Source organism: Quercus robur, chromosome 10, assembly GCF_932294415.1.
Source record: "Quercus robur chromosome 10, dhQueRobu3.1, whole genome shotgun sequence".
Lineage (NCBI taxonomy): Eukaryota > Viridiplantae > Streptophyta > Magnoliopsida > Fagales > Fagaceae > Quercus > Quercus robur.
This window is the reverse complement of record NC_065543.1, coordinates 20177647-20249735: the sequence shown is the minus strand read 5'-3', so window position 1 is coordinate 20249735 and position 72089 is coordinate 20177647. Positions and strand designations below refer to the sequence as shown.

At 34.6% G+C, this 72089-nt stretch overlaps 3 protein-coding genes across 5 annotated transcripts in view; 1 reads left to right on the top strand and 2 right to left on the bottom strand.

The window, feature by feature from the left end:
- LOC126701510 (TOM1-like protein 5) overlaps positions 1–3880 on the bottom strand; it is a 15168-nt gene extending 11288 nt beyond the window's left edge. The window contains exons 1-3 of one of the 3 annotated variants that reach the window (XM_050399649.1): positions 3479–3880; positions 3081–3173; positions 1839–1952 (exon numbers count right to left, since the gene is read on the bottom strand). In XM_050399649.1, coding sequence (XP_050255606.1) covers positions 1839–1939 — 101 coding nt within the window. In that variant the 5' untranslated portion in view covers positions 1940–1952; positions 3081–3173; positions 3479–3880. Of the gene's footprint in view, positions 1–1838; positions 1958–3080; positions 3174–3478 lie in introns of all 3 variants that reach the window. The other 2 variants (XM_050399648.1, XM_050399647.1) reach the window with 2 other exon arrangements.
- A 22378-nt stretch (positions 3881–26258) lies between these two features.
- On the top strand, positions 26259–34257 carry LOC126701568 (uncharacterized). The gene is made up of 8 exons (XM_050399767.1): positions 26259–26696; positions 27626–27761; positions 27881–27950; positions 28119–28212; positions 28774–28987; positions 29373–29514; positions 30893–31063; positions 33759–34257. The coding sequence occupies exons 1-8, from the start codon at positions 26390–26392 to the stop codon at positions 33948–33950; spliced, it is 1326 nt and encodes a 441-aa protein (XP_050255724.1). The 5' UTR covers positions 26259–26389; the 3' UTR covers positions 33951–34257.
- Positions 34258–38068: 3811 nt separating this feature from the next.
- LOC126701749 (uncharacterized) lies at positions 38069–46416 on the bottom strand. The gene is made up of 11 exons (XM_050400096.1): positions 46227–46416; positions 44945–45126; positions 44470–44642; positions 41604–42046; positions 41478–41511; positions 41017–41369; positions 40424–40866; positions 40168–40333; positions 39635–39796; positions 39453–39541; positions 38069–38604 (listed from the first exon to the last, which is right to left on the bottom strand). Exons 2-11 carry the CDS (start codon positions 45055–45057, stop codon positions 38454–38456), a joined length of 2127 nt encoding a protein of 708 aa, XP_050256053.1. The 5' UTR covers positions 45058–45126; positions 46227–46416; the 3' UTR covers positions 38069–38453.
- Between the last annotated feature and the right edge of the window lie 25673 nt (positions 46417–72089).

Below are 72089 nucleotides of genomic sequence, written 5' to 3'. Positions count from 1 at the left end.
CACATCACATAACCTGAAAAAACCCACCCCATCCAACGTTGAAACCCACAACAAACTCATCACATAACCTGAAAAAACCCACCCCAGCCACCGATCCACCATCCCAATCAGTCACCATCAATGCTAGAACTCACCCCCAACTCATAAGATCTGTGAAACCCAGCCACCGATCCTCCAAAACCCAAGAACAAATATTATTTACAATAATAAAAAAGAAAAAAAAACTCTAAAAAATAAATCTAAAGAGGGCAGTGATATCGTTGAGTTGGCGACAGCGTGAGTGGGTGGCGTGTTGTAGATCAGTGACATGCAGTTCAAGAGTCGGCCTTGGTTGGTCAGAGGGAAAGAGAGAGAAAGAGGGAGGAAGAGAAGAGGAAGAGAGACGTCGAGAGGAGGAAGATAGAGGGACGGCGGACAGAGCTTGCATTGCAGTCCGAATCTTCTGGTGCTCTCTCTCTCTCTCTCTCTCTCTCTTCAGGTTGCTGAGTTGTGAGGGAGGCTGGAAATGGGTTGAAGGTAAAATAACTATGTAATTGGTTTTATGGAGTTAGGGGCTCTATTTTACATTCAACTGAAATTTATTTTCAATTTGACCATAATTTCATGTGTACCCAAACAACCTCAAGGGTGTAAAATTTTTTCCCAATTTCGTTTACAGTCGAAACAAACGCAGCCTAATTCGTCTGAACCTAGTTGTTCCTTAACCTTATGCCTCACAAAACTCCATAATCAACCTCACACAACACTTGTCCAAATAACACCACGCAAGAAGCTCACTTAATAGAAACCTGTCCCTTTCAAAATTTTTCTAAGTTGATGATACTGTCCACCTCAACAGTTTACTTCATACACCACAGATCTTCTCCCAAACACCCAAAAATGGTCCAATCTTCAAATATTGGAGAAAATTGGAAGAAGTAAATTGGAGGGAAGAAAAATAATAAAAATTATCCAGACTACTTTCAGAAACATTGAGACTTCATTGCCCTACCATCTTGCATCCCTGCATGCATGGAGCCATCAAGTCCCAAGCAGGTGGACTTGTAAATGCACAACTTTGAGAGATCAAGGTGAGGAGGAAATTAACCAACCCAATGTTTTGGACTCCATTAAGTTAGAAATGCTACTTATGCTAAGTATCATATCGATCACACTTGAAAACCTCAAATATCTGTATGGAAACATCTTCCACCATTAATTACCAAAGTATCACAACCTAGATTTGTTGTAAGCCTATATACAGAATCACAAGCCTGTTCCCATCTTAACTCAGTGAATGAGAACAACTTATCTTAGTCAAACATTTGATGTAAATAAGCTACAAATGTCTTCTCCAAACCTGCTTATATTTTGGGGCTAGATCCATTGGTTTGATAAACCCAAAGGCAATGACAAAACAGGAACTGTTTTAGATGTGAACCATTTTATCTTTGCAGTTACTGCCTTAATTGCCAATATGTAGAAACAAAGATAATCATACAATAATGATTTAGTATGAATAGAAATTCTATAACAAGCACTTACTCTGCAAGCACATTTTCTGCCACTATAACTATACAATATCTTAAGAGAAGTCCACAACATTTTCACAACAAATTCTAAATGGTAAGTTCTTACTGGTTCTAATTAAAATCCACCATTGAAATTACTTATTTACCCACCAGTAATAACCTGCCACTTAAGATTTGTTGTGAAAATATTGTGGGCATAGCATTTCTCATATCTTAAATACCCATTAATAGATCAAAAACCTTAGACAGACAATCAAAACTAAAATCTTATGGAGTTTCTAATCTTCTACTCAATTAAATTAAACTAAAAGACTCAATGAATCATACCTTTGATCATGAGCAACTAATTCACAAATTTGAATGTTTTTCGTCCAATCCGTTTCAGCCAATTTCTCACTTGTCGCAGAACTGACAAGCTCAGCCGCCATCTTTTGCTTAATTCTAGATTTCAAATAAAAATATCACAAAATGGGTTCAGGTTAGAATTTGGAAACACATTATGATTAAAGAAAAGAGGAATTGATTTATTTCAGATGTAATTTTTAAAGTGGGCAAAACAGCGTCTTTTGAGATAACATCTCAGATGTGTATACACACATAAAAATACTGACACCTCTGCACATGCAATAGTTCCTCATTGTTGATAGACCATGTTTTGTTGTCATATATTAAGGAGAATTAAATCCACATTGGTTTCTACATCACACAGTTATTTCAAAATCATACATGACTATTCAAAAGGCTCAGTAACTCTCAGGAGTGTCTTATCCACAAAACAACGATCATATGGCCCCACATGTAGATGTGGGTACCAATATAATCAAATGCACATAGAAAAGTTATATTTATTTATAGGATTAGCTTAGCCTATACTTGCAGTTTGAAAAATATGAACACGCAGACAGTTTAGTTTAGTTAATGACTTTTCACTCTCACTAAAAAGTTTTTTTGATAGGTACACTGTCACTCAAATTACATTACAATATTTCTCTGACGCTAAAATTCACAAACCCAAATTTGCATTCATGCCACAACCTCGCTAGATTTTCAAATTAAAGCCTATCACTTACTCCCAAGGAAAATCAGCATGGTACCAGTTGGATTTGAGGACTTAAAACCAGAGGTTTGAAGACTAATTGCTAGTATAACTTGCTAGATATGAATTTTAACAGCAAATAATGAATTTGAGCTTTGAGGACTTTGCTTCAACAAAAACACATGTAATGTTACAAAATTGTAATAACATGATCTAACACATAATCACTTCAAAATCACATATCAATAAAGCTTAAATCTGCCAACCGCCTTGTAGCTTAGAGGCATTGCCTGCTCTCATTCTAGAAGAGAACCAGGGTTCAAATCCCCCCTCCCTCATTGTTATAACTACCGAATTATCAAAATAAATAAATAAAGCTGAAATCCATCTTTTTCTTCAAATGCTTCCATCCAAATGACCACAATTGAATTTCAGCATAGAAATGAAACAAAGTAACTAACTTCGAGGACCCGAGTATCAATAATAATATAATAATGCATTAAATGATTAAAAAAGGAAAAATTTAAACATACAATTCACTGACAAAAGGTAGAAAGCCCAATCAAGCACAAGTGTTCAATAATTGGAACCCACTTCGAATCCAAAACTGCATATAGCATACTACTCTGCAATCAATCAAAACCAGATCTTTATGAGGTTAGAAAACAGAACTTCAATTCGTTATAAATACTAGTACTTCAAACAAAAACAAAAAACAACAATCATTAATATTAGATAAACTTTTTAAAAGAAACAACACTGAATTGCAAGCAAAGATTATAAAATTTAAATAAATAAAAAGTGGAGCAAGAAATTTTGAAGAAACTAATAAAGCTAGCCTCAGATCTCAAGAGAAACATGTACATAATGCAAATGGGTTCATTCAAAAATCAAAAAAATTATTCAAAAAAATTGAAGAAAACAAGAATACCAGAGAAAATAGAGAAGAAGACAGAGACAATGAGAAGGAAGGTGAAGAAGAGCTGGTAAACCCTAGAGAGTCTCAGCATTTCCAAATCACTCAAACTCTCATAAATAAATTAAAGATCTTTCTTTCTTTTTTTGAACTTTTTATTTTTCTCTCTCTATCTTTTTTGGGTAGTATAATAAATAAGTTGATGGGTTTTGTGTGAAGAGGACGGTGGGTGAGGGAATCAATCTAATAGGAATCTAAAAAAATGGGTTTCTGTTTGTTTTACTGAATAATATAAAAGTTGGGATGGTTATTAGAAGAAGCAATTAGAAAGAAAGCATCACCACCGCCATTCGCATTTGGCAAATGGAGCTGTCTCTCTGTCTGTCTGTCTGTCTAAAAGGTAAAGCTAGCTAGTAGTTATTTAACACCTTATTTCTTTCCTTTTAAAGCACAATTATATATTTTTGGCTCCTCTACACTCACCCATGGCTTCACATCTTTTCTATTCTCACTTCACACGTATGTCCTTTCTATTTTTCCTTTTTTCTTTTTATAACCATTTTGGTCCACGAGAAAACACGAAATCATAATAATAATAATACTATATTTTTTGTATTAATTAAATGGGTAAATTTTTATTAGTTCGCATCTTGATCCATCACTAGCATTAATTTTTTATATATTACTATGTTACTAATAATATATATATATATATATATATATATTGGTATAGAATTTTTAGAACAATTATTAATTACTTCAAGATGATTTTTTATTCTCACTTAATATGTATGCACTTTCAAGTTATGAATCAATTATCAATTATATTTTATTTCTAAAAATTCTTAAAACAAAATTAAATAAATAAGTCTTTCATTATGGAAGGGAGATTTTCTAATCAATTCTTTTTTTTTTATACGTTGGAAGGGAGATTACAGCTAAATTAATTACAAAGCCAATTATAAATGATTTTTTGTATTTTTAAAGAACATCGTTCATCAAGTATAGATGATTTATTTAGTTGAAAGGTATGAAAAACAATTATTTTGTGTATATCTTTTAATTGATTTTTAAAGATAATTTCAACGTCTATTTTGTGATAATTGTTCTTATTATCATACTAAAATATCAATTGATTTTTTGTATAGGAAGAGATTGGGTTCAAACTAACAAATTTTTGTACCAATTGAATAAACTAAAACCCAATTTTAATTAATATTTTTGTTAATATTCAATTAACGTTGTTATGGATCAACATGGAAATAATAATAAGAAGAATATTCTTTGATATCCCACACCCCCGTTCGGTCCCAGATCTCAGCTACAATCAAATTTGAAAGTGCAAGATAATTGTTAATCCCTTTTTATTTGTTTCTTTATTTTCTTTATCTGTCTGGCTCGTTTATATGCTCAAGAAGATAGGCAATTGTTTGAAACTTTGAATGATATTTTTGAAATAGAAGAAATCAAGATAGCATATAAATTACTTAATTTTTGTCGAGAGTCCAAGAAGCATGAAAACCATCTCTATCATTTCTTTTTTTTACAAAACTGACGTGAATTATTATACTTTTTTAAACATTCAAAATTTTATTTTTATATTTTGGATTTTTCAACAGAGATACACTAAGCTTACTTGGATATGTTTTTACGAAGGAAAAGGATTTTTTTTTTTCCTGTCAAGTGTCAAGCATTAGAATATATATATATATATATATATATATATATATATAGTTTAAATCTATGGCGTCCGCTTATGATGATATCTCTTTATCATCAAAGCAAGACACTAATCAATTTTTGGTATAGGCAGAGATTGAACCCCAGATTTATACAACCATCAGAGACTTTATCGGTTGAGCCATCTAGAACCCACAAGCATTAAAATATTTAAAACGCCTATTCTTCTAGAATTTCTTAAGGTAGCCAATGGCCCAATACTTGTAGAATTGATGGCTAATTTATATATATAGATGTCTCTGTCTTTCTTTCTTTTTTTTTTTTTTTTTTTTTTTTTTGGTGAGGGAATAGATGTCTCTGTCTTAAGCTTCTTCTTCTTTTTCTTCTTCTACTTTTTTTTTTATCAATCCCTGTCTGAAGCTCTTGATCCCCTAAGATTTGCTATTAATTATAGGAATGAAATACAAATCAATGTTCTCAGCAAAAAAAAGAAATACAAATGACAAATCAATGTTGTTCTCAAATAGTCAAATATAGTTGGGTCCTGGGGTTGAGGTTAGTGTATCTACCTAATCCATTGACCGTTTTTTTGGTAGGCACATATGACTTGGTACAGGCTAAAAATAATAAAGAAAAATAAGAAATATTAATAAAAGTGTGCAGTGCCCACAAATAACGGGTCGAAACTTGCAACCAACATCACCTTTTTTTTTTTTCTTTTTTAGAAAGGAAAGGGTTGAAATCCAATCTATAGATTCCATATACCACTATAAAAGAGGGTAGGAGATGTGAGGGTTTCTCCTTTTTAATTATTAATAACAAATCCTTATTAAATAGTTGAAAATTAAAAATTAAAAAAAAAAGGATAGAATTTAAAACACAAAATATGATAAGTTTAAGATTATTAATGTAAAAGTTATATTTTAAAAAAAAAGATTATATGTAGGATGGTGATTAAAAATGGTTTTAAATAATAGAGAGATGATTATTCATTTAAAATGAAATTGTATACAATCATATTATAAATATAGTGGTGATAAAATTAACTACAATTATAATAGTAACTAAATAGAAGAGAAGTAAACAAAAAAAGTAAAACGTGTCTTAAAAATTTGGACACAAAAATTTGCAGTTTTTTGTTTTTGTTTTATAACGATTAAAATGGGTTATTATAATTAATAGATAGTAAATATTGTTAACAAAAAACCTATTTATAAAATTGATATGGTTGTAATAACAATTTAAAAAAAAAAAAAACTAAAAGTTGATTTTTGAAATAATAAGACCTACTTAACAGTGCAATAAAACCTACTTTAAGAGTAAAAATAAATTAAAAAAATAAAATAAGTTAATTTTTTCACAAATTCCAAATGCATGGTATTAAGGATAAGTAAGGTCAAAGTTACGGTTGACACCATCTGACGGAACGTAGGCGTATGTATGTGGTTTTATTTATTGCTGTCTAGCTCTAGTCTTTGGTTCATGGGACTGTCGGCCCCACCCTGTTTTTTTAAGCCAAAAAATTAAACATAAAACACCGATGGGGGACGTTATCATGTCTCAGTATGAAGGCATAAAGTAAGAAAAAAAAAAAAAAAAAAAGCGAGTGTCCGAGGTAGAGTGTAGTTGCGTGGGTGGTGATGAATGTAATCTTAATCTACTTTGAGAAAAAGAAGAAGGTGAGAGTGAATGTAGGACTAGGTGGACACTGAATTGGACAACGTGTTAAGGTTTCTTCATTGTTGTGCTTTGCTGTTGCTTGCTTCTCTTTTCTTTTTAATTATTTCATTTATTTCTTTTTGGGCAGACATACAGACAGAACACAATAGATTTAATAACATGGCTACGCCTAGCTGGGTGGCTGCTACTCTTCTACAACCTTTTTAGACCATTCTTATTCAGAAGGGCAAATGCTATAAGTGCTAAAATTTAACATACAAAATATTATAAATATTAAAAAGCATACTCTATCAATACTCTCAAATTTTATTTATTTGCAATTTAGCTATAGTGGACTGCTATGTCTAGTAATCCACTATAGCAAGATTGTAAAAATATATATATATATATATTTATTTAATGGTAGTTATTTGAAAACATAAAAAGAAAGAGTAAAGAAAACATAAAGAAAGAATATAAAAAAATATTTAAATGAAGTGGTAAAATAATAGAAGTTTTGATTTTTGGTGGATTGTATAGTGTATGTTAAAATTGATAAAATAAGATTTTGAAATGGTAAATGCTAAAATATTTAGCATTCTTGATAAGAATGCTCTTGTGTTTGTGTTTTGTTCACATTCATTGTATAATCAGATCATGTTGTTCCTGTTACCTACTACTTCCCGCAAGCAATCCTACCAATTTATAGCCATGCTAAGTTTAAGGTTTAAGCATTATTTTTCAATGACTATAATTTTTAAATCACAATTTTAATATAGTCAGTTCTAACTTCTAAGTGATTGTCTATTTCTTTCATTCTCAAAAAAAAAAAAAAAAAAAAAAGGTGTCTATTACCACTCATCGATCATATTAAACTTATATAATAGAAATTATGACACAAAAATTGTATTCATAAGCTTTTTCTACTTCATTTAATAGGCATTTTGTTAATGAGTCCTCCTTTAACCAACTTTTCCTTTTTTCTAGAAAGTAAAAATTATACCACTTATACCTTAAGCATTTTATTAATAAAATACTTGCAATTGAAGTTTACACAAATATTTATCATAGGACAAAACTTAGGTACAATATTTTAGGTGCAGTACCTTAGGTTCCCCTCTTAAATTTAAGTCATGTGTATAAAATATACAACTCAACAAATGACGTTAGAAGGAATTTCCGTCTCTTTTTTCTTTTTTCCTCTCTTTTTCCCTAGTTTCTCTCATCTTTTCCCTCACATGCGTGAAAACCAGATAACTTCAAACACTTCACCGTTATTTTCCTAAGAAACAAATAGATTTCAAATAAATTTTTTGGCTAAAACTCAACAAATTTCTGGCAAGACTCCTTCACAACCACACCTCACATTGATTTTGGCCACCATGTGTGGAGGCAGAGTGATTTTCACCCACATGAAACCCCATACTTTTATAGAGAACCAGACTAAGAGAATAAAGAAGATGGCGGGGCATGGCGGCTGCAGAAGGATTCATGGTGGTCAATTGAAAGGAACAACTCTCAATCACTCACTCACTCTCTCTCTCTCTCTCTCTCTCTCTCTCTCTCTCATTGTGGTTCCGTTGATCTAGATTCACCTTATCGATCCATGGCCTGAATTTTTGGTTAATGGCCTTGCCCCTTATTTCCTATGATCAGTTGTTGATCAACAATGAGAAGAAACTTTTTTTGAGAGAGGAATGGTGGATTGCCACTATTGGGTAATAAAGAGGAGAGGATTTGAATAAAAAGCCAAAGAAATATTAAACATAAAAAAGACACAAAAAACATGATCATGTCTTTAAAGGAGGAGACTTAGCGGAAGAAGTTTGGTGGAGCAAATCTGAAATCTAAAATTCAAATTATTTGGGTCTCTATAGTAGGCCAGTAAAAAAAAAAAAAGTGATGGAGCTTTATGTTTTAATGCCTGTTTGTTGAGTAGTTTATATTAGACACGTGGTTTAAATTTAAGAGGGGAACTTAAGGTACTGTACCTAAATTTTGCCATTTGTCATAAATGTTCCTAGCCCAAAGAAATTTCTTTTGTTTGCTCTCTCTCTCTCTCTCTCTCTCTCTCTCCTTGGTGGTGGTGGAGTCAAGTTGTCTTTCATTTGGAATTGATCATGGAGGCAACTAAATCTTTTGATTTGGGATGATGGTGGAGTCAACTGCATCTTTTTATTTGGGATGTTGGTAAATATGGCATAAACTTCTGAGTTTAATAAGGATTTGAAAGGCTAGTGCTTTGTCTTGTGAGCAATAGTATACATATATACATATATATATATATATATATATGGGGAGATGAGTATCACAAATATGGGGGTACCACAAAAAATGTCATTATCAATATGCTATTACTCGAATCCTGTGGAATGGTATTTTGGGTTTTGTATAATGGATGAGTTTTTCAAAAGAATTGTTTAACATCTGGGTTTTTTTTTTTTTTTTTTTTTTCTTAAATCCAATTTTCAATAAAGTGTATTGGATAGATTATCCTTAACAAATGCCCATTAAATCCTATTTAATATGAATAGATATCAAATAATATTTATTGTGAATATTAGTAATTTGTTGAAATATAAATCATTCATGTATTCTTGAATGGTTAGAATGGTAATAACTTAAATGGATCATCTAAATAATTTGATTTTAACATACTAATACAACTATAATATTAGTTTTTTTAAGGTTTTTATTTTTTCCACTAAACTATTTGCAATTTTGGAGCTAAACATTAACCAAAAAAAAAAAAAAAACTATAAACACAACTTTTTTTTGCAACTTTTTCACATGATATATTGTAACTAGTGCAACATCATTTTTGCTGATATTTTTACAAATATCACTTTTATTATATACCAATCACAACTTGTTACCTCAAAATTGGTGAAAAATATTGTGCAATGTATTGTGTCATTACACTTATTGAACACTTAACACTTAAACTTTGGTTAGCAATGAGCTCTCCATTGCCTTCACTGCATCATAGGACTTTAATGGCCTTTGCCTTAAGATTGCTAATAAAATACAAGTATAAAACAACAACAATAACCAATTCTTAGTCCCAAATTTTTAGGGTTTACCATGGATTCTCAACTAATCAATTAGGGTCGGCCATATGTATTCTTCTCTGTCATTCTATTCTATTTGAAGTCATATTATATGGTACTTCCTTAATTGACATAATTTTTTTTTTATTTACCATTTCTACTAATGTTATTTTTAATTATCCTCTACCTTTGTTAATAAAAATAAAGGAATTTGCACTTTTTCACCCTAAAATTTCACCACATTCACAATGTCCCCCAAAACTATCAATTTACTCAATTGACATCCCCAATTTGAAAGAATCATATAAATGTACCCCCTACCATCAAAATTAGGCATTGAATTAGATAGAAAGGTGTAATTATGAAATTGCCCTTATTTTTTGAAATGAAAATTTCCATCTAATTTACATCTAAATTTAGAACGTAGTAGGTATATTGATACAGTTCTTTTGAGATGTCAATCGAGTGAATTAATAGTTTGTACTTTGTAGAGGATATAGTTTTTTTGGACAAACAATGGTTTCCAAACCTCTTCAATTATGGTTGAGGTCCAAAATGTGGTCAAGATCTAGACACATGGAAGCAAGAAAAGCCCAGCCTGCAAGAAAAAAAATAAAGGAGATAATGAAATAAAGAGGAGCCCAGCCCATGAGGGTGAAAAGGATGGGTCTTGGGCCTTAGAAAAAAGGAAGGATAAATGGAAAAATTGGCCCAAAAACACAAAGAAATCCCGATGATCGAAGAAGCCCAATGAAAAGAAATAAAAAGTGAAGAACGAGTAGGATTTGGGCCCAAATACAGGAGGATCTACTAGGCTTAGGAGGCAAATCCTTGAGGAAGACCAAAGCATGCCAAGTAGGATATGAACTGCTCAGGATATGTCTTAAAGGAAGCACAAAGAATGAAGAAGGTCTTGTTAACATCAATTCATGGGAGCCAGAGGAGAGTGATGGGGACATATGGTGATTTTAGGACCAACACTTGTTGGAAGAACCTAGGACATCAGGCAGAGAAGGTAAACCAAGAGGGAAAGAGATCAGGAACCTTTCCAGCTACACCATCAACGAGGAGGAATCCGTCCCATTTGGAGGAAAGAAACAAGTTCTAAGAAGTCAACATCAAAGCCTTAGAGTTTTGAAATGTCCTTTTTAAGACCTTGGGGAAAGAATAAGAAAATTGTTAGGATATGTGCCCTTTAAATCCTATTGTATAATATAGGTATGACATTATGTTGTGATTAATAAAGTTGTTTTTATTATCTAAAATAATGATAACATGAATATTTGGACATTATCATATAGTCTATGAGATGTATAGTATGTGATTTATGTGATTTAGTCACAAAAAATATAAATCACAAATTCTTTGTAAACTCAGAATTTTAGTTCGTAGTCGGTGATTAAATTAGGCATTTTATCTGCGAAGATTATAACATATCAACTAAGATGATTTGTCTTGATAATGGAAGTGGAGATTTCTAGTTGATATGTTGATATGTTTTAAATGTTAAGACATATTAAATTGGACTACTGTGAGATTTATTATTCTATTAACAACTATCAAATGAATAATAAATCTCACAACTTCTATTTACATTAACTTTTAATCCTGAGAAAGTAATGAACCTAATCATGAAGTGTAGGTTGCTTTGATATATCAAGAATGAGATTTAAAGTCACAATTAAAATCTCAGTATCTTGAGCAGCCACATTTAATATTAAAGGAACATATATTCTCAAGATGGAATTCATAATCTCTTAATGGAGATATAAAATATTCCATTGAGATAAATTTAATGAGTTTGGTTATTCAAAATGTCAGGTCTAACTACTTTAGTAAGAAATTACTAAAGTATATATTTATGAAATTGGATTTCATAAATATATGATAAATAACTTAAAGGATTAAATCGGGTATTTAAGGATTAAAATATAGTAATCTTCAAAGTGGTAGTCAACATTCATGACTTTGTATTTTTATGAATATTTTAATGAAAGGGTTGAATGTATAATAAAGTCTTGGGATATAATTTATTAATAAGGCCTAGAGTACAATTATATTTATATAGAAGTATTAAATATATAATTAATGGTAATTTTATGCTTGTCAAGAGTTGATAGAAAGGCCTAAAACCCATTGAAGCTAGTGTCTTATTTGTCCCTTTTGGTCTTACTCCAAGCCACATACTAAAGCCCAATTGGAATGACCCAAAAGGCTAACCCAATTAAATAATCAGTTATATTTAAGGAGAGAAACATACAAAATTTTAGAGAGAGTAATGAAAATGGTGTGTATGTGAGTGTAAGCCATTCTTTTATTCTCCCTTGAACACATACGTGTAAACTGATTAAGAGACCATACTTCTTGGGCATAAGTGGAATTGGAGTGAAGATTAAAAGTGTTCCCAAGTACTTCTAATATTTGGTTTTGAATTTCACCGCACCAAGGTACGCTCTCTTGTTCTTAAATTCTGAAATTTACATAATACATGTTATCAATTGCGAATGAAGTAAATCCGTCATTTTTTCCGCTGTGTGTGTTTTGTATGCGATGCAAACCATGTTTTTCCAACAATTGGTATCAGAGCGGTCTTCATTTTCGAATTTGTATAACATGTTTTGTGAGTTTTGGAATTAAGGATAGTAATTTCATGATGTTAGAAGATTCTACAATCAATTTTTTGCATGTTTGTTGAAAATACTATTTGATAAAACTAATATTGATGTTATGATGTTGTTTAAGTTTGATATTAAGTATGTTAGATTGAACTTTAAGGCTATAGCATCAATGAAATTCAATTTTTGATCTCAAACTCAATCTATTATGTTCATATGATGGTAGTTATTCATGAAAAACCATTGAAAACTGTTTGGTGAAAATTCTAGAAAATTTAGTTTCACGAGTTTCGATTGATCGAGAATTCCCTTCGATCGATCGAATGTTCCTTTTCGATTGATCGAATAGGAATCGAGAATTGATCGAGTCAACCCGAGACTTTGTGATGAACCTCTTCAATTTTTTGACCGATTGAGAATTCCCTTCGATCAATCGAATTTGCCTTTTCGATCGATTGAATAGGAATAGAGAGTCGATCGAGTCATCCAGAAAGTTTGTTAAGATTTTCTTCATAATTTTGATCGATCGAGGGATACATTCGATCGATCGAAAGCTGTGAATTTTGAATTTTCACTAAGTGTTTTCACATTTAAAAGTGCAAGGCTATGTGTGATGAGATTACACATGATTTCTAATTAAAAACCTTTCTTTTAAAATATCTAGTGGGAGAGAGATACAAGGGTTGCAACTCACGACCTCCATTGTCGGTTCATAGCAATATGAAATATATACTAAATCTTTACTTCGAGCTTTGCATTCCATGCGGAGAAAAATTTATTTCATGGTGCAACAAGATTGAATTTCCCAGTTTATAGTGGTTTGATCAAACACCTTGTCTTAGCCTTAAGCTTTACATTCCATGCGGAGGGTGTTTTGTATCATGGTACTACATGATAAACCTATCAATGGTAGATGAAATGTGGCAACACATGGCTCTAGACAATAGTATACACTGACTAAATATTATAGTATCCTTTATGCTGAATTCTTACTATCATTATTTAGAGGCTAAATGTATAACGGCATATTATTAATGTTTGATAAGAGTTATCATGATAGCACTAATAATGAGAATAGTTCTCAGTCAATCATATTATTTAATGTTCACTCTATGCTGAGGAATATTGAATATGGATTGAGTTGTCGTTGCATATTTTATATTATGGTTTTATTAAGTTTCCATATTATATGTTTATATGCTAAATTGATAATGTCCAGTTTACTTATTATATTCAAATTTGTTATTTTCAGATTTAAATCCTGGCATCCTTTAGCCCACTTGTTATTCTTAATCAAAACAAACTGACTGGGTCCAACTATGTTGACTGGAAAAGAAATTTGGACATTGATCTTACTACTAAAGAGCACAAGTATGTGCTTAGTCAACCATGTCCTAACTTTCCATCATTAGATGCTCCTCTCGAGGAAAAACAATGATATGATCGTTGGCAGAAATCTAATGAGATGTCCAAGTGCTATATCCTAGCATCTATTTTAAATGTTCTACAACATCAAATGCAGGATGTAGAACTAGCTTCGGACATAATGCTAAGTCTGAAGGAGATGTTTGGTAAGCAAGACCGTTTTACAAGGCAAGAAACTATGAGGCAAATTTATAATACCAAAATGGCTGAAGGTACTCCAGTAAGGGAGCATTGTCTTAAGATGATTTCTAATCTAAATACACTAGAGGTTTTAGGTGCTGACATTGATGGAGAATCCCAAGCAGATATGATACTCCAATCATTGTCAGAATTATTCAAGGAATTCAGACTTAATTATAACATAAACAAAAAGATTTATACATTGTCTGAATTAATGAATGAGTTGGTGGCAGCGGAAGGCATTCTTGGTATAGCTTGTGTTGATGCTAATATGGCTGAAACTTCTACTTCTCAACCTAAGTCGAAAGGCAAAGGTAAAAAGAAGAAGAAGAAGAAGGACTTCACTAAGCAAGATGGTAAACAAATTGCCTTAGGAGTTGCCAACAAGGGAAAGAAAAAGGACTATGTCAAAGGAAAGTGTTTCCATTGTGGCGAGAAAGGTCATTGGAAGAGGAATTGTCGAAAATTCATAGCTGCCAAGAATAAGGGTATGAAAAGTTCATTCCTTCTTGAAATATGTTTAGTACAAAATCCCACAGATTCCTAGTGTGTGGATTCAGGTTGTACTAATCATATCTGCAATTCTTTGCAGGGGTTTCAGGAGACCAAAAAGCTGAATGAAGGGGAATTTTTTCTTACTTTGACTGATGGGAGTAGAATTCCAGTTGTAGCTGTTGGAATGTCTAATTTGTGTTTTGGTTCTAGAGTTTTAATATTGGAAGACTGTTGGTATATACTTAATGTTCGTAGGAATTTAATTTCTGCAACTTATTTAAGTAGACATGGATATTATGTTATCCTGAAAGATAATGTTGTAATAAAGAATGAAAAAATGTTTATTTGTTCTTGCAATATTTTTGATGGTCTTTATATTATAACTACTGATAAGCATGAATTATACAATTTTGAATTAGATAATAATTCACATGTGAAATCATTAAAGAGAAAGTTTCCTTCTACTACTGATGCATATTTTTGGCATTTACATTTGGGTCATATTAATTCAAATAGGATTCAAAGACTGATCAAAGATGGACTCTTAAAATTATTGGACTTTGATGGATTTCTAGTTTGTGAATCTTGTTTGGAGGGCAAAATGACCAAAAGACCTTTTAATGCAAAAGGTAGAAGAGCCCAAGATTTGCTAGAACTAGTACATTCAGATGTATGTGGTCCTATGTCAACCCAAGCAAGAGGTGGTTATGAGTATTTCATTACTTTCACTGATGATTACTCTAAATCTGGTTGTGTATACCTAATGAAACAAAAGTCTGAAGCCTTTGAAAAGTTCAAAGAGTTTAGGGCTGAAGTTGAGAATCAATTAGGTAAATGCATAAAGGCCATTCGATCTTATCGAGGTGGCGAATACCATCTTGGAGATTTCAAGGGTTACTTAATTGAAAATGAGATTATATCCCAGTTGATTGCACCTGGAACACCACAACAAAATGGTGTAGTAGAAAGAAGGAATAAGACTCTTTTAGATATGGTTAGATCCATGTTGAGTTATTCGACTCTACCAATTTCTTTTTGGGGATATGCTTTAACTACGGCAATGTATCTTCTGAATTTAGTACATTCGAAGTATGTTCCTAAAACACTTGTAGAGTTTACTTAATTGAAAATGAGATTATATCCCAGTTGATTGCACCTGGAACACCACAACAAAATGGTGTAGTAGAAAGAAGGAATAAGACTCTTTTAGATATGGTTAGATCCATGTTGAGTTATTCGACTCTACCAATTTTTTTTTGGGGATATGCTTTAACTACAACAATGTATCTTCTGAATTTAGTACATTCGAAGTATGTTCCTAAAACACTTGTAGAGTTGTGGATTGGGCATAAGCCTAGTATGAGACATCTCCAAATTTGGGGTTGTCTAGCATATGTGTTGAAAGGAAAGTCTAACCAGTTACAATCTAAAACAAAAGTGGTTTATTCTATCTTAAAGTGTTTGTTAGTGCAAATGTCAAATTTTTGGAAAATGACTATATGAATGATTATACTCCTAAAAGTAGAGTTGTTTTGGCTAAAATGAATGAATTGTAATTGAACGATCAATGGATGAAACTAGGAATGATGTGGTTGTATCAGATACACCACAAAATATTACTCATGAGATGATTAGTAAACAAGAGTCTCGTCGTAGTGGGAGGATTAGGCCACCTGTAGGTTTAGGAGAAACTTATGAAGCTATCTCAGAAGAGGCTGAATCTGATCCTTACACTTATGAAGAGGCAATGAAAGATATAGATGCACATCATTGGGTCAAAGCTATGAAATCTAAATTGGATTCTATGTACTCCAATCAAGTTTGGAATCTTGTAAAAGTGCCTAATGGCATTAAACCTGTTGGTTGCAAATGGGTTTACAACAGGAAGAGAGGGATAGATGGAAAGGTTGAAACCTTTAAAGTAAGGCTAGTGGCAAAAGGGTATACATAAAAGGAAGGTATTGATTATGGAGAAACCTTTTCACTAGTAGCAATGCTTAAATCTGTCAAAATTTTCTTATCCATTGCTGCTCATTATCATTATGAGATTTGGCATATGGATGTTAAGACTGCATTTCTTAATGGCAATCTCGAAGAAGAAATCTATATGATGCAACCCAAAGGTTTCATAGCAAAGAGCCAAGAGTATATGGTATGCAAGTTGAAAGATCCATTTATGGATTTAAGCAAGCATTTAGATCATGGAACATCGGATTTGATCAAGCAATCAAGTCATTTGGTTTTGAAAAAATTCTTGATGTACCATGTGTGTACAAAAGACATCGAAATAAAGTAGTAATGTTCCTAGTGCTTTATGTTGATGACATTCTACTCATTGGAAATGATGTAGGGGTAATGTCATTAGTAAAGATTTAGTTGTAATTTGATATGAAGGACTTGGGCGAAGCTAACTTTATTCTAGGGATTAAGCTTTGGCGATGAAAGAATAGAATGTTGGGCTTGTCACAAGCTGAATGTATAGATTAGGTTCTATAACGGTTTAGCACGCAAAACTCCAAGAAAGGATTACTTTCTTTCAGATATGGAGTTCCTTTGTCTGATGACCAAAGGCGTAAGACTCTTAAGGAAGAAAATATGATGAAACAAATTCTCTATGCTTCTACAGTGGGAAGTCTCATGTATGCCATATTTTGTACTAGATTAGATATCTGTTATTTAGTTGGCATGGTCAGCTGATATTAATCAAATCCAAGGCTTAAACATTGGCAAGCTGTAAAGCATATTCTCAAGTATCTAAGGAGAACGAGAGATTATATGATTGTTTACCATAGTAAGGATTTGATTCCCATTGGTTATACAAATTCAGATTTTTAGTCAAATCTTGATTTCAAAAAGTCCACTTTAGTTTGTGTGTTCACCTTGGGAGGTGGAGCCATAAGTTAGAGGAGTGTTAAGCAATCTTGTATTGTTGACTCCACCATGAAAGCTGAATATGTTGCTGCTTGTGAAGCGGCAAAGGAAGCTACTTGGCTTAAGAAATCCCTTTCTGATCTTGGTGTTGTGAGAATGGAGCAAGTTCCTATCACATTGTTCTGTAACAATAGTGGACTGATTGTACAATCCAAAGATCCAAGGAATCACAAGAAAGGAAAGCACATAGAAAAAAAGTACCACATCATTCGAGACATTGTTGCTCGAGGAGATGTAGCAGTAGCAAAGATTGATAGCGCAAATAATTTAGCAGATCCCTTTACCAAAGCCTTGCCCCAAAGAACTTTTGAGTCACATTTAGAGGAAATGAGAGTTAAATTAGTGCACAATAGTCTTTAGGACAAGTGGGAGATTGTTAGGATATGTGCCCTTTAAATTCTATTATATGATGCTATGTATGGCATTATGTTGTAATTAATAAAGTTATTTTATTATTATCTAAAATAATGGTAACATGAATATTTGGACATTATAATATAGTCCATGAGATGCATAGTATGTGATTTGGTCACAGGAGATATAAATCACAAGTTCTTTGTAAACTCAAAATTTTAGTTCGTAGTCGGTGATGAAATTGGGTATTTTATTTGTGAAGAGTATAACATATCAACTAAAATGATTTGTCTTGATCATGGAAGTAGAGACTTCTAATTGATATGTTAATATGTTTTAAGTGTTAAGAAATATTGAACTAGACTGTTGTGAGATTTATTATTTTACTAACGACTATTAAATGAAAAATAAATTTCACGACTTCTATTTACATCAACTCTTAATTCTTAGAGAATAATGAACTTGATCATGAAGTGTAGGTTGCTTTGATATATCAGGAGTAAGATCTAAAATCACGATTAAAATCTCAGTATGTTGGGCAACCACATTTAATATTGAAGGAACATATATTCTCAAGATGAAATTCATAATCTCTTAATGGGGATATAAAATATTCACTTGAGATAAGTTTAATGAGTTTGGTTATTCAAAATCTTAGGCCTAACTACTTTAGTAAGAAGTTACTAAAGTATATATTTATGAAATTGGATTTCATAAATATATGATGAATAACTTAAAAAATTAAACCGGATACTCAAGGATTAAGATGTAGTAATCTTCAAAGTGGCAGTCAACGTTCATGACTTTATATTACTATGAATATTTTAATGAAGGGGTTGAATGTCTAATAAAGTCTTGAGATATAATTTATTAATAAGACTTAGAGTGCAATTATATTTATATAATGGTATTAAATATAATTAATGGTAATTTTGGACTTATCAAAAGTTGACAGAAAGGCCTAAAACCCATTGGAGCTAGTGTCTTATTTGTCCCTTTTGGTCCCACTTCAAACCACATACTATAGCATGATTAGAATGACCCAAAAGGCTAACCCAATTAGAGAATTAGTTATATTTAAGGAGAGAAGCATACAAAATTTTAGAGAAAGTTATGAAAACGGTGTGTATGTGAGTGTAAGCAACTCTCTTATTCTCCCTTGAACACATACGTGTAAATTGATTGAGAGACCATACTTCTTGGCCATAAGTGGAATTGAAGTGAAGATTAAAAGTGTTCCTAAGTACTTCTAATCCTTGGTTTTGAATTACACCGCACCAAGGTACGCTTTCTTGTTCTTAAATTCTGAAATTTATATAGTACATGTTATCAATTACGAATGAAGTAGATTTCATTTTTTCCATTACGTGTGTTTTTTATGCGATATAAACCATGTTTTTCCATCAAAATCTTGACCTTGGAGAAGTATTTGGACTTACTCTGAAGGGGTCTCGCGTATGAGGAAGGTCAGCTGGGGAGCTTTTAGCTATCAGACCTTAGAAAATGAAGTAAGAGAAGAAAAAAGAAAGGACTAACCACCAATGTTTTAGACATAACATTGATTCTGGTATTCAAAGCACAAAAGGATGGATTGTTGACATGAAAGAACCCTAAAAAAGGCACTATAAAAGGGGGGGGGGGGGGGCAGAGCCCAAGCTAAAGGGGGCATTCAACAAGAATCATTCAAGATGCAAAAGAAAAAAATCACTAGAAAGAGAATCTAGAGTTCTTACTTAAGAAAGAGTGAAAAGTGAGGCATTCTACGGGATAATGCAAATACTTGAGATATACTTGGACTTAAAGAGATTCAAACCTCACAAGTCTTGGAAGCCCAAAGAGAGCTATATAAATTTGTTATTTTTGAACTTATTTGAGCTTTGTGATATATCCTAGCAAAACATGGCTCAATGTACTCGAATATTCAATATAATGAAACATAATCCCATTATATTCAAGGATCTCTGACGTTTTACTTACACTTCTTTAATTTTATTTGTTGTTCCCTAGTTATTCATTCAACCAATTTGTGTGTGTGTGTATTTGTGTTGTGAGATTCATGTCTTGTGCACAAATTGGCTCGTAAACGGCCCAACAAGGCCGTGGTGGGTCAAGCCCAATCCAACCAACCATCAACCACCATCTTTTGGGAGGCCTAGGATCCTTCACTGCCATTGGGCCTATGTTCCGTCCAAAACAAGAACCCATAATTATCTAATTATTTTCTCAGGCATATGCAGTCCTCTCATATCATACACACCAAGTTATTACATAGAGGAATCCTTGATAATAACTTAAAAGTACAATATTATCTTAGTTTTGGTAGGCATTATCACATCTATTTTGTGTTTATTTCCATGCTTGCACATAAATATGAGAGTTTGCAAGTTTTCTCTAAAATATACTCATTATGTGTATGTTTTCTCTTGTAGGAGATTTAAACTAATGAGATTAGCATGCAGACATGAAGCCAAGAGAATCCAAGGGTGAAGATCAATTGAGAAGTGGCTTTTGAATAATTTAGTGAGTCAAAGATGTGTGGAAACATAAAAGGAAAGAGAGAAATTCATTTGAGCCAAAGATGGAAAAAGTCCTGTCATGGAATTTTGGCCATATCTTTTTACTCCGACATCTAATTAACTTGCTTCTTGTGGCCATGGAAATAGGACTTAAAGATCTAAAACTTTGTAGTTTACCAAAACTTCAGAATCTGCCATATTAAAGGCCAAAACTGACTTGGAAATTCATCCACTGTTGAAAAACGGGAATTGACATTTTATATTTCATTTTTGGGAAGCATGTGTTATAGGGTTTTGAATGTTATAAATATTAAAATGATATAAGGGCAGTTACATTTTTGGCTGCTAGGAAACCTTATTTTTCATCAATTTTTAAAGAGTTTTTATTTTCTATGGAAGCTTAAGAACCTAAGTTAGGGTTAGGGGTGAATCCCCAATGTTGTAAGTTGTCCACTATTCAATCCAAGCATGTTTTTCACGTTTTGATTATTGAAATCAATTGTTCTATTTTTCATAATTGTTTTGTTAGATTGATATTTAATTTCTAATTCTTTCATAAGTCTATTTTTGAATCTTTTTATTGTTAGAATATGGTTTTATAATCTCTTTAGTAAAACGTGGTAATCTTGTTAGATATTACTTTTGCCATAGTATTGCCTCTAGGGTATGTGATGTTCTTGAGTTTTTCTAGCAAAGTTATTATTTCTAGACTAAATTGTTGGAACAATTGATGAATATAATCAACCAAAGAGAGTTTTATTAATAAAGCTTATTTATAAATCTTTCAATCGAATAATTTATCTATTTACTTACCCGATTGTGTACTAAATTATATTGGTAGTGGATGCTTAACAATACTGGTGGACAAACCCTAATGCCCTAGTGATTTTAATTATTGAATTCACCAAACTTTATTTTTCCTAAGTTTCATTCATATTTTTCTACATATTATTGGTGCTTTTGACATGTTCTTGTTTTCCTTTTCTCGGTGGAACAACAACCTTAGCTACACTACAATTTCCGTTACAAAATTGGACAACATCAATCCCTTAAGGGTAGCCCTAATATGCTAGCAAGAAATTTTGAATCCAAAATCTTATAGATATCATGAGGCTTTAGCAACTACTAAGCCAAATCCTCGGGGTTAAGAGGATATTGTAAAAGCTGCGAAAGTTTAGGATGAAAAAGTAAAATTTTTCATAAAATAAACTTAGGCAACATGATGTAATCTCTCATTAGATTGTTGGATTTAAATGCATCATTTCCAACGTTTTTTTTCTTTTCATAATATTTTCCTTTGCAACATTGTTTGTTTGTTACCAAATCTTGTCTTGATGTGACTTCAAGGCTATGTCATGATTTTACTTCGAGACAATATTGAAGATGGCATATGAATGATATGACTTCATACTTTAAGGTTATGGGTTCGATAATGCCTTGACAGGATTTTGGCCAAGATGTAATGACGTAATAGTGATTCAAGGATAAATATGTTAATCGTGTTTAAGTGCAGAACTTAAAGTAATGTGATTAGTGTTAGGGTAACTCATTTGAGGCTACTTCAAAGTAAATACTACTCAACTAAATGTAGGAAAGTAAATTCAACACTACATTACAGTAACTGATACATATTGGAAGTAAGGCATTATGAAGAAACTTACTTGCATTAACAATACATTTACAATTGAAGCTAAATACGATACTAAAAGGGGAATTACAAGGATAAATTAGTATACTTTTTAGGTGTTGGTTTCCCAATCTTTTGAAAAATTTGATTTATTTATATTTGAGGATGGATAGTTACCACAGTTGTGGTTTACATTGAATAAAATACATTATGTTGTTTCTCAAAAAAAAAAAAAGATTTCAATTCCTTCATTTAATTCCAAGTTTATGTTGTTGTTTGGTCAAAATGTTTGGCTACCATGTAATATGCATATGAGATAAAATAGGTTTAACATCTTTGACACCCTCCCATTCTCTCCTTTATTTTTTTTCCAGATGAACAACACGTGGTAGATACACCATCTAAAGGTCAATAAAACCCGCATCAAAATACATATTTTCTCTTAATTTGTGTATTACTTTTTCTTTTCTTTGCCCCCCCCCCCTCCCCCCCCCCCCCCCCTTTCTCTCCAACTTTATCATCGTCCTCTAAGTATCAAAGGTAGCAAGATCAAATTTTGCTGAAGAAGAAAGGGCAAAAGCGAGACAATAAATTGGAGCTTGTGATGGATTGAAAAGTTGGAACAAAAAGCTCAAAGATGCCAATGTGATGAAGTCAAACTCAAAAATTCATCTAAGTTACGTTGTTTAATTGATTGACTTTGCACGTTTCACATTTTACTTGAGGCAAAATCTAGTTATAATTCTATGTGTTATTGATATCTTGAAGAAAAAAAAAAAATTACGATGTATGTGTATTATAGCATCATTATAAAATACTAACACCAATACAAATGACCCGCACTAAGAAAATTATATACATTGTGTACGTGCAAGTTAGATTTGAACTTATATGAGAGAGTAGATAAGCTATCTAACAGTACATCTCGATGAAAAAGCTCATGAGTGACAAAAATGCAAGCTTTGACATCATAATGTCTAAAGAAAAAGAAGTGTTTGTAAGAATGTAAAGTAGACAAAGAATGTATGTGGAAAACCCTAAGAAAGGGATGAAAAATCATGGTTTGAGCAAGAGAGAATCACTCCTGCTCTATTTAGCTTTTGTATTGTGTGGGAAAAAGGGCATTTCTTGTACAATAAGGTGTTCTTCCTCAAAAGAGAGACCTTGTTTTCTACCTTACTTCCTTATCAACTTTCTACTCTTTTCTCAAAAGATCTACTTAGGTTTTTGCCCTAATAGTCTAGCTGCATGTTCCTCTTATAGTCTGAGAAATATGGTTGAGTACAAAGACAGATGTCAAGTCATCATTTTGTTATTTTGGACCTTACTACAGCTAAGGTACTATTTGCCTGTTTGGTGGCTGGAGGAGAGAGAGCGCCAACATCAGCACTATGGCATGAGGGTAGGTGACTTTTCCACTGTATGGGGAACAATTCTTTAGTAATGAGAGGAACATCAGAGGTGTTGAAGATGATACATGTGTCCTTGAAGTGGTCCAACATACACTCAGCCAATGAGGGGTGCTTCTATAGTACCTGACCCTAGGAGGTCACTATCTCCTTTTTTGTGAGTGCTTGAGTACCCATGTCAGATGCATATCTTACTTCCTTCCCAAAGCAGTCACGCCCTTGGCACGGGCTAAGGATAATATCTTGTAACCAACGTGTCATCTCCCTTGCTCACAGTTAGGGCTGTCCAAACAACCCGCAGATCCGACCCACCCTGTCAAACCGACCGGACCCAACCGTCCGCCGTCCGATCCGACTCCTCCGACGGTCGGCGGCGGGTCCTTACTTTCCAAAACCGATTCCGGCGGATCGGGTGCGGGTCTCTTCCTCCAATACTCGAGCCACCCGACCCGACCGCCATATCAATGGGTTTAAAGGTCTGAAGCTTGTTAACCAATCTCATTCCAGTCCTTACTTTCCAAAGTCATCCTCTCACTCTCAGTTCTTACCCTTCACCGATCGTCGTTGTCGATATATGCCTCTCCATCGTCGATCTCTGCCTCTTCGTCGTTGATCTGTGCTCTTCGTTCGCAACGTCCCAGCTCGTCTTTGCCTCCATCTCTCAGATTCAATCTTTCTATTTCATCTCTTAGGTTCGGTTATCTGTGGATTTGTGGATCTGTTCTTTGGGTTTTTGTTCTTTGGATGTGTGGATCTGTTCTTTGGGTTTGTAGATCTTCTCTTTGGGTTTGTAGATCTGTTGATTTTGTTCTTCAGGAATCAATCCACTGAAGTTTGATTTTTGTTCTGTTGATTTTGGTTCTTCAGTGTTTGTTACAATTTATTTCGGTCGAAATCAACTCCGACCGCCGCCCACCCGAGTCCGATCCGAATTGACCGGTGGCTTTTCGCGGTCGGCGGCGGGTTTGGAATTTCTCCACCCGATCTGATCGGGTCGGTTGTAGGTTGGGCACAAACCCGACTCGGACCGACCTGTGGACAGCCCTACTCACAGTCACTCCACGTGTAAGGTCCAGATCCAGCCACATCAACGTTGTTCCATGCCTTGGCTAGTGTACTGTACACATTGTATTTTGAAATAGATGAACGAGGAGAGAAAATAAAGCATAGGAAGGAAATGCTAGGTGAAAAGAGAACTGCCTCAGTTTGGTTGATATGCATGGTTTTAAAAACTAGAACGGTTGAAGAGTAGAAATTGGGTTCGATTCCTGATTTTACTGATTTTTTTTCTTCATTTTTATCAGATTGGTTTAAGATTTGGTTGAACTGGCTGGTTCGGTTTAGTTTTTAAAACATTGTTGATATAAGAGAGAAGAAAAGAACTAAATTTTGAGTAATAGCAAATCTATCCGAGCCTACCATTTATGATGTGCCCAAATTAGGCAGAAGTGAAGAGGAATGCAAGTAAGGAAAGTTATAGTTGTCCAAGCCCACCATTTTTTTTTATTTTTTGGGAGTAAAAGCAAATCTATCCAAGCCTACCATTTACCAAGCCCACCATTTATGATGTTCCCAAATTGGGCAAGAATGGAGAGAAATGTAGGTAAGAATAAGAAAAGTTATAACTATCCGGACCCTCCATTAATGACCTGCAAATTACGTTTTTGCTCATGAGCTTTCACACTCTCTTTACTTCATTGGACATTCAAAGTATTATATATATATATATATATATATATATATATGTGCCAAAGGCCTTGTAGCTGAATTGACACCTCCCTATGCACAAAGTGTTTGGGGGTTTAAGGGAGAAAGAGTTCGAGTTACGGGGTTAGCAGTATGCTGTAATTATCTCTAAAAAAAAAGTATTATATATATACACACACACATATCTATCTCTTTGCAAACCAAACTGAGGAGAGATCAAATATAATTATCCTCTTTACTTTTCCCTTTACATATAAGATGCAAGCATTTTCTTTTACTTTTTTTTTTACTTTTTTTTTCCTCATAACTTATTCTTCCTTATTATTTTCTTTTCCTCTCCCTTCCTGAGAGAGGTTTTATTTTATTTATTTATTTATTTTTTTAAATTTTTATAAGATATAAATTTTACTGAACTTAATTTAAGTGTTTATGTGTGTGAAGTTTCATTCTGAAGACTTGAACCTAAGTCTTTGTTTCCCCACACCAACAGACACTTATACTTGTAGAGTGATCACCACACCAAAGGTATGCAGTGGTCGATAAGTCTCACATGTGCTATTGAAAAAAGATCTCAGATAATTGTTTCATAATATAGTTTGGGCATTTTTTTTTATACAAGATAAAATTTTTACTCTAATCTAATCTAAGTGTATATATATATATATATATATATATATGAAACTCCCTCCTGAAGACTTAAACACTAGTCCTTACCCCCCACATCCCACAAGCACTTATTGTGAAGTGACCACCGCACCAAGGGTGTGCGGTGGTTAGTTGGGGCATTTGAACCAAACACAATATTTTTTTTTTGAGAAGACAAACACAAAGTTAATTACAAGATATGAAACATGTTTGATACTTTATCATATTTTTATATACATTGACAGAGTTCCTTTCATTCACAAATGGCCAAAAAAATTTTATTTTAATTTTTGATAGATGGACGCCCAAAAAAAAAAAAAAAAAAAAAAAGAATTATGTGACTCGGATGATTATCTAAATTGCCAATTATTGGTCTGGATAAATATTAGTATATTATAGTATATTATTAGTATAACACTATAACATAACATGACATGACAACAAATAGGAAAGAGAAGATACATAGTACTATAAATATAATAATAATAGTCCTCCAAATTTGAGCTTCATGAAGAGGAGGATAAAAATATAGTGAGAACCAGGTCAACAACACTTACAAAACTCAAAGGGCCACTTAGTTCGCACCGAACAACAATCAGCTTTGACAAAGTTTAGCATCTCCAGCAAAGCCAAATGTCTTTTATAAGTACCATGATCCGCAGAGGCATCTCTAACACCAAGATCCTGAGATCTACTAGTTGGTGCTTGGCTAATAGATTCCTCACCCCTGACCATACCATCTCTAACGTAAACAACATGGATAAGACTGACGAAAATACCAGTCTTGGTGTTAATGGTAATCGTAGTTATAGTTCTGGCGGAGTGGGATTGCCTTCATACATGCGTGCAGCTGTGTTTCGGGAACCCAATAAGCCCCTCACCATTGAAGAGTTCCAAATTCCTCGCCCCAAAGCTGGCGAGGTTCTCATCAAGACCAAAGGTCATATATATATTTCTAACACTGCTAGTTTTTTTGTTTGTGGGTTTTGCATTTGATGTTGTTTGGTTGCTCTGACAAAAAAAGAAAAAAGAAAAAAAGAAGAAGAAGAAGTGTGGTTCTAGTTTTGACTTTGGTTTCTCTTTTTTAAAGATCTACTGAACTGATACAAACGGTAGAATTGAATGATTATGATGAATTCTTCAGGTTCTTATAAAAACAGATCAATATTTTCTTATTAGATTGAATGATGATGTGTACACTCTGTTAATTGATCAGATTTTATGTTTAGCTTTGTTTGGTTCCTGAAAAAAAAATGTTGGAAAAGAAGAGTGATTACCATTTTGTGAATTGTCAAATATTTTAATGATTTAAAGAGCTAAGGAAGCAAGAAGCTCCACTGGGTCAAAAGGGTTCTTCTATATCTAATTTAATTTTATAAAAACCCTTTTCCATTATTTTGCTTGGTTATAGAGTGAAAAGAAGTAAATCATTTTAGGGGATTATACTAAGTACCATTCGCAAATAATATAATTATAATGGAATCATCTATTTGTTTAAGACCACTCAAATTCAATATGGATGAAGTTGATGACAATTTAGCACATTTTTGCAAGCCAGCTGCCTCCTTTGAAATATAGCTTGGTATTGTTTTTGAACTTTGAGAAGACATCTGACCATAGATCTTGAACTGAGACTCTAGTAATTTGATGAATCTTGTCCTATTAATTAGAATTTTCAAGGCCCTCAGTGATGTTTTCAGAAATTGAAAGCTAGACTGTTGTGTGATATTTTACAGTTCCTTTTGATTTCTGCTTGTCTTATATTGGTTGTGGTTATCCTCAGTTTTATTGTTTAAGCCAGCATATGCATTTAATTACTTATATATGATGATTCAGCAACGGCATCTGACATTGTATCTTTGAATGCAGCCTGTGGAGTCTGCCACTCTGATCTCCATGTTATGAAAGGTGAACTTCCATTTTCTAGTCCTTGTGTTGTGGGGCATGAGATAACTGGTGAAGTTGTTGAACTTGGGCCACTCACAGACCACAAATTAATAGAAAGGTGCAGATATATTTATGGATTAAAATGGCCTTCTGGTTCTGTATAGAAGTGTTGTGATATTGTAATGTAATATCTTCACTTGTTTTTGAAAACCCATTTTGGTCTTCTTGACCTTTCAGATATCCGATTGGGTCCCGCGTTGTGGGAGCTTTCATCATGCCTTGTGGTAATTGTTCCTACTGTTCAAAGGTAACAAATATACTTTGAGATGCTACATTTTCCCCTTCTCCAGTTTTTAATGTTATTAATCTTTGATGCTATCCAAGCTGCTTTTGTGAATGCTTTAATTATTAACATCCCCCCTGGAGAAATTTGTAGCACAAATTTGATATTTAATATCAACATAATTGAATAAAGGGCCATGACGATTTATGTGAGGATTTCTTTGCTTATAACCGAGCTAAAGGAACTCTTTATGATGGTGAAACTCGGCTGTTCCTCCGCGATGGTGGTAAGTTTGCATTTCATGAATTTCAAATAACCATATCTGAATTATTATATGCCTATGCGTCTTTGGTATATGTCAACCTTCTTTATTTATTTATTATTATTATTTTTTTAAGATATATGCATAAAGTTACAAAATATATGCTTTATATGTATGTTAATGGTCTTGTTATCCACTCATAAAATTGTGTGGCTTGTTCAACTTCTAGATGTCATAATAGGTGAACCCCATGTTTGATATTAAGCTTAATGGCACATGTTTTTTGTTCTCCATTTACTACGGTGCCTCTTTATTTGATTATCACACACATTTCCAGCATTAATCAGGAACCTTCATCACTGTAGTGTGTGTATATATGTGTGTGTGTGCATGCAAGTCGGTGGGTGAGACTACCTGTTTTTCTTTTTCCCTCTTTCCTTTCTCTATGGTGTTTTAGTTTCCAACCTTATCTAAGGTTCTTCTGATATCTCCATCTATCTCCTCTTTTAGGTAAAACTGTTTGCGAAATGCTAATGCAATGTGTGCATCACTGTGGAATACTAAAAGAAATTCTATATTGTGCAGGGACACCAGTTTTCATGTATAGTATGGGAGGCCTTGCTGAATACTGTGTTGTGCCAGTACATGCATTGACTAATTTACCAGAATCATTGCCATACACAGAGTCTGCAATTTTAGGATGTGCAGTTTTTACTGCTTATGGAGCCATGGCTCACGCGGCTGAGGTGCGTCCTGGGGATTCTGTTGCTGTGATTGGAGTTGGGGGTGTTGGTTCAAGGTAAGCCACTGAAACTGTCCTTTTTTTATTTTTTTTTTATTTTTCTGGGATGTTAATGCCTGGTAATTACATTTTGGTATCTTGTATAACCTGTTTGACCAGTCAGTTTTATAAATTTTTTTGATGATGTGGAATCTCACCAAGAAAGGACCCTTTGTACCCACCCTTAGGGAGTAAACCACAGATGCTATTTTTTTTTTGGGGGGAGGGGGGGGGGGGGGGGGAATATAGTAAGTGCCTATGTCAATTGATGAAATAACAGCAAATAGCATCCCTTTTCTATGGCTGCTTTGGGGTGCTTATCAAAAATTGACTGCACTGTTGCAACTGAAAATTTGTGAACAGGCTTTATTTAACATTATCATGACTAGATCACCTGCTTCAGTTGTTTGCAGATAGCAAGAGCCTTTGGTGCTTCTGATATTATTGCTGTGGATGTTCAGGATGATAAACTGCAGAAAGCCAAGTTATTTGGTGCCACTCACACTATAAATGCAAAACAAGAAGATGCCATTGAAAAGATAAGGGTATGTGTTTTATCTTTTTCTTTGACCTTTTACAGAGATAAAAGTTCCGGCTAAAATATATTTTTATTATTTATGATCTCAACTCCCCCCCCCCCCCCCCCCCCCCTGGTGCTCTCACATTTTTTCATGTAAATATCTGCATTATGTTTTTTTTAATAAGCTGAGTTGCACATGAAAATGGCCATTGGAAGATCTTCAAGTTTAATGTTCCTGTTAATATAATTCTAATGTTTTCAAGACAAGATTTTAAAATTTTGTTTTAATAGAATTTCCTTGCAGTATCAAACTTTGAATGAATGACCATAGGGGCAAATTACTATTGAACTGTGAGAGCAGTTTGGAAGTGGAGTATTATTATTTGACATGTAATTTATAAGTCTAAAACCAATGCATTACACAACTAATTGTGCTATTGTTTCATGTACAATAAAGAACAAACAATGCTTAGTAGTCGTGATAGTGTAATCAAAGTTCTGATATTATATACTGTTTCAGAAAATAAACCTGTAGATGTAAAAAGCTTTTTTGATACAATTATAATAATTTCATTAAAAGAAAGGTAGTAGTTGTTATATACTGTACCAGACTACACCTAAAGGGATTAAAAACACATATTTAGGGAGTCTTATGTAGAAAATGGCAAGGAATACTGCCAAGTGCAGTCATTCGCATTTGAACAAACATCTCACGATAGACTTTTCAATTACATGAATAGAATGTTTGATCCCATCAAAGGTCCCATTATTATGCTCAAGCCAGATTGTCCACATAACACATAACTGAACCACCTTCCATATTTTGCTGCCACCATAAGTATGGAAGTTCCCTTGCTAACAAGAAAGCATCTGGGACACTGACCTTGTCGTAACCCAAGAGACTCCAAATATTGCAAACACAAAAGACTAGATATCCCTCACCACTGAATGAAGGAGGAGATAATCAACTGATTCTATATTGTTCTTGCACATGCAACACCAATCAAGGATCAAGATGTTTCTTTTCTGGAGGTTATCCACCATTAAAATCTTATCCCAAGCCACTGTTCAGACAAAGAAAGAAGCCTTTCAAAGGACCTTTGCACACCATATATTCCCCCAAGGAAAAACTCCCTTAGGACCCATCAAAATATCATTATTTATTGTTATGATTTTTTTAATTGAAAATTTCCCCACTTCATGGTGATGGCCAATGGGTTAAGTCAATAATAAATTGCTATAATTGCTTTGCAACATGGATGCGGACCTTTAATGGTCCATGTAATTAGTACACATATTCAAACATATCTGAATTTATAGAAACATACCAAACTTAGTTACACTGTATTCTTTCTGGAGTTATGAACTGGTCTTTAACTTAGTTATTCACTTGTTTTGGACAGGAAATAACTGGGGGAGCAGGTGTGGACGTTGCAGTGGAAGCCTTAGGAAAACCACAGACATTTTTCCAGTGTTTCAATAGTGTGAGAGATGGAGGAAAAGCTGTAATGATAGGACTAACGCAATCTGGTGCCATAGGGGAGGTGGATATAAACCGTCTTGTTCGTAGAAAGGTGCGTACTTTGTGTCCAATAGATTTTATTTATTGTTCGTTCTAGTTCTTAATTAAACCATAAATAATGCTACCAATGACTGCATCAAGAACTACCAGTACAATTAATATTGAGTGCACCAATTCTTTCTAGTGTGTTTCCATCTTTTTTTGAGTTTGCTCTCTCAAAATAGGACAGAAATAAAATGGTGTGTGTATGTATATATATTGAGAGAGAGAGAGAGAGTTAACGTGATTTTGCTTGATGGCCTACATCTACATTGGAAAGCCCCAAATGGCTACATCTTTTCTATATTGAATTTTATGTTACAAAGACGCCAATGTAGTTACGTATAGGAATACATTAGGCCTAGTATGGTAATCCTAAAATCACAGTAACCCATGGTAATACAAAACCACAACAGGCCACAATATTCTACAAAACCATGGTTTACGTATATGCGATAATATACTAATATACCCTTCAAGGTGGAACCTTGAAGATGTCTTGAGTTTGGAATGTAAGAATGTGTAGGAAACCATGACCAAATTGGATGTAAAATGGATTGGGCTTGATGTGAATTGGAAAGTGTGAGATAGTAGCGAACGACAATTGTTTTGCTTGACGGATGGAGGTTGGAAGACGGCTATTGTGGCCAGAGGATAGTTGCATCAGTGACTGGACGATGGCTACATTGGTGGCCTTTTGCAGAAGAAAAATGGCTCAAGGATGGCATACACGAGATAGACACCAATGAAAGCGGCTGTTGATGATGAAAAGTGGCACGATGACAATACTGGCAACCATAGGAGAGCAACAACATTGGCCAAAAGATATTGGTAGAAGAAAGTGTTGTAGGAGCTAGAAGACATCGATAGAGGACAATGTTGTGAGGTGTGTGAGTCGATGGTCTTTTGGAAACTAGACAGAAACTCTCAGCTTTGATACAATCTTAAATATAAATAAGAAAATAAAATTATTCAGAGAGAGAGAGAGAGAGAGAATGAAAGTAAGAGAATTTAATTGGTTTGGCATGACTTAAGTCCATAACAGAAAGTCCCAAGCAACTACATCTTTTTATATTGAACTAAATGTTACAATGAACCCAATGTCGGGTATATATAGGAATACTAAGCATTCGCATCCGCAACTTCCATCCTATTCTATTCTACCATCTCAAAAAGTTATTTTATCAATTATACCATATCATTTTATAACACAACCAACATCCCAACTTTTATTTTCCTATTCTACTCATTAAAATAATATATATTACCCACTAAAATAATATAATATATTCCAATACAACTCTCTCTCTTTCTTCTCCCTCATCTCTCTTCCACTTTATCAATTAAAATATATTATAATTTTTACTAAAGTGCTACAGTGCCATCCTACATTTAGGATGGCACTGTAGCAAATTTGCAATTGTAAGATTTTACAAGTCCGGCTGTAGGGCTCTTTTTGTGCCTTTATGCTAAATTTTCCCCACATATACCATGTACAATTGCCAACGGGAATGCTTGTCTAGTATGGTAAATCCTAAAACCACAATAGCACATGGTATTCTACAAAACTATTGTTGACATATTTATTGGAATATTCTTAATATATTTTAAATTTGGAAATATGATGCAAATTTAACTAAAAAGATCATAGATTAACAAGGGAAAAAACAAATCTAGAAGTACCAATACACTTGTTGTGACATAGGACAAATTGGGAAATTTGTCTTTGTGTACTTGTGGTAGGCTTAGGGTTTGGAGATTTGTGAATTTATGGTTTAGAACCTTTGGAAAGAAGGGTTAAGGTTCAAGAATGACCAGGGTTTTTGTGGGGAAGAAAAAATAGTTGATTTAGGGTTGTAAATAGGTAACAAGAAACGGAAATCGAATTTGTCCACAAACGGTGAACAATGCATGTGGACAATACCACAAATAGTGATAGAATATCAAAGAGAGAGTGAGAAAGAAACCAAAAAAAAAAGGATAATAAGGTTAACATGCCAGTGAGTTCTAACTCAAATGACTCCTTCCAAAATAATGGATTGAATGGTATGGTTGTAGTTCGAAGCTCATTGGTTGCGTGGTGATTCAAATGACACTCCCTTCTTGTCTCATCCTAATATGACGGTTTTTTTTTTTTTCCTACTCATCGTCTCACTCCATGTTTAGAGTGGGTAGTGCAGCAATTGATAACATGTAGGAATCAGAGAAACAAAGTGGCAAGGAGTTGATTGATGGTTGAAGAAAAGGCATCATAGTCATTTTAAGAATTGAGGTGTTTCTTTTCGGGCATCATTTTTAAATTTTTTGCCTTATCAATTGTTGTTCACAAAATTCCCAATAATGATCACATTTATTTATTTTACTTGCATTTTGAAGATTGCAAAATTGGCTTGAATGTTAGATTTTTTTTCTCCCACCTCTCTCACTCTGTTTATGTGGGGACAGTTGACCCAAACCAAAGCATCCAGTCCCAGCCAGCAACTGATATTGAACATGTTTGAGATCTTCGTCTTACCTCTAGCTACTGTAAATGCAACTTTCATATCACCAATCTTGGCCTAACAACACTTTGTGTTCAGCTCTGTTCAACTATAGCACTATATACACTAAGAATTTTTAGCTTTAGTAATTGACATTTCCTTTGCATGCTGTGTATGATTTGGGATTTTTGTATGTTCCAACATCTAACTGAAAATCTCATTGAACAGATTCAAGTCATTGGTTCCTATGGAGGAAGGGCTAGGCAAGATCTCCCCAAATTGGTGAGACTGGCAGAAACTGGTATCTTCAATCTCTCTGATGCTGTTTCTAGAAAATACACATTTGAGGAGGCAGGCCAAGCATTCCAGGATCTCAACGAGGGAAAAATTGTCGGTCGAGCTGTGATTGAGATAATGTAATTCTGGCTCACCCCAAGTAACAGTCGTTGCTGGCAGAGTACTAGGCACCTTTCCTGCATGGCTACATATATGATAATATGCCCTGAAAGCTCCATCAATAAATACCACAAGCTACTGGACCAGATTACTTATATTGCTTCCTGGTCCACCTCTTGAGCAGGTTCTGATTGTGGATAGCAAATAACTAGCTTTGGCTACATTGCTGTATTTTTTTCTTTTAGCTTTTTGTTTTTTGTTTTCATATTTCCTTCAAATTACTTGTAACATGACTTGAAGTCTTTTGAAATGTGCAATGGATTTTTTTTAATGTTATCTTGACTTTACAGATTATGGAAAAAGTTAATCTTGATGTGTGACCCAATTTTTTCATCAATTTGTAGAGTTCTTTGCCTAGAGGCTTGCAACTCAATGGTTTTGCCTAGCCTCTTTTATGAAGAGAACAGAGGTTCAAATCCTCCCACTCAAATTATTGTAACAATTGAATTATCAAAAAGAATTTGTAAAGTTTGTTACCCCCAACTACAATGATATGTACTAGTTAATACTTAGGCACTTTGCGCCACAGATGATTCTTAAGTGCTCTCGGAGTATAGATAAATGGTGCTTTCTTCTCTTATATTCACGGTAAACTCCATCATAAATTTAATAAGTGGATCCTACCATGAATGTGAGAGGATAGAGTATCATTTTTCGTGCTCCGAGAATACCTAAAATTACTCACGAATCACAATGCCAGCATTAATAGCATGGTAGCTTGTGTTATACACAACCGGCCTTGTATTGTTGGGCTCCAAGGTTAAGCATTGGAATTCATTGCATTCCTCGAGTCTTTGACTGGTAAGGCCAACTATTACTGAGGTTGTTTATGTAGCTAAGCCTAAACTCTTCAATTTATTGAGTACATGACTTAAAATATATTATTTTCTTCTTCTTCTTTTGTTGTGATAAAAAGTTAATTACTCTATGAGTTAATTAAATGTCATTAGCATTCATATTAGCAACTATTTGTTTAATACACTTGCTGAAAAAGAAGTTTAATACAAGAAAATGATAGTGAGATGCATGCATAAATGAGAAGTTGAGTCCATAAGTTTAGCAAGTTACTTTAATATTTACTATAACTAATCTCAAACATAGGCAATGCTTGAGAATGTATAATTATTTTGTAATGTAAAATAATTTATTCTCTACAATTTCGCTTAGCCAAAGTCATGAGATAGAGAGAGAGAGAGAGAGAGAGAGAGGGAATATGTGATGGAGAATTAAGAAACACAATAGCAAAAGAACAAAATTTAGCTACAAAAATTGGTTGTCAATCCAAAGTGGAGTTATCAAAAATACAAATACTCATTAACCCAAAGCAAAGTTACAAGAAAGAAAAAAAAGTCCTTTAAAAGAAACAAGAGAATTGAAATAAATAGAGCAACAAGAGGGAGAGAGAGAGAGAGAATAATCAAAAAAAATTTTTGGGGCAAAACTTGGACTAAGGTTCCGTTTGGTTGGAGTGAAAATAGGAGAGATGGAAAATGAAGAGAGGAAAACAGGAGAGAAAATGATATTTTCCCTTGTTTGGTATAGGAAAGAAAACACAGAGGATGGAAAATGTTGAGCTCAAAAATCCACCCAGACCCACAAATTTTTTTCCTCCCGATTTGGGAGGAAAACTGGGAAGAAAAGAGAAGAGGGGGGGGGGGGGGGGGCTTAACACATAAATTACATATTTACCCCCTCTTTGGTGTGTTGCGTGCCTGACTTGTGAGTCAGGTCTTTTTTTTTTATTTTTTATTTTATTTTATTTTATTTTTTATGGATGTGAGTCAGGTTCTTTATTTGTCTTTTCCTTTTTTTTTTTATAATTATTTTCTTTTATGTTCGTACAACACCCTTTCTTTTTTCAATTGTTTTGGTTTTTTTTTTTTTGATATAAAAAAAATTGTTTTGATTTTTTATTTTTCGAAAAAAAAGTTTTGGGTTTTTGAACTTCTTATCCTCTTTTTATTTTAGTTTTTTAATGAAGAAATCATTCATACATATATTTTTTTAATAAAATATAATGTATTATTTTTGTTTTACCTAAATTGGATATAATAGTAACTTTATACCAACTTTATTTTCTATTCTCTCACTTTTCTTTTCAATCAAACAAAAAAGTTTTCCATCCTTCCATTTTTCTATCCTCCCAACCAAACACATACGAGAGAAAACTAAATCTTTTCTATCTTTCCATTTTTCTATCCTCTCTCTATTTTCTATCCTCCCACTTTTCTACTCCCCCAACCAAACAGACCCTAAATGAAAGAGAAATGTGCAAAGGGAGTAATAGTAAATTTATAGAAAAGAATATGGGGAGAACAAAAGTAAAAAAAAAACGAAGTGGAATGGTTGGAGGAAGAGTAGGGGATTAATAATAGTAAGGAAAAGAGCCAAAAAGAGAAATTATTAAAACCTATGGAGCACAATGTGGCTGTCATGAATTTGTCCTCCCAGCCAATGATAAAGTTGTCCATGTAGATAATGTCAGATTTAACCATACAAGAAATAGAAATTTAGTAAAAGAAGAAGAAGAAAGAATAAAAGACGAAGGAAGAGTAAGAACTAGATCAGGGAGGGTTCCATTTACTCAAAAGGTGTATCAACTATCAAGTAAAAACTTTGTCATGGATGTTATTGATCTCATGTTTGTACTAAAGGTTAAGTGCTAACATAAAAAATTATCTGGTAAAGGAAATCAGCAGTGATGGACCTCATTAGCTAATTTACAATTGGAAAGAAATTGAACTATCATGGACGTAACTCGTGTGACTGTAAATCAAATATGCTTAATATAAATGACTAAAATTACGGTTAAGATTTTATTTTTTGAATTAACAGTGAAACTACCACCTCATTTAAAATTTTAATGACATGACAATACGTACACCTTCAAATTTTTAAAATTTAATATCAACTATGAAATGGATCAATTTCAAATGAGAAAGGGATACTTTTGACTTTGAAATTTATTCCTAGTATTCTACTGTTACTCAATCAAAACTAGTTTGTAGTAAGGCTGGGTTAGATCACAACACACACACACACACACATATATATATATATATATATATATATATATATGCATGGATTACCATATCCAAAATGGAAGTGACTGTATATGTTGACAAGATTGGTATTTGGTAGCAGATATTCAGGGTGTTCTTTCATTTTGCTCTGATTGTGAGCTTCAGCCGGATTAAGAACACCACAATTGAACTTGAGAAAACAATAGGTTTAGAAGAGGAGCATGGGGTTTTGGTTAACTAGGCCAATTGGAAGCTATACATGGGAAAAGTATTATATGTAATTGTCAACATGCACGAGACATAGGAACATTTTCACAAGTTCTAACGCATGCCTTGTATAATCTTAACTACTTTGGTGATCATGGGGAGAGTGTTGGTGGCACTAGTACAGACTCAGAGAATAGAAAGGAATGGCCGTTTTAAGTTTATTAAGCTTTGTTTACTCCTGGCAGCACTGCGAAAATACATAGTTGAGCTTGATCAAACTTCCAAAACCCAATTTGACTCCAGCAATGAACTCAAGCTGCAGTTGGTTCTTCATCAAAACCAAAGTACATTGATATGGCCTGATATAATTTAAATACCACTCAGCTAAAAGCTATTGAGTATTAGTATTAACATGAGAAATCTAGGGCTGGACTCAACTTTCTTATGCAAAGAACAAACATTATCCAATTTTATTGGGCACCAATCTATTAAGGCATTACTACAATGAAAATTTCTTCACAACCTAAGGTGTCCATAATCATATGCCATATTCATAGGGTCAGGGTCCAGCTTCGTGGTCAGTCCTATCACCTATGTCGTCCAAGCTTCATAGGTTGCACTGATAATGCAATAGGCCTCGTGCCATTAGCTGCAACTTAACAATAGTATTTTATTTTCCGATGGGAATAAAAGGCTTGAAAAAGTTGGAAGGAAAGTGGAAAATCAAGCTTTCATGTCTTGTCCAGTAAGACTGAAAAAAGTAATCAAAATCTACGCGTGTGTACCAATTCATCATTTCTTGAAATCCAAATGGACCATTTAAAAGAAGAAAACAAACATTGCACAAGTGAGTAAATAATGTTTCCAGAACTGGCAGAACATTCTGTCTCTATAATAAAAAAATGCAGAAAAGTCATTTACAAAATTTGAGGGTCAGGCATGATTACATGCTAGTTCATCAGAGGAATGGGTTAAGAAAAACTTCTCCATCCCTTTTCCTTTCCATGCCCTTACGCTACTTAATCACTGGCCTCCTACTAACAAATTCCCTTCTTTTTTGGGGGGTAAGTACTACTAACAAATTCCCATTGAAGAAATTAATGAGCATGTACTCGGAGTAACCAAAAAAATTTAACTCATTGATCCTACTGTTTGTAATGAGTAATGTAACTGAGTATAGGACCTTCTATCCTAAATTAAATGAAACCAATTTTCCCAACACCAAACTCAAGCCCAATTAATCTTCCTTCCACTTGTTCACATACCTAAGAAAAGCATTAGCAGGATTTTCCCTAGGTGGAGCCCGTACACGTGTAGATCTTCGAAGCACAGCCTCCTCTGTTGCAATCTTGTGAGCCAATTCCTTTGATCTCTTTTGGAGCTCCATACTGTGAAAATGCATATAGTAAGGCAAACTTCAAATATTTGACCAGATGTAATAAAATATACAACAGTTGTGTTGCTCTACCACCATATCAATCATTGTAACAATCAAAGCAGCAAGGGATAAATCTTGATAGTATTAGTAAAAAAGATATAGCAAAACGTGTAAACCTCCTCAAGGAAACATGATACTAGAAGTGCAGCTCTAGATTGATAACAATGACAATAAGTTGACCCACCCTCCATCGCAACCAGTCTAATATTCAAGAGAGGAATTTATTTTCATTTAGATATACAGCAGAATGCTATTGTTGCCTTCAGCCATAATAAGAAGGGGAGCTGCCCCAGAATATCTTAGCTATGATGGGCCTAATCCATCCATACCAGTTCAATTGATTTGGGACCTTCACATGTATGTAGCAATAGAAGCTTAGATTTGGTATTCCTATATCCAACATGAACCTCTTTTTCACTGCCCTTTGGTCCCAAATCATTGATTTGGGTTTGGACCCTGGACAAAGCTTGTCTATCATAAGCATGTAGCCCAACAAATGCACGTGTATATTATGTACAGGCCAACGTGCACAGACATATGCAGGAGTAAGTGTATGTACATAGGCATGAAAACATGTGCAACAACATAGGAATTTGTGTGGAAGTGTGCACACTAAAAAGAAAAATTAAACACATTCATAAGTTGGCATATAACTACAGCTTATGCAAAAGTGAGTAACAACAAAGAAACAAAGTGATCTTTAGTAAAGAAGGAAATAAGAAATGAAGATTTACAAAAATGAAGTTAGAAGGTATTCTAATACTCCATTTGTTGTTCAAGAAGAAGTCAAGGACTGACCATATTTTGCCATAGAATTTTTCCAGCTGCTTTTTAAGTGCCCACTCTCTCTCCCCCTTGATATTCAGCGAACCCATCAACACATCAAGCTGATCAAGAATGTGAATGTAATTACCCAAAGAGAGAGAGAGAGAGAGAGAGAAGAAAAGAATAAATATAAGGTAGCTTAGCTGCATTAATACCTCTTCCTTGCTACTGTAGTATCCCCACTCCTTGGAGTCAGAACTCTCAATAAATATCCTCCCATCACGAGGAAACCACAAATACCTGTTGTAAAATCTGTCTTTGCCCAAGGGGTTTCTGCATATCACTCGTTTCTCCATTTCCCGTTCATAAAATTCTCTCTGCCATAAAAATGACAAGAAAATATGAACAAAGAAAAACATACAAGCACAAGAAAAAATCATACTCTCTCCATTCTATATAGTTGGTCCTGTTTAAAGAGTCCAACCTTTACATGAACCTCATTTAATGCATTGTTTTTCAAATAAAATGGTATAGATTTCCAAAACTTCCTTCTTTAACTTAAACTCAAATAAAAAATAATATAGACTTTCAAATCAATTAAAGGGTAAGTTTAGAAAATTATTAGCATTATGTCTATTGACTTTTCAAGGTGTAACCATATTTGGGACATCCCAAAATGGAATAGAGGACCAACACTATGAGGCAAAGGGAGTATCCAATAAGAAGTGGGTAAGGAGATGAATTCAACCCTGTGTTCTTTGTCCCTTTTCTCAGTTCCTTCCTTTTTATCATCCTTCAGGTATTTCAACCCTTCCTTCCTAGATGAATCCTTGCCATTATCTGGTTGGACTTCCACATCCAAATTCAGCTTCTTGGCCTTTTTCTTTGATGTGGTGTTGGCAAGCTTGTCCTCACTGGAAAAAAGGAAAAACAAAATTATGACCCTCAGATCAAAAGAAGTCATTATCAAATATACGTTTTGTAGAATAAGAAAGAATCAAAACCAATTCTCTGATGCATTGCCCTGCTGAGATGAAAGGATCTTCCCATTTCTTTTCTTTTCCATATGACCATTCTGATTACTGTGATTATCATTTTCTGCTACACTTTCTACGCTCTCCAAAAATTGTTGATCCATTACTCCATTGGAGTCAGCCTCAGCCTTCAACTGTTCCTTTTCCTCCCTTTTCTTTCTGGCTTTTTCTAATGCTTCCCCCCTTTTTGTGGCCCCAATTTCCTGCCGCTCTTCAATAAGATTATCCAACTTCTCCCTAAAAATATCTGTTTGAAGTGCTAGGTTAACCAATTCTTTTAAGATTCCAAGTTTAGCATGAGCATCTAAAAGGCCATAATGCCCCCGCTTAATAGTTGCTCTAAAATTTGATTCAGGAAGTTTGGTTATTTCCAAAAAATCACACAAATACTCAGTCCAATTGATCAGCGTAATCTGAAATGGAAAGTCAATCACAAAACGGGATAAGATAAGGGGAAAAAACAAATATTTCTAGCTTGGTTCAACCCCCACCCCACCTGACACAAAAAAAGGGGCTGAAAAGAAAGCAAAATACAAAAATGAAAGTATAAATAGGATGCCAACCTTTAATTTTTGATTTTGATTTCTTTTCCGTGCAGCCAATAAATATTCATCATTGTCTTTTATGAGCAATCGGAAAAGAGCTGAATGAGTTTCCACAAGGAGTATCACATTTCTGTCTTTGTGGCAGATTGCATTTTCAAAATCTTCAAGAGAGAATGGCCACAAGCGCAACAGCCTACCAAATGACGAACAAAAATCCCAAACCATTAATAGATCCCCAACACAATGAAGCGGAACATTGAAGTCCCTTGATGGAGAAGGGCGGTCAGTAAAAACTGGATCATCTGCACCAGGCTGCACCAACAGGTCATCGATAGGATACTTAATTGGTTCTTTCATTGACTCATCATCTCCTACAAATTCAGGAGGGCAGTAAAAATAAGACAAAATGAAACTTTGTTAGACTTGTGATCTCAAAAGCATTACACGAGAAAGTATGGTTGAGCCATCAAATCTCTCACCTTCCATTTTCTTCCTTTTATTTTTTCCAGCTTCCTGAATAGTGAATATGATAAATATGAGAATGACAATTCATAACTTCATCCAATAAAAGGGGAAAAAAAAAGTATTCAAGTTATAGATATTACCTTCTCAATTTTTCCATCTTCCTCAATTTTCCTTCGCTTCTTATTGCATACTAGTAGTCCATCCTTGAAGAAAACTTGGTCTCTTAACTCCTCCGGAAGGTCAGTTGAAATTCCATGATTTTGTGCCAGTTTATCATGAATGACCCAAGGAGCACTTCGGTATGTAGAGTCCCGAATAAAAGACTTCAAAACATTTCTACTAAAGAGCACCTTCTTCTGTATTAAATCTTCTCGACTTACTAATGAATGTTCCATTACTTTCTTATTTTTGTCAAGCCATGCCACCTCATATTGGATTTTTTCAGGATCCTCATCTAGAACTTTTGTTATTTTGCATGCAAATACACCATTTTCCTTCCTTCCATACAATTCAGCACCTACAAACAAGTGTTTCTGCAGCTTTTCAGCTATTGTTATGGCAAGATCCTTCAGTGAAAGCATACCTGCAAAAACAAAAGATCAGGAGATATAGAACTGCCTCTGAATTGCCACTAGGAAGCAAATAACAACTTGAAAGGAACACATTAACTGATGACCAACAACAAACTTGAAATAAAAATCAAGCCACATTCGAAATGAGACCATTCTTAATTCTTCCACAAGAACCTTTCCAAAAAAAAAGTATACATCAACCACCTCCCTAAGCCATACCTCTCTTCTTTTTTTTGATGAGTAAAGCCATTTCTCTTCTTGCCACAGAGAAATGAGACAACATGGTCAGACAATCACCATCTACTTGGATGATGTTTCATTAGATGAGATTATTCACAGTTATAATATATGAAAAGCAAGCAAGAAAAAAAGAAGCAACATTCCTACAAATTACAAAATTTGTTGAACATCAAAACTTTTGATTTTAATCAAGACATAGACACCCAATTAGAAGCAAATATTTGGACACCTTGAACCAAACAATTTAATTTAACCTCATTGAAAAATTACTTCAACCGACCAAACCATAGCCAATATCAAAGTTCAACACACGTTCAATTAGAAGTTAGAACTCACTCACTAGATGTGCAAGAATCAGTTTTCTCAACTTATGGGGTTACAGTCATACATCCATGTTGTTGAAAACCTATGAGACCATTCAAGAGTTAAAAATCATGATAAAATAGGGATAAATTATGAGAGGGTGGCTGCCTGAACAAGATTGATAAGACATCACCAATTTTATATATTTTAGTAAAATTATTTATTGATTCAAACCATTAAAAGGATTTACAAACCATAAAGGCAAACATATTTTACATTTTTTATAGAGTTAAATGAGCAATAACCTTTGGTTATTGTTGAATGGTAAATTACATCTCATATATATATATATATATAAATACATCTTTTATTTTGTGGAATAAATAAAGCACTAATTTTATTTATTTGATAAGAAAAGAAAGGGTTGCAACAGAAGGACTTCCCAGGTCACCCATCCTAGTACTACTAATGTCCAACTAAAATTTTCTATTTATTGCATTGTTCTCTCTTAATAGTACCATCTCAATCCATTGAAAAGCTTAAGTTGTTATGAAAATCAATTATTAATGTGAAAACAGACATCAAGCTTGATAGTTCATACCACAAAAGAAGCACTAAATATCAAGCTTGCCTATCACCTTGTCATAGTTTATACCATAAAAATAATGAAAACAATAAAACTCAATAAATAAGATTCGTGAGTTTGATGAACAAGTAATATTTTGGATACCTCATGTTCTTTTTCCATGAAGTAGTGTTTTTTAAAATGATAGTTTATCTTACCTATCCAAAAAAAAGAAGAAAAGAACAAGTAATATTCAACATGACAAAATTGTTAAAATTGTTATATAAATTTACCTTCAAACATACAAATTCTAGGTAGAGATCACTAAACCTAATGTTTGCTGACTTTAGAACATTGACATGAATTGCCAAACTTTAGAACATTTATGTGGATTATTTAGAGAGAGGAGTAACCAGACATTTAACGTTATTGAGCTTTCTACTTATTTATTTATAGTATAATGAGCTTTCTACTCTTGAGCTTAAATCTTTAAAATTGAGATCTCTGTATGACTGGACGTTGGCTTGTGATGGTGTCCAAGTCCCTTCTTTCTAAAGTTTTTACATCTCCTAAAATTTTGTAGATAATCTTTAGTTGTACTTTTTTTTACTGATTGTATTTATAATTTCCTAATTAAATCACTATTATTTATAAAAAAAATGTCTGAAATATATAATCTTCAGTATTTTTTATATGATAAATGATAGTTGTGTCCATCAACAATCAAAATATTCTTGAGTCCCTATTTGGTATAGAAAAATTTAACAATAGACCCATTTCCAGCTGCCACCTAAACAAGGGCACATCATTGCAATCAGCTACACACCACATACATATAGACAATACAATAATTTAATTCAAAAGACACAATATGTGCATTGACCTACTAAAAAATTACAATCTCAAATTCAGAATGTCTAGGAATTGAAGAAAAGAACACAATTGGATACTGCTCAAAACAGTCATCCACTTGTAAAGAGACCTCAAAATCAGTTGCTTGTGTTTTTATCCTTCATGGAGATCGTAAACTCTGTGAACCAAACAGCCCCCTAAAGCTGGCAATGATTTATGTATACACTTCATAATTCAATTGATGATCATACACAAAAACTAATATAGATACACCCACAGCATATCTAATCTTAAAATGTTACCAGATTTATGAATCATTCAATTAGAGCACAACAGAAAATCACTAAATGCTACATCATTTGAAAAACAAATGGCACTACTAGTAACTAAAATGACAGTAAAAGGAAAAAGCTGGGTAACACATCAATTTAAGCAACAAATTTTTAATCATCACAGTGGTAAGCAAGTACATACTGTATTGGATGATACGTAACACAGGTGCCATAAGTTCTTTGGGAAACTGTTGAACCTTCTCCCCTGCCCGCTTTTCTGATACCAAAGCCTCCTCATAAGTCAAGCTAGTTTTCCCAGTGACTTTACAAACCCAAACTCTCTGGCGATACAAATTTATACGGTTCAAATATTCCCTGATATAGGTTAAGGTAGAAAAAAATGGCAATGCCTTGTGACACCATCTGGTTGCTGCAATTATTTAAATTTTTGATTTTAAGTTTTCCAACCCAACAACTCTACTCAACAGAGTCTAATAGAACTACCAGGCTCCAATGAGTTGAGGTTTTCATGCAATCAATACCAATCAGGAGAAAGCAATATAACCAAAATTGTTATTATTATTTTTTTCTTGTAGCTGCTTTTGTTCATAACCAAATGGAGTGTAGAGGGAAAAAAACTTAAAATAAATTTCAAGATTTACGGAAAAAAAGGATACTGATAATCCCTAAATATCTCTTTTGTGAAACGAACTTGGTAAACAAGCTCACAAGGATCTAAATCCTTAGGTGGTTCTGCCAAGGAAAATTGCTTCTTTTTCAATAGGGGCATCGTGAGAACTCAGTACACCACCAGGAAGAAGAACCCACACAAGGACCCAGAATATGTGGTACTCAACTCCTGTATCAATCACAAATACATAGAGATTTAGAACAACCTCCTAAGTAACATAATTGTTACCATTCTTAAATTACATTAACAATTAGGAGAAATGTAACAACACATAAATCCAAGCATTGCATTTGGTTGCGTATGAAATGTATGAAAAGAAAACAGAAACCACCCCAAACATGGTTTATTTACTTGGGGTAAGTGTTTTTCTCTCACGTCCTTGAAAAACGAAAACAGCATTAATACTAAATAAGATGTGAATTTCCTATCTTATTTTCCTTTCCCCAATTGTTAGTCAAGTGCAAAGACTAAGAAGAGACCAAAAGCATTAAACAAAAAACCAAAATATGACAACTTCACCTCCTACATAGTACACATCAAAACATAATTTCAATATGACCCATTAAGCAACCATGACTCATGTCAATTGGATTAAAAAAACACATGTAGTAATGTCTATGCTAATAAAATAACTCAAAAACCAAAAAAGAAAGAAACTAAACCACTTCCAGTAACACAAACCCAGAAAGAGTTTTACAACAACCTTTAAAACATAATTGCATTAATTCAGTAATATAAGCAATGTACAAAGCTACAAAAATGCAATAGCAAAAAACAGAGAAACCCAATAATGTTAAATTTCGCTACAACAACATAAACTAGTACTCTAAATCTCATAAAAAACGTGAAACAACACAAAACCCAGTACTCAAAATCCAATCATCTTTGTTTTTGACCAATCGTCTTAGCTAACCAAGAAAGAAAAAAGAGACCCATATGCAAAAGACCAAACAGAAACCCTAGAAAGTTGTATTTTTTGGGGATCCATTCAAAAGGGCCACACGTACAACACAAGCACAAAACCAATACAACACTGTCACTAGCAATACTTAACAATAAGCAAAAAATACCCATTAAACTAAACAAATCCACAAACCCATTAACAAGAAAAATCAAACAAAAAAAATGTGAAAAAATCAAACAAAACAATGCAAAACCTTCATTCCCGCCAGAAACAAAAGGGACTTGAAGACTTTTTTTTTTTAATTTTTTGAGGAAAACATAGTAAATAATGTAGAAAAAGATTAAGCTAAAAGATAGAGACTTACAGTGAAAGTCTGGCCTTGTGCTGTTGAATGTGAGAAAACGAGAATGTGTTAGAGAAGCGAGAGAGAGAGAGAGAGAAGAGGAGAGTCAGAGAGCGGTTCTTTCGGTTTTTGTGTATAAATTTTTTTTTTTTTTTTTTTAGATTTAGAGAGAGAAAGTTTTTCACGTTTTCTCTCTCTCTCTCTCTCACTACCTGCCTCCTTTCTTTCCCTCGTTGTGGGGAGTGCCAAATATTTATTTTGGTATCTGACGCGTAAAATAGTTTATTGCAGCTGGATCCCTTAGCAACTACTTAATTACTTAAAAGGCCTGCGTTTTTATTTTTTTTATACATAATTCTAGTTTCAATACTTATTTTCAAGGGCATAGTTTGAAGAGTCAAACAAGAAAAATGGAACCTTTAAAAAAAGAAATTTAGAATGGGAAATTACATTTTTTTTTTGGTAAATAGGGTGTAAATATATAATATACAAACCGATAAGTACTAAAGAGCTAAACTTTATAAAATATCAACGGAATTTCACCATAGATAGTGGGTTATTAAAAACCACATAATCACAGATTTGTTCAGTACCTAATTTAGTTACTGTATCTGCACATTTTTATTGGCTTCATATATCACTATTATACGTTATACGTTATGTTTGTTTTGATGGTAAGTGTTCCTAGAAAAATGAGTTGGTTTTTTGTTGTTGGTTGTTACCTTAAAAATGCCTTATGAAACTTCTAAAAAAAAATTTCATACGAAAATTCATTAATAATTCTGATAATTCCAAATAATTGAATGAACAAAAACTTTCATTCACAAATAAACCTCAAATGGGAAAAAATTTCCCATATTTTTGGTCATTTGTGAGCTTCAAATGAGAAGACAAACCTCAAGTTCAAAATTTATGCAAATAATTAAGTTAACAAAGCCACTAGTTTGAGAAAAAAAAGGTCTTTTAGAAAAAAAGTCAATAGTTGATCTCTAACGACAAATGAGGTGAAGAGAGAGAAATTACCAATAATTTTTTTTTTTAATTATTATTTTTAAGTGTGTAGTTTATTTGTGATAATACGTTGAGTATGTAATGTGTTGGAAAACTTTTTCCACTTTATTTGGGCTTATTTTGTGTTGACTTGCATTTTTTGAAAAACCAAATAATAAACATATGAAAAAAATTTCTACTTAAACAAACGAAAATAGAGCATTAATACTAAAATATGAGTACTAGTAGTCTTGTTTGGGTCACTGTAAACACTTCATTTTGTACCCAATTAATAAACTTTAGTCCTTAGTTCCAATGATGAGCTTGATATGTCAACAAAAGGTAATTAAAATTATTTTGATAGTTTGGAAGTAATCATAACTCAAAAGTGTTCAAATCGCTTTGAAAATGATACTGAAAAATGACCTTTGCTCACTGTTTTGATCATAACTTTTGCTACACAAATAAATTTTGAGTGTGGTTTGTTGCATTGGAAATTAGGCATCCTAGACTTCAATTTAAATACAAATTTTACCTAATTTGGACTTATATTGAGTAAGTTAGGACCATTTGAAGTTGGGCCAATTAAGCAATCAAAATTATGGATTTTTAAGGAGCATGCGTACTTATGAATCAAGTATGCGTACGAATGCCCTGAGCATGTGTATGCACACTCATTTTTAGAACCTCTGAATATCTATTTTTAGGGCTCAAAGCCTCCCTCTTTGATGGGCCTTGACCTTTAGACCCTTGGGAACGTTCAAAACCTTCTAAATGAGTTTGAAAACCCTAGTTTTAACATATAAACACAATCTATGCCTCCAAACTCAAATCGTAGCTAGAGAGAGTTGATTTTTGACCTAAACTCTTTCTTTCTCTGAACTTTCTGTACTCACAGCTGTAAGGTTAAATTTTATCGATCATCTTGTTGGCTTTATTTCGTGCCAAATTTGCTTGTATTTTAGCAATTAGTAACCCTGTATTTAGTTGGGAATCATGTAAGGGTAGTGAGTGAGAGAGTGTAAAGAAATGTTTAAGATTGTGCAAGGATGCAAAGACTCACGGTTGGACTCGCGGGTGACTCGCGACTGGCAAGCCGCCAAAGTTGGCACACGTGTAGAGCATGCAAGGGAGCTGAAGAGTCATGCCAGCTATTGCACTACAAGACAAAAGTCCCAGGCTGGCCAGGCCATTAGCTCACGACTTGAACTTGCGACTCAGCCCAGTCACGAGGTCAAGTCACCAGACCACCCTGTTTAGGAAAAACTGACTTTTCACATTCCTTCTCACCTTACTATATATAGACCCTTATACCCACGATATTTAGAGAGTTTCCAGAGAGAATTTTGAGAGAAAAACCCTAGAGAAAAATAAAATTGATTCATCTACAATCTTCACATAGAGACTCTTTAAATTCCTCTACTCTCTTCCTCTCCATTGTCAATTCCTTGAGAGGTACATTACTAAAACCTTTTCTTACCATACCCATATCTGTGAGAAGACCATTTGGTATTTGGGAAGCAGTTAAGAAGGGACCAATTTCATATTGGTAGATGCTATGGTCAAGTAGCGAAATTCGGTAAGCTAAAGAAGAAATAGGTTCGACATAATCTCGTTGGAGTAGGAGTTTGGAGGGCTTAGGTACATTAGGTAGATTAGGCTTGGAGGGTCTTCTACTGTTCATGTATCCCAATTACATTATTTAGTGGATTGTTTACCGCTTGGAGGGCGGCGATGTAATGACCCAAGGAAAAGCGCTAGCCACATTTGCGCTATACCTCAAAAGGACTAGTCATAATTGAGACTCATTATAGTTGTTAATAAAACCTAGTTCAACCCAGTAAATACTCGATGTGGGACTCATCACACACCCACACACATCATACAATCAATCAAATTGGGGCATCACAATCTCCCCCACTTAAATTCCTAACATCCTCGTTAGGGTCCATTTTGTGGGGTAGTGTCTCTGAGCCCACACGGGATGGCCAGGCCGGCTCTAATACCATATGTAACGACCCAAGGAAAAGCGCTAGTCACATCTGCGCTATATCTCAAAAGAACTAGTCATAATTGAAGCACCTTGTAGTTGTTAATAAAGCCTAGTTCAACCCAGTAAATATCTGATGTGGGACTCATCACACACCCACACACATTACACAATCAATCAAATTGGGGCATCACAATTTCCCCCACTTAAATCCCTAACGTCCTTGTTGGGGCCCACTTTGTGAGGTAGTGTCTTTGACCCCACATGGGGTTACCGGATACCCCAAAAGGACTAGTCACAATTGAAACTCCTTGTAGTTGTTAATAAAACCCAGTTCAACCTAGTAAATATCCGATGTGGGATTCATCACACACCCACACACATCACACAATCAATCAAATTGGGGCATCATAATCTCCCCTACTTAAATCCTTAACGTCCTTGTTAAGGCCCACTTTATGGAGTAGTGTCTCCGAGCCCACATGGAGTTACCGGACCGGCTCTGATACCATATGTAATGACCCAAGGAAAAGTGCTAGCCACATCTGCGCTATACCTCAAAAGGACTAGTCACAATTGAGATTCCTTGTAGTTATTAATAAAGCCTAGATCTACCAGTAAATATCCGATGTGGGACTCATTACACACCCACACACATCACACAATCAATCAAATTAGGGTATCACAGGCGGAGAGGTTTTACGCCGAGAGCTTTGGTTTCCTCTTTGATAACACATCGTGTGTTGTTCTTGTGTTTGCATCTCTTTTCCCTTAATCTTTTCCATTTAATTTGATGGAGATCAAGGCACTGCTTCGAAGGATCTCGTTCAAGTACCAATTGGGCCAGTTACAAGATTACGAGCAAAGAAGTTCAAGGATGTACTCAACGGACTCATCCAAGAGTTATGGGCTCAAACAAACTCATTGAGGCCCATTGAGCATGATCCATGTAGGCAACAAAAATCGTCACCTTGATTCAAGTTCTAGAAGGATCCAGTCAAGGCTAAGAATTGGCATGAAATATTTTGGGTCTATGTAAAAAACGTTATTTTAGGTTTAGGTGATTTATTTCCTTGTTTTTAGGTGCATTTAATGCTTTTTAGGTCAAACTTTATTCCTAATATGGTTAGTTATCAATTAAGAGTTATTTTAGAATATATTTTCTTGTCTGTCAAGTTTTAAGGAGCCCTTAAATAGTCATCTAAGTCTGTAAACATTTTTGAGATATTATTGATAAAACTTGTGAGGTTTATTCTCTTTGGTTCTTTGAAAAACTACTCGAACTTATCGGGAATTCCCGTGGCGTTCATCTCGACTTATCAAATGGAGTTTCCACCACCGTTTGTGGCGTCTTCCTTATACCGAGGTTTTTGTTTGTCATAAATAACGGGTCGAGGTCTCCCATTTGAATCTGTCCATAGAATGATCTTGGGTTCCCTTTCATTGTTGGATCTCGTTATTCTTGACGGGTTTCACATCATAATTTCTGCTGTGGATGTGATTTTATTTGGTTTAGATTGTTTATCAATTCTGTTTTAAGCTTATGTTCATATTCCGCACATTAATTGTTTGACATTTAGCTTGAATTGGTAATTTGTAAATTGAGGGTCTAAAGGTTCATAGTGTTTTATAAACTAATTGAACTTTTAACAGCAACTATGCACATTTAGTTCTTCAAAACCTCTCTATATTACTCATTAAGGTAGAAACTATCTATCTCATTCCAAGAAACATTTTTCAAAAGTTTCTTTAAAAAGCTTTTCAAGAACATATTTTTATTTTGAGTTATGATTACCTATGAACTATTGAATCCTTTGATTTCCTTGATATTTCATTGAATCTTGTTTTGTAGACACTGAGAGGCTGGTTAAATATCAACCAAGTTATGTTCCACAAGCAAGGTGAGTCTCTTTTCATGGCTTTTCCTTAATTTGGATTTTTATAACTTGTTTTCTTGTTGTTCTTAATTGATTTATATGTTATGCATGCTTGATTTTGATTTGCTGTGTCTCACCATGTTTTGAATGAAGAGTTGAATTAATTTATTAGAAGCATGCTAGGTTTTGTTTAATTGTTGTTTGTTTTTTACTTTAAAACTATGTTTTCGAGTTTGTATGCGTGCGCATGATTTATATATGCATACGCATACTTGTGCCTAGAAACGCAGATTTATGGTTCTTCTTAATTTCATTTGTTTACTTTGTTTTAATCTCTTGTTTAGGTTTTGTTGAGTCTAGTTTTCACATGATTAGGTCTAGAGTCAGTAGAATAATATGTTTCACATGCTTTGATTATTGAATTGGTGATTAAGGTTTATGCTTTGATGAACCACATGAACATGCATGAAAACTTGAACATGCATTGATGCAAAGATGTTGAAGTGTTATGGTGCAACGAGGTAAGTGAGGTAAGTAATGCATAATTACATAAACATAAATTTTATTTGGATAATGAGCATAATATGGTTGATGAACATGATGAATATGCTTGGTTAATGTCATGATGCTATGCTTCGATGTTTGGGATATGTTTGATGTTGATGCTATTGTTTTGTGATGTGCTTGCTGCCCTTGGATATATATTTTGCTAGATGAATGATAGAGTTTTTATGTTATGGATGAGTGTGGGACATTTGCTATTTTTGGATGTTAGATGGACATTAGAGTGTGTGTGTGTGAGTTTAGAATAACATATTAGAGGACCCTTTGATGGATTAGGCTTTGGAACACAATGAGTGGAGGCTAACCTACGGGTCGGGTGGGGTTGGATGCCTAACACCTTCCCATCCCCATACCTAAACTCTAAACACATGCTTTGGTAAAAATCATTCATTCCACAAGAGTGTTATATATATGGTTCCTAGACTTAATCTAGGTGGTGACTCCATTTATATCCTCTGCCATGGTTCACCCTAGACCGAGGCGAACTTTCCACAGATTTAGGGAAACTTAAAAACTTGTCGTGGGCACTTACACCCACAGTGGTGATTCCTCTAGGGATAGAGAAGTTTGACTCCAATGTGTTTCATTTTCTAATCCTAACAAAGGTTTTTTTAATATGATTTTGCACATACTTTCACTTGGTTCTTTTGTCCCTTTACCATGGTTGGTGATGAGTGGGAAAGTAAAGGCTCCATTCAGGCCAAGACTTTTCGAAGTTCATCTCTCCAACTTACAATCCGTGACATTGTCTATGAAGAGCTTTGAGTACATTAACGGTTTGCCACCAATCCATTACGGTCCATTTAGGCCCAAGGTTGGAACAATGGCTCACCTAGTTGTGAGTGACCTATAAATCTATCCTTTTAGTATTAAAGACCTTTGCCACATATAGTGTAACCCTAGATCCAATTTATATAGAAGCCCAGGTGCTTTTTTTAAAATTTTTTTTTTTATCTCTGTTTGATTTAACCTAAAAGAAAAAGTTCAAAAAGAAAAAATTTCAAGAAAAGGAGAAAGTCTTTTGTAAAGAAGAAAAGTTTTCAAAAAAAAATATTTTGTAAATATTTTTTTTAAGAAAGAATTTTTAGAAGAAAAAAAAAAAGAGAAAAATTTTCAAATAAAAATTAAAAAAATTTTGGAAAAAAAAAAAAGAAAAATCCAAAAAGAAGATAAGAGATGATTCATAAAGCCATGATATACCCTAAGTTCTGGGTCCATTCAAAAAAAAAAAAAAAAAAATCAAAACAAGAGAGCCCAAGATCATAAGTATACCATAGACTTTGGAGGAAGGTATTGGGCCATAAAGTCATAACATACCCTAGCTTTTGAATCAAAATTCAAAATTCTTTTTCAGTAGTAAGAGAGCCCAAGATCATGAGCATGTTATGAACTTTGTTGAAAAGTTGTGAACCAATCCATGCTTTGGGAAATTTTTGAAACCCTAAAACCCTAAAGACATGGGTAGGCCCACTAAGAGCCCAATGAGGATTAAAGATGAAATATTTTTGAACTAATTGACCAAGCCCCTTGAACTAGGGGCAAGGCCCTTGTGAGGGAAGAAAGTGAACATCCAAGATAGGCTTTGTAATGAGACAAATAAAAGACTTTGATGGGTTGAGATAAAACTTGGTCACTTTTTTTTATTCAAAAAAAAAAAAAAAAAAAAAAGAAAAGAAAAGAAAAGATGTGGACTTCTAAGTGTCATGTCTTATTTCAAATACAAGTTCAAATAAGTTTTTCATGAGAAAAGAAATTTTCCAAAATATGTTGGGCTTGCATTATAAATGGGGCATTGATTTTTGTATTTGAATTCTTTGATGAGACCATTTTTATAAGGTCTAAAAGAGCACAAGATGTGGACTGACCTTGCAAAATTCATAAACAACTTATGCTTAAGCCCAAATGAGGATAAGAGGGCAAGATAAGTGACTTCTAATTGGATTCAAAGCCCAAAGAAAAAAAGAAGGAAAAAAAAAAAAAAGCAAAGAAAAAGAAAAAGAAAAGGAAAAGAAAGAAATGAAGTTGGGCTTGGATCCAAATGAGGGAAGGAGAGATTGTGAGATGTGTGAATGATGTAATTGGGCTTTAAGTAATTGGAGAAAACATGAATTTTGAAAGATTGATGAAGCTCATTCTATTTCTAAGTCCTAGATAATGAAATGATACAAGACTTAGAATACGAATGGGGCATACATGTAGTCCACATTTTGATGTAAACAAGGAAAGTTGATTAAGCATTGGGTCCAAAAATTTAAAAGACATTGGGAGCACATGTTTATTTGATCAACTTCCTTTTCAAGGACACCTAAGATAATCTCAAAGCACATCCTTGATCTTGTTAAGATCTACTCAATAAGGAAGATACCAAGAAGCAATGAAGAGCATGAATGAAAGTATCGACGTCATGATCAAGACACTTAGGGTACATTTGATACACTGTAATGATTATTACATGGAAATAAGAATAAGTATTACAAAGAATACATTAAGTTGGAATGTAATAAGTATTACTATTTATTAGTTTGGTGACCATTTAGGAATAGAATCCTAAATATGCATCCACAATTTAATAGAGTATAAAAAGAAGGTGTAATTATATCATTTTTAAGTCAAATTTCCTAAAATAAGTGTATTTTAGGGTGTTCAAAATAGAGCTAATAATTAACAAGAAGGAAAATTTATTTTCTTTCCTTTTGAAGATGTGGCAACTAATGGCTTTTTAGGAAATTTTTTTTAAAAAGTTATTACATAAGGTAAAGGAATAGATATTCAGTACTTTTAATAAGGAATAGTTATTCCTCATTTTGAAGAATAGCTATTCATAAGGAATAACTATTCATTGTAATAAAAACATAACCAAACAACCGAATAATTATGCCATAGAAATATCTATTACATTACAGTGTCTATTACAGTTCACCAAACGTGTCCTTACTCTCATGGAGGAGCTAATGAAGAACATAAGCACTCGACTACAAAGACTTAAAGAAATACATAGTCCACAAGCCAATGATGTGTTTGGCAAGCCAAGAGAAAGAAGAAAAGTTATTGCCATTGATAACCACAAAGAGAGAAGAGAATTTGATGACATTCACATATCGTTGTCAGATGCTCTTGAAATCTTAACAAAGAAGGGTTACCTCAAGCCGCTTGAACCTAATCTTCTTCCAAATCCAATTCCAATTCCAAGAAGTTGGAACATGAATGAGAATTGTGTTTTTCACCAAAAGCTAAGACACAAGACAAATAATTGTTTTAGGTTGAAGCATGAGATTTAAGACTTGATTGATGGTGGGGTGATTGCCAAGCCAAGATTCTAGAGATGAAGCAAGACTGAATGAAGGGATGTGCCTAAGAGATTTGATCCATGTGAACATCTTTGCTAGAGGATAAGCTATTTTAATTTTGTTGAGTCTTTTTCAATTGTCGAGTCTTCATTTTGTCAAGTCTATTTGAGTCTTTCTCAATGTTGTGTTGTTAAGTCCTTTCATATGTTGTGTTGTTGAGTCATGTTCCTTTGAATTTTCAAATTAATATTGTTGCACTTTCAATAAAGATGGTAATTCAAATACGACGTGTATCATGTGATCTCTTTTTGCTAGTTTTGAAATGAATGAATTCTTAAACCTAAAACATTGGTTAATCCAAATAATGAATCAAAAAGATGAGATTTGTCTTAGTTCATTCAATCATGGAGAGCAAGCATGAAAGTGAGAAAGAGGGTGAGAGAGCTTCCTTGAAACACAAGATGCAGGTGAGATAAAGAAAGAACAATTGAAGGAATGACTTGTTCTTTTACATGGATAAAATGACAATGGTAAGAATTTGATGAGATGAAAAGACTAATCTAGATTTGAAAAGGCTAAGCAATCAAGGTTGAAAGGATGAGAGGCCATCTTTCTATTACCCTTTTTTACAACGAGAGATTATTTCCACTTGCTAACCCCGTTGAGACTAGGTGAATTCATTCTTTATACCCATGCCAAGGGATTAGCCCCTATATTAGGGGCATGTTATTAAGAGATGATGATTTAAAAAGGTTACCCTTAACACTAGGGGCATACTCTAATATTGGAAATGATCAACCCTATACTAGAGGTAAATTTTGTGGATGAATAATAAAGGGATGTGAGGATGATTTATAAGTGAAAGGATACCCTTTTCTCAACAAGGGGCATGGGAAAAGAAAAGATAGAAAGAAAAACAAAGAAAAGAAAAAGAAGAGAAAATGGGGAGATACAGGAAAAGAAGAAAGGAAAAGGAAATGAAAGTGAGAACCAAAAGGGACAAGGAAAAAATGGATGAAGAGGAGGAAAACAATGCAAGTATAAGATAAGTAGTAATCCTTAGCAATTAGGATACCTTGAGAATACAATTGAATTTGAGCCTTAAATACCCTTTCTTTCTTAAGCCATAGAATCTCAAGCCTTGTTATGGTCCAGAAGCAAAGTCGTCTCTGATCAATCAAGATTGTTTAGCCCTACAAAAGTTGGAAAGCCTAGCCTTAGTTGTGAAAAGAAGACAAAAAAAAAAAAAAAAGAAAATAAAGAAAAGAAAGAAGAAAGGTCCGCTAGGTTGAAAACCTAAAAACGCAGCATAGGCAAAAGTTAGGGCATCACGAAGAGAAATGAAGAAGAGCCATAGGGAAAATGGTGAACTTACTCCAAGCTAGGGGCAATCCATGAATGAGAATGACGAAGGAATAACCATACAAGGGAAGATGAGACTAGCTTCAAGCTAAAGCAACCATGGTAAGGAAAAAGCAACCAAACATGAAAGAGAAGATGATTGGAGAGCATGCTAGATGAGAGAAGATAATTGCACATTCTTAAATAAGGACAATGATCGAGTTGACTAGAGATAATTGAATTCTAAATTTGTATTTGGACTAATCAATGAAGATGGTAGGTGATTCATACAAAACTATTTCAAAGAGAATACACATCGGTGTGCAAAGTCATTTGAATCCATGATCCCTTGTTTTTATCCTTCAAATTTTCTTCAAGGTCCTCTTTGCATTCAAATCATGTTGTGCTTATAAATATTCATTTGTCTTAAAGCTCTTGTCGTGCTTGAAACTTTTTTGGTCTAGAATCTCTTTCAACTTGTTGTGTTCATAAATATTCATTTATCTCAAAACTCTTGTCATGTTTAGAACTTCATTGATCTAGAGTCTCTTTCAACTATCTTTGATCTTCATCTAGAGGTGTTTGGAATTCTAGGGAATTGATGGTCTTATAAATATTCATGTTGTGCTTATAAATATTCATTTGTCTTAAAGCTCTTGTTGTGCTTGAAACTTTTTTGGTCTAGAGTCTCTTTCAACTTGTTGTGTTCATAAATATTCATTTATCTCAAAACTCTTGTCATGTTTAGAACTTCATTGATCTAGAGTCTCTTTCAACTATCTTTGATCTTCATCTAGAGGTGTTTGGAATTCTAGGGAATTGATGGTCATCCAAAGGCAAAAGTTGCATAAAATAAAAATGAATTAATGATTTGTTTGAATAAATATGTGCCCCCATAAAAGAAAAGAATACAATGAACTCATGGCCTAATCAACTCTTTCTTGTTAATGCTCTAAAGAGAAAATGCATTTTTTAGAAGTCCAAAAAAATGGAAAAGAAAAGTGAGATGTTGAAAATAAAGAAAAGGAAAAAAAAGAAAAAGAAAAAAGATGAGGATTCACAAAGAAAATGAAGAATTGGAAAATGAGAAAAGAAAAAGAGAGGACGAAGATGAAGATGAAGATGAGAAGAGAAAGAATGAAAGAAAAGAAGCTAGAAGAGAGAGAGAGAGAGAGAGAGATGAAAAAAATTGAAGAGAAGATTAAGGGGAATGATGTGACATGTTGTGTCAATGATTCAATCTTGATGTGTTTGGACCTAACCTGACGTGATCTGTTGTGTTTAGTTCTATCCTAATGTGTTTAGACCTAACCTGATGTGACCCATTGTGATTGGTTTTGTCTTGATGTGTTTGGATCAAACCTAATATGATACCATTGTGTTGATGTGATCTAATTGTTGTGAAAAATTTAAAAGATTCAAAAAATTTCAAAGTTCCAAAGAATAATTCAAAACTTCAAGAAGGATGTCACTTAAGAAAAAAAATTCAAAGTTCAAAAGAGAGATTCAAAAAATTCAAGGAGAGATTGAAACTTAAGAAGAAAATCAAGAATTTCAAAAGTCTATAGAGAATTTCAAAAGAAAAGATTTCAAGTTTCAAAAATCCAAAAGAGATTTCAAAAGTGGAAGAAAATTTTCAAAAATGGATGGATTTGAATGATGAATTTCTCAAAATGATGTTGATTTCCTTAAATAATGATTTTTTTTGGGAAGTAAATGATGTGTGTCTTGAATGATAAATTCCTTGATGTGTGATGTTGAATCTTTTAAGCTTTTTTATGATAATATGATGTTGTGTTGGTGTGCTTATGTTTATGATGTTGTGTTGATGTGTTTATAACATGATGTGTGATGCATGATTTTGGCTTAGGATTATAGTCATTCTAGTTATGTGCCTTTGATTCTAAGTTCAAGATAGCGAACTTTTGATGATATGTTGTTGATATGAGCTTTCTTTTGGCTTAGGATAGTAGCCATTCTTGTTGTGTTCATAATGTGTTGTTGATATGATGAGTTTTCTTTTTGTCTTGGGATAGTAGCCATTTTTGTTTGTTTTTTCCTTTACCTAAGGTTCAGGATAATGAAACAAGGAGAATAGGGACTCGCAAAATTTAGCGATTGGATTTTGCACCTAAGGCCCATGTTTGCTTGTTTACTTGTATGTTTGTGTGTGGACTTAAAGTTTTTTAACCAACAAAATGATTCATCTCTTTAGGCTTTCGAGCTTTTGACTACACTTGTAGAGCAAGTATAGTCCAAAGAGGGGCAACTATAGAAACCTTATTTTGTAACCAGTTAATAAACTTTAGTCCCCGCCCTGGTCTCAATGAAGAGCTTGACATGTCTACAAAAGGTAGTTGATGTTATTTTGATACTTTGAAAATTAGACATCCTGGGCTTCAATTTGAATACAAATTTTCCTAATTTGGACTTATATTGAATAAGTTAAAACCATTTGAAGTTGGGCCAACTAAGCAATCAAAATTAGGGTTTTTTAGGGAGCATGCGTACGCATGCCCCGAGAATGCGTATGCACACTCATTTCTAGAACCTCAGAACAACGATTTTTAGGGTCCAAGGCCTCCCTCTTGGATGGGCCTTGGCCCCTAGACTCTTGGGAATGTCCAAAACCCTCTAAATGAGTTTGAAAACCCTAGTTTTAACATATAAATACAACCTTATGCCTCCACCCTAACTAGAGAGAGTTGATTTTTGACCTAAACTATTCTAAAACTCTTTCTTGCTTTGAACTTTCTATACTCATAGCCATTGCACATTTTTGGTTCTTCAAAACCTCTCTTTATTACTCATTAGGGTAGAAACTATTTATCTCATTCCAAGAAACATTTTTCAAATATTCTTTCTAAAACCTTTCAAGAACATTTTTATTTATTTATTTATTTTGAGTTTTGATTACCTATGAACTATTGAATCCTTTGATATTCTTGATATCTCATTGAATCTTGTTGTGTAGGCACTGAGGGGGCAGTTAAATATCAACCAAGTTGTGTTTAACAAGCAAGATGAGTCTCTTTTCATGGCTCTTCCTTAATTTGGATTTTTATAACTTGTGTTTTTGTTGTTCTTAATTGATTTATATGTTATGCATGCTTGATTTTGATTTGTTGTGTCTCACCAAGTTTTGAATGAAGAGTTGAATTAATTTATTAGAAACATGCTAGGTTTTGTTTGATTGTTGTTTGTTGCTTGCTTTAAAATTGTGTTTCTGGGTGTGTATGCGTGCGCGTGCGCATGCTTTATGTATGCATTCGCATCCTTGAGGCATGCATACACATACTTCATGTATGTGCATGCATACTTGTGTCTAGAAACACAGATTTAGGGTTTTTAATTTCATCTGTTTACTTTTTTTTAATCCCCTGTTTAGGTTTTGTTAAGTCTAGTTTTTATATGTTTAGGTCTAGGGTCAGTAGAATAACATGTTTCACATGTTTCGATTGTTGAATTGGTGATTAGGGTTTATGCTTTCATGAACCACATGAACATTCATGAGAACATGAACATGCATTGATGCATAGGTGCCGAGGTGTTATGGTGCAATGAAGTAAGTGAGATAAGTCATGTTTAATTACGTGAACATGAATTTTGTTTGGATGATAAGCATGATATGGTTGATGAACATGAAGAATATGCTTGGTTGATGTTATGATGGTATGCTTAGATGTTTGGGATATGCTTGATGTTGATGCCTTGTTGATGCTATAGTTTTGTGATGTGCTTGTTGCCATTGGATATATATTTTGCTAGATGAATGGTGGGGTTTTTATGCTATGGATGAGTGTGGGACATTTGCCATGTTTGGATGTGAGATGCAAATTAGTGTGTGTGAGTTTAGAAAAATATATTAGAAAACCCTTTGATAGGATTAGGATTTGGAACACAATGAGTGGAGGCTGACTTACGGGTGGTGGGGTGCCTAACACCTTCCTACCCCTATAACTAAACTCTAGAGACATGCCTTGGTAAAGATCAGTTCTTCCATAAAGGCACTATATATATTGTTCCTAGAATTAATTTAGGTGGCGACTCCATTTATACCCTCTACCATGGCCCATTCTAGGCCAAGGCGTACTTCCCATGGATTTGAGGAAACCCAAACTCATTGCAAGCGCTTGCGCCCATAGTCACCATTGTCATTATGCTAGTAGAAACTAAATCACGCTCCAATTTCAACAAAAAAAATGAGGATATCTTACTAAATTTAGGGACTTGGAATGCTAATCTAGCTGTGTGTAAATCGAGCCTTAAATAGCTATAGTAGGGCTTAAAGTTTAAAGCTCTTTAGCAAATATTGACATGTTTGGCAATTTGCAAAAGAGTTACAAACATTTCGTATCCTTTATGACCTAATCCATCGTACCCAAGGACCCATTGACAACTAGGAGGCTATGGTTAAGCAAGATGAAAGGAAACATAGTCCAATTATATAAATAAATAAATTAATAAAACTTTGGAACCTTAACGCATACTTGAGTACGTAGCCTCGAGGCTGTGTGTGTAGGTTGTCGAGGTTGTGGAGCTATTTCTTTTTTTGAGAATTTTCTATAAAAAATTTGATGCAAAGCTAGTCCCACATCGGTGGGGAGTAGCTTTCAACTCAAAATTTCATCTATGAAAAGCCCCATGGTCACACATTTCAAAGCAACAAAAGATTCAAATAATTCACATTCTAGTGGAGTTTTCACTAAATTCTTATTAGTTTTCTTATTCTTGTTTGCTGTTTAGGGTTTATTTGGGAACAGTTTATTTAGTTGAAATTAAAATTTTTTTGCTGAAAGTATTGTAGATAAAGATAAAAGTTAGTTGAAATAGTATAATGCAACCCATGAATAGTATCAAAAAATACAGTAGGGCTCATGAATAGTAGCAAACATAATCTGAATAATAGTAAAAATAAGTGAAATAGTAAAATATGATTATTTTAAATTCTAATTCCAAATGCAATCTTAATTAAAGTTTTTACTTGTATCTTTTTTTGTCTAGTAGAACTGTTGCACAATCGATTGGGGGAACTAGTAACATCCAATTTTAGCTTCTCGTTTTTTAGTTGGGTTTTCTTTTCCTTTTATTCTTTTAATTTCTATTTTTTTTCTTTTGGTTTTAGAGATAAAAAGTTTTTCCCATTTTCTAGACTTTCTCTCTCTAGTTGCCTCCTTTCTTTCGCTCATTGTGGGAAGTGCCAAATATTTATTTTGAAATATGATGTGTAAAATAGTTTATTGCAATCTCTTAGCAAATACTTAGTTACTTCCAAGGCCTAATTTTTTTATTTTTTATTTTACATAATTCCAGTTTCAATACTTATTTTCAAGGGCTTCGAAGAGTCAAATAAGAAAAATGGAACCTTTAAAAAAAAATTAGAATGTTAAAATTACTTTTTTTTTTTTGGTATATAGGGTGTAATAATACATTATATACAAACTGATAAAGCAATAAAGAGCTCAACTTTATGAAACGGCAACATAATTTCACCATAGATGGTGGGTTATTAAAAACCGCATAATCACAATTTGTTGAGCACCTAATTTAGTTAGAATATCTGCATATTGACTAACTTCACATATCAGTATATCACTATTATACTTTAAGTTTGTTTTGATGGAAAGTGTTTCTAGAAAATGAGTTGGTTTCTTGTAGTTAGCTGTTACCTTAAAAATGCCTTAATGAAACAATTTTTCAAATATTCATATGAAAAATCATTAATCATTCTTATAATTTCAAATAATTGTATAAACAAAAATTTTCATTTACAAATAAACCTCAAATTCAAAATTTACTAAGTTAAAAAAGCCACTGGTTTGAGAAAAAATAAAAGTCATTTTTAGAAGAAAAAAAAAGTCAATGGTTGATCTCTAAATCATGCTCCAATTTCAAAAAAAATGAGGAGATCCTACTAAATGAAGGAACTTGGAATGCCAATCTAACTATGTGTAAAAGCAAGCCTCAAATAGCAATAAGAGGGCTTAAAGTTTAAAACTCTTTAGCAAATATTGACATGACAATTTGCAAAAGAGTTGCAGACATTTTTTTTTTATCTTTTATGACTTAATCATCATACTCAAAGAACCATTACTAGGAGCCCTTGGTCAAACAAGATTAAAGGGAACATAATTTGATGATGCAAAAAATCAACAGTTGAGCTCCTCGTCGTAGCGGATGGACAATGCTGCAAATGGGGTTGTCTCTATAGATGAGAAACTTACAAAATGAATTGGGTGGAAGAGTAAAATGCTAGTGTGGTGTCAGCCAAACTGCCTCCGATGCTTGAGTCAGTAAGGGAGAAAGATTTTAGAGAGCAAATGAATAGAGAGTGATTTCGTAGAGTATTTGTATATGTGTTTAACTTCTGTTACCTTCTCTTTTATAGTTGTGTGCCTCATTAATGGGCAATGATGTGCTTCATTTATGCTCAACAACTAGTGTGTTATGAAATCTTTGTCTAAAGTTCACAGCTCATTCTGTGATCGTTGCTTCGTCCATTACGTTTGGTCATCAATGAGCATAATAAATGCGCAACGTCTTCTCTGGGTTAATGACGATCTCCGCTTAATGATGACCATAAATTTCTGACTCATCTACTACCCCCTTATTTGAATTGTCGTTTGTTAGACGAGATAAGAACAAATTCGTCTAACGCTTTGTATTCAGTGTACTACGCATTTATGACGGTTTTGATTTTTGAGTAATTGAATGCCACGTGCACGGCTAGGATGCGTTCGTCGTGCAGACATGTCTCGGTTTTCCCGCATGTGTTTTGGCCACTTGTTTTGCATTTTTCCCTCCTCTTTCCTTTCTTCTATATTTTTTCCTTATTCAGTTTTTGTTCTAGGGTTCGATTCTCCTCCGAGCTTCCTTTCTCTGTCCTGCATTTCCTGTTAAGTTCTTCATGCTCCTTCTTTTTTGGTTCTTCCATGGTAGATTATTTTGCTTTTAGGATAAATTGTCCTTCGGTAGCTTTCTTTTTTGCTCATTTAGGTTGCTTACTTAAGTTTGTAGAGGGGGAGTGTCTTGAGAGGATTAGTTTCTTTGTAGGGGAGGACTATCCGTATACTTCTGTCCTTTCTTCGCTATTTCCTCTGGTTTCCCATTCTGCTGGGGTAGCTAGGTTGTTGAAGATGTCTGAGGTGAGGTCTAGTGACTTGCAGACGGGGTTATCTTCGTTTGATGATTGCATGGTTTCGAAGGCCACTTCTGTTTCCACTCCTTGTAAAGCAAGGAACATCTCGTGTTCCCTTACGGGAAAGGACGAGCAACGAATCAAGGATAGATTTCAGTTCCCTGATTTTGCAAAGATTAGGATCCCGAGTGACGAAGAGAGGGCTTGTCACTCTTATGCTGACGAGGTTTGTTTTTACGAGGCCAATTTTGCTAGTGGCCTTCGTTTCCCTGTTCATCCCTTTGTTAGGGAACTTTTTTCCTACTTGCATCTTGCTCTAGCACAATTAGTGCCTAACTCTTGGTGGATCCTCGTTTCTTGCATGGTGGTATGGATGTTCGCCAACGATGGTGATGTTGTTAAGAGGGATGAATTCCTCCATTTTTATCTTTTGAGGAAATCTAAGGACCCTGGCTATTATGAGTTTTAGCCATGTGATAGGGCTTCTAGGTTAATCCTCAATTACCCATCGTCTCTCTAAAATTGGAAGCCAAATTTCTTTTTTATCTTTGGAAGTGGTTGGGAGTTCGTCCCTGGTGAGAACCTAGATGAAGTCCCTAAGTTTTTTTGTAGTTAGGGAGTTCCCATGTCTAGTGTGTCTTTCTCGTGTTTCAATTGCTTTTCCCTTCTGTTATGAGTGACAATGATGGGTGACTTACGTGCGTTTCTGTTTACATTTTCCCAACGTCCTCGTTTGAAGAAGAGGTATCAGCGTCAAGTTGAAAGAGTGAAGGAGTACTTGGAGTCCGTCAAAGATTTTGACGAGCTCGTTTCTCCTTAATCTTTATTTCTTCACTTTTTGGGTCCAGAACTGTCTACTAAGGTTTGGAAAAATTTGGAAGTTGTGAAAAAGAGTGAGTGCTCGTTTCCCTTGGAATATCGAGGTTCAGTTTCTTTTTCTTTTTCCTTCCTTTTATTTTATTTATTTATTTATTTTTATGTTGTCTACTTCCTTCTAGGAATGACGACTAGGTTTAGTAAGAAAAAGTTAGTTGAGGCCCAAGAGAAGAAGGCCAAGGGCATCCAAGAAAAAGACGGGTGATGCTTTGAAGAAAGACTCTGTGGTAATTCCTCCTCCTGCCTATTCACTTGCCAAGCGCCCTGCCTCTCCTACTTCGTCACTAGAGGTGATCGCCTCTGGTGGAGAGGAGGTTAGGAAGAAGAAGAAAGTTGGTGGTAGATCTTTTCTTTATACCTTTTGGGATGATGCTGACGGGGCGGCTTTGAAGGCTCATGAAGCGCTTTCTGTGGAAGACCTAAGTCCTCTGATGGCAAAGTCATCCAATGAGGTGATGTCGTCCCACATTCAAAAGCTTGTATAGGTATGTGTCGTAGGTTGTTTTTACTTCTTCTTTTCCTTCTCTTTACTTTTGCTAAGTAAAATTTTTCATAGGCTTTGGGGGAGTCTTTGTTCATCTTTGGAAAACTCTTGGACTTAGAGAAGGAGGCCACGTCTGAGCCTGTGATCAAATCTCTATTTGCTGAGAATGAGACGCTCAGGAACAAGGTTGCCATTCTCACTGATAAAGCTAAAAATGACAAAGAATGTGTGGCAGTATTAGAGAAGGGCCTACAAGTGGAGAAGGACTTCTACAAGCTAAAGGACAAGTAGATTGGTGATCTGGAGTTGAAGTTGGAAAAGGCTGAGGCCATGGCGGTGAAGAATTTTAAGGACTTTGTTGAGTATTCTGATAAGTTGTGTGGGTACTATGTGGAGGGCTTTGACCTTCTTACGAAGTGGATGGCGAAGCATCATCCTGACTTAGACCTTTCTAGTCTGGTTATAAATGAGGCTAAGAAGGAGCTCTTGGCTGATCATCCTTCCAAGGTTACAACAGAGAATGTGATGAAGGAAGCCACAAATGTTAGTGAGGTCATGGAAGAGGCCGCAATTACAACTCCTGCAGACCCTGTCCCTGATGAGCAGTAGTTTTTATGTTTTTCTTTTCTCCCTTTTTTGCAAGGCAAGAACAATATTTCTCTTTGGGCCCTTTTTTTTAGGCAATTAAACAATCTCTTTGACAATGATAGATAGAAGTAGGGACCTCACGCTTTTAGTTGCAGTAAACAACTCTTTTTATGTTTGGTTGTGTTTAGGCAACCTTTTATTACGATGTATTGAAGCAACATTTTATACTTAAGCTTGTGTTTGAATAACTCTTGATCTCTGGTTGTGTTGGAACAATCATATTTGAATGACATTTCTAATTGTGCTTGAACAACTTAGTATTTTAGCTATATTTGAACAACTTTCTATTGAGTCATGTTTGGATGACAACCTTTGTTGTGTTTGAACAACTTAATATCTTCTAGCTGTGTTTGAACAACTTTCTGTCGAGTCATATTTGAATAACAACCTTAATTGTGTTTGAACATCTTTTTATTGAGTTATGTTTGAATGACGATTTTAGTTGTGTTTGAACAACTTAGTATTTTTTAGTTGTGTTTGAACAACTTTATATTGAGTAATGTTTGAATAACGATCTTAGTTATGTTTGAACAATTTAGTCTTTTTCGGCTGTGTTTAAACAGCTTTTTATTGAGTCATATTTGAATGACGATCTTAGTCATGTTTGAACAACTTAATATTTTTTAGCTGTGTTTGAGCAGCTTTTATTGAGTCATGTTTGAATGACCATTTTAGTCATGTTTGAACAACTTGGTAGCTATGTTTGAATAGCTTTTATTGAGTCATGTTTGAATGATGATTTTAGTTGTGTTTGAACAACTTAGTATTTTTTTAGCTATGTTTGAACAGCTTTTATTGAGCCATGCTTGAATAACGATCTTAGTTGTGTTTGAACAACTTAGTATTTTTTAGCTGTGTTTGAACAACTTTTTATTGAGTCATATTTGAATGACGATATTGCGTTGTACTTGAGACTTAAAGTCGTGGTATTGGAGCATCTTTTAGGTTAACCTTTTTTTTTTTTTTTTTAATTCGTGCTTGAATGACGATCGTATTAGCTATGTTTAAACAACTTTGATTCAATCGACTTTGGTAGTTGTGTATTAACAACGTTGATGGGTATGATGCCGTTGGCTATGTGTGGATAGCTTTTGATTTGAAATTTTAATGATGGAGATCCTTTGGATGTCTCCCAAGGATAACTCCTATGTGTTGTACACATTTTTAGTGATAAACAACTCATGGATAATCAATGATAAATACGCATGGATAATGCTTTCATGAATTATTGATTTTATGAATGACGAAAGTAATAATTGTCGTACATACTGATATGAAGAGTAGGCAACTTGAAATGTAAAGCATTCCTTACTGGTAACATTTCTTCAAGTGTTCTATGTTCCATGGTCGAGGCAATTCTTGGTTGTTTAGAGACTTCAAGTAGTAGGAGCCTTCTCTGGAATGACGGATTACTTTGTAGGGGCCTTCCCGGCTGGTCCCAATTTTCCTTGGGATGGGTCCTTTGTTGCTTGTGATACCTTTCTAAGGATGAGGTCTCCTATGTTGAACCTTCTTACCTTAACCTTTCTGTTATAGTATTTGGCCATTGCTTCCTTGTGTTTGGCCATTCGCTTGATGGCTTCTTCTCTGACTTCATCAACTAGGTTTAGATTGCTATTAAGCTCCTATTGATTTTTCTGGTCTTCATATGTTTTGACTCGGAAGCTCGTCAGTCCTACTTCCACTGGTATGACGGCCTTAATGCCAAATGTCAGTCTGAATGGTGTTTCTCCTGTTGGAACTCTTGTGGTTATCCTATATGCCCAAAGGACATTTTGTATTTCTTTAAGCCATGCCCCTTTTGTCCTCTCAAGCCTAGTTTTGATAATTTTGAGCAAGCTTCTGTTCGTCACTTCTGTCTGGCCGTTGGCCTGAAGGTGTCTTGGAGAAGAGTAGTGATTCCTGACTCCCTAAGTCTTGGCAAAATTTTCGAAACTTTGGGTTGTCAAACTACTTTCCATTGTCTAATATTATGACATGTGGGACTCCAAACCTGCAGATGATGTTTTTCCACACAAAGCTTGTGATTTTAGCCTCTATTGTCGTCATCACTGGCTTTACTTCTACCCATTTTGTGAAGTAATCGATTACAATGATCAGAAATTTGAGTTGCTTCTTCCCTAGAGGGAATGGACCCATAATATCAATTCCTCATTGGGTGAAAGGCCATAATGAGGATATGGGTGTTATTGTCTCTCTTGGTCTCGTCTGGACATTTGCGAAGCGTTGACACTTGTCGCATGCTTTGACGATGTTGTATATCTGTAGGGTTGGCCAATAATATCCTGTTCTGAGCACTTTTCCTGCTAAGGATCTTGCCCCAACGTGGTTTCCACAAATTATCTCGTGTATCTCGTGGAACACATAATCTACTTCTTCTAAATTGGCGCATCTTAGATATGAGAGTGAATACCCTTGTCTGTATAAAACGTTGTCAATAATGATGAAGTGAGCTACCCTGATCTGTATCTTCCTTGTCTCCGTCTTATCTTCCAGGAGCCATCCTTCTTTCAAGTAATGGACGATGGGAGTCATCCACTCGTCTTGTTCTTTTATCTCTAGGACTTATTCACCTTCTTTGCTTGGCTGCCCCCTTACCTCTACACATAGTTCGGAGGTCACATTGTAATCGTCTAATGAGGCTAATCTTGCTAGAAAGTCAGCTTCTGCATTTTTGGCTCGTGGGATTTGCACAAAGTCTAGACTATCAAAGTGTTGTGAGAGTAGTTGGATGATCTTCAAATACTTCTGCATCTTTTCTTCTTTGGCTTCATAATCTCCCTTCACTTGTCCAATTATTAGTTGAGAATCAGTTTGGACGATAAGGTTCCTTGCTCTTGGAGCCTTTGCTAAACTTAACTCTGTTGGCAATACTTCGCATTCTGCCTTGTTATTTGTTATTGGGAACTGCAATCTGACTACATACTTCAATGTTTCTTTTTCTAGAGATATAAGTACTACTCTTGCTCCTCCTACTTTCTTCGTGGCAGATCCATCTGTTTGAACTGTCCATGTTTTCATAGGAGGGTCTTCTTCCTTATAGGGGGTAAGTGAATTCTGCAATAAAATTTGCTAGCACTTGGGCTTTGATTGCTGCTCGAGGCCAATATTCGATGTCAAACTGGCCCAATTCAATCGCCCATTGAATGAGTTGTCTTGCTGCATCTATCTTATTCATCATCTTTCTTATGGGTTGGTCTATTATGACAACGATAGGGTGTGCTTGGAAATAAGGACGGAGCTTTCTAGAAGCGACCAATAATGTGAAAGCTATCTTTTCCATCCTTGGATAACTTGCCTCTGCTCCTTGGAATGCCTGGCTGGTATAATAAACTGGCTTCTGAATGTTCCCTTTCTTCTCTGATTAGTGTCAAACTTACTGCAATATTGGATATTGCTAAGTAGAGGAACAACTTCTCTCCCATCACGAGGGCTTAATAGAGGTGGTTTCGTCAAGTACTCCTTTAACTTGGTAAGGGCTTCCTCACATTCGTCATTCCATTGAAAGGTTTTTTCAATACCTTGAAGAATGACATGCACTTGTCTATTGCCCTAGAGACGACTCTGTTTAGGGCTGCAACTTTTCCTGTCAAGTTCTGCACCTCCTTCACTGTTTTTGGTGATTTGGCCTCAATTATTGCTTGTACTTTGTCTGGATTTGCCTCTATTCCCCATTGGGACACCATGAATCCTAAGAATTTTCCTGAAGCAATAGCAAAAACACACTTTGCAGGGTTCAATTTCATATTGTACTTACATAGTGTGCTGAAGGTTTCTTTGAGATTGTCCAAGTGGTTGGCTTCATGCTTGCTTTTCACCAGCATGTCGTCTACGTACACCTCCACATTCATTCCAATTTGGTGAGAGAACATGCGGTTCACCAATCTTTGGTAGGTGGCTCTTGCGTTCTTCAGTCCAAAGAGCATAACTTTGTAGCAGTACAACCCTTGGCTGGTAACAAACAAGGTCTTCTCTTGATCGTCTTCGTCCATAAGAATCTGGTTGTATCTAGAAAATGCATCTATCAAACTTAAGAGCTTGTGTCCAGTAGTTTAGTCTAGCGGTTGATCAATCCTCGGCAAGGGGAAGCTATCTTTTGGGCAGGCTTTGTTGAAGTCAGTGAAATTGACACACATTCTCCACTTGTTATTACTCTTCTTTACCATGACCACATTTGTTAGCCAACCTGGATAGAAGACCTCCCTGATGAAGTTAGTTTCTAATAGCTTCACTACTTCTTCAATTACAGCTTTATTGTGATCTGGTGTGAATATTCTCTGCTTCTGTTGTACAGGTTTGCATTCTGGGTTGACATTGAGACAATGCTATATGATCTTCCTATCAATCCTGGGCATATCCTCGTGTTTCTAGGCGAAAACATCTTGGTTTGCCCTTGAGAAGGAGATCATTTTCTCTTTCTCTAAAGTTGGGAGTGTTGTTCCGATCTTCAATACCTTCGTTGAATCTCTTGGGACGATCTCAACTTCTTATGGTGTTTCTAATGGTTTGGGAATGGGTTCTGGTTCATTGATCACCCATGTGTGATTCTCTCCCGATGCTAGGTCAGCTTGATAGCACTCTCTTGCCAAAACTGGGTCTCCTCTGATTTCTCCTACTCCATGGGCTGTTGGAAATTTCACCTTTAAGTTATATGTTGACGTCATTGCTCTTAGGATGTTGAATGCAGGTCTTCCCAAGATGATGTTGTATGTTGAAGGGCAATCAACTATGAGGAAATCAATTTCCTTGGTAACCTGTGTTGGGTAAGTTCCTACAATCACAGATAAAGTGACGATGTCTCTAGGGACGATTCTATCCCCTGTGAAGCTTACCAGAGGCGAGGTGAAAGGCCTGATCCTTTTCTTATCTAGCTTCATCTACTGAAATGCAGGCAAGTAGATGACATCTGTTGAGCTCCCATTATCAATGAGCACCTAGTGGATGTTGAATTCTTCTACTTTGAGCATGATTACTAGCGGATTGTCATGGGGTTGCCTGAGACTGTGACTGTCTCTCTCTAAGAAGACAATATCAGGCTTGTCATTATTTGGCATCTTCATTGGAGGGAGCCACGAATGGACGCTGTTTATTTCTCTCCCATGTGCTTTTTTCTAGGACTTCAGCGTTCTGCTTGCCGTTAGTCCTCCCGAGATCGTCTTTATTTCTCTTGCAGGGGATTTGCTATCCCTTACCTCTAATGTTTTGTCCTGGTCGTCCTTCCGTTGGAATCTGTGGGGCTCTGTCTTTCCGACGTACTTTTGTAACTTCTCTTATCGAATTAAAGTTTCCACTTAGTCTTTCAAATGCCTATACTCATCGATGTGACGCCTGTGATCTTAGTGGAACCTACAGTATTTGTTCTTGTCTCTCCTTTCTACTAGAGTGCTAATTGGCTTCGGCCATTGTAGGGAGGGATCGTTTTTTATCTGCATAAGGACTTGCTCAATTGGCATTATTAGAGGAGGGAAGTTAGTGAATCTGGGTTTCCTATCTAGAAGTTCCTTCTTTTTTCCTGTAGTCTGCCTAACATTTCGAGTCTCCTTCTTTTTATCGCGATTGTCGCTTGTTCCTTCATTTCTCTTCCTTTTTCCTTTCATTTCTTTTGCGAGCACTGCATCTTCTGCATTCATGTACTTCTGAGCTTTATGGAGCAACTCCACAACTATTTTTGGTGGACTTTTAGTGATTGAGAAGAAGAAATCTCCTGGCAGCAACCCTAATTGGAAGGTTGTTAAGATGACTTGATCTTTAGCTTCATCTACCTGCAGCAGCTCCTTGTTGACTCGGGTGACGTATTGTCTTAGTGATTCTCCTTCTGCCTGTTAAATGTTGAGAAGGTGGCTAGTTGGCTTTTTGTGTCTTTGCCCCCTAATAAAATGACGAATAAAACCCTCGCTGAGTTGTTCAAAATTTGCAATAGGTCCTGGGTGTATCTTATTGAACCATACCCTGGTTGCTCCTTTTAATGTTGTTGAGAATGTCCTACACATCACCTCGTTTGGGGTCATCTGTAATAGCATTAGCGTCTTGAATGATTCGATGTGATCTAAGGGATCCTTGGAACCGTTATATGACTCCAACTGTGGGAGACAGAATTTTGGTGGGAGGGGTCGTTCAACACTTCATTAGTGAATGGTGAGTCCGTCATTCAAATCATCCCATCCAAATTCTCTCCGCCTTTATCCTTCATAGCACTTTTTAGTTCGTTCATCTCTTTCCTCATGTTTCGAAGCTCATTCTCCACCTTGGTTGAATCTTTTCCTAAAGTTTTGTCTCGCCTATTGGCTTGAGAGTTTGATTCTTCTTCATTTTGGTTTTCACCTGTTCGCTGACGTTCTGCGTTTTGGGATTCCATTGTCTTTCGTAGTTCTTCATTTTGGCAGTCAGCTCTTCCACATTGGCCAAGAGGGCTTGGATTTGTTGTTTTTACATAGCATCTGGCTGAGGTGTGGCCTTTACTTCCATCTTGTACTCTGAGGAACTCTTTTGTCATTGGGAAAGATGGCTTGAATGATTAGTGTTCCCATATACAACACCAAATCGATGATGCAAAAAATCAACAGTTGAGCTTCTTGTCATAGCGGATGGACGATGCTATGAATGGGGTCGTCTTTGTAGATGCGAAACCTATAAAATGAACTAGATGGAAGAGTAAAACGCCGGTGTGGCGTCAGCCAAACCGCCTCCGA

Excerpts from the sequence above, each read along its gene's own strand:
- LOC126701749 (XM_050400096.1), bottom strand. The coding sequence starts at position 45,057 with ATGCCCCTATTGAAAAAGAAGCAATTTTCCTTGGCAGAACCACCTAAG. Across the intron at positions 44,643-44,944 it reads GAGATATTTAGGGATTATCA|GGAATATTTGAACCGTATAA; the intron begins GTATCCTTTTTT and ends AACCTATATCAG. Across the intron at positions 39,797-40,167 it reads AAAGGGACAAAGAACACAGG|AGAGAATTTTATGAACGGGA; the intron begins GTTGAATTCATC and ends TTTTTATGGCAG.
- LOC126701568 (XM_050399767.1), top strand. The coding sequence starts at position 26,390 with ATGTCTTTTATAAGTACCATGATCCGCAGAGGCATCTCTAACACCAAG. Across the intron at positions 27,762-27,880 it reads GACCACAAATTAATAGAAAG|ATATCCGATTGGGTCCCGCG; the intron begins GTGCAGATATAT and ends TTGACCTTTCAG. Across the intron at positions 28,988-29,372 it reads GTTGGGGGTGTTGGTTCAAG|TTGTTTGCAGATAGCAAGAG; the intron begins GTAAGCCACTGA and ends CACCTGCTTCAG.